Below are 72,089 nucleotides of genomic sequence, written 5' to 3'. Positions count from 1 at the left end.
TAGTTACCTATCCTACATACGACAAGGAACTGTATGGATTGGTGTAAAGTGTGAAAAAGTGGAAACATCATTTGATGGGAAAGGAAGCTATCATTCACATTGATCATCAACCATTGAAATACTTGCAATAAAAAACTAAGATGCAGCAAGCAAGGCACTTCCGATGGATGGGTTTCTTGCAGTAATTCCACTTGGTGATAAGGTATAAGAAAGATATATATAACAAGTTTATTGACATGCTTTCTAGACCAATTGTTAGTGCTTCAGTTATTCTTAAGCATAATTCTATCATGCATGAGAGCTATGTTGAACAATATGCTTTAGATGATGATTTTAAAGATGTATATGCAACTTTTCGTCAAGGCAACCAAGTAGAGGAATTGGATTACCATGTGCATGATAAAATTTTGTATCATTTTGGAAAGTTATGCATTCCATAGGGTGAATGAGTCAACATTATAAAGGAAGCACATACTTATTGTTGGCCATTTTGGTGTAGGCAAGACAGTGGTACAATTACAAAGGTATTGTTATTGGCCTAGAATGAATAAAAGTGTGTCATGATATGTAAGAGGATGTTATTTATGTGCTACAAGTAAGCCTAGAAATAGAAAGTTAGGATTGTACACTCCACTTCCAACTCCTTCCCGTCCTTGGGAAAGTGTTTCTATGGATTGTGTAGGAGGATTCCCTATGTCTAAAAAAACCATGATTAAATTTATGTTGTGGTGGATTGTTTCAGAAAGATGTGTATTTTCATGACATGTAAGAAGTAGGTTACATCTAAAAAAACTGCACAAATGTTCTTTGAACATGTATGGCTACATTTTAGGTTGCCCAAATCCATTTTTTCTGATTGATATTGTTGATTTGTCGAGAAAATTTGGTCAAAATTATGGGGACTCATGGACACCAAATTGAAAAACAGTACAACATTCCATCCACAAACTGCTGGTCAGATAGAAGTGGTAAACATAATGGTAGTACATCTTCTTCATGGTTATTGCAACAAACATCCTCAGCTTTGAGATGAACACTTACACTACATTCATCATGCTTATAACCGGGCAAATAATTCATCAACTCAAGCATCTCCATTTGAGGCATGCTTTGGTGACTTACCAAAATCTCCTTTAGATTTTATCTTTGGGAAGGATGTTGATATTGATGGTCATAGTGACATTAGTAAGGCCAAGCAATTCATTGAGAAAGTTCAATTTGTACATCAACTGGTTCAAGAACAATTGGAAAAGTGCCAAGCCAAGTACAAGACAATGCATGATAAGCATCGTGTTGACCACAATTCTCATGTTAGAGATGAAGTTTGGCTTTACATTAGAAAAGAGAGGCTTAAAGGAGAAGATAAAAAATTGAAACCAATAAGGTATGGACCTTTTAAGATTCTAGAAAAGATTGGTAATAATGCCTTCCATTTGGATTTGCCTCCTTATATGAGAATGTATGCAGTTGTTAATGTTGAGAATTTGAGATTATATGAGCCTCCTATGATTGATTTTCAAGGAGATCATGTTCATATTCCTTCAATAGAATATTTCTCACCAGAGTTTCATGAAGAATTTCTACAGGATACTATCCTTGACAGAAAGACAAGAACTTCAAAATGAGGGAATGTGGGGTACTTTCATGCTGGTCTCAAAGGCACAAATCCAAGAAAATATAAATGGATTGAGGTTGGAAAGGTGAGGTCCAAAAGATTCCAATGGGGAGGATTGATCCAAGGGATCAGTTTAGTGTTCAAAATTAAAAATGTTCAAAAAAGGTCGAAACCTATACCAGTGTGTAGATCTTGGTGACTTGAATCCAATGTAACTTGTTTCAATCAAAATGGATATCATATGCTCCTGATATTGTGTTTTGATCGAATTCCTAAATAGGCAAAATTTTAAAAGTTGGGTTGCAAGTATGCTTAGTTAGCAGTCTATATGCTGACTAGGGAGGTGACTTGGCATTTGACTGCACAATTCGGCCCAATGGCTGGTTAACAAGTGTATTTTTGTGATTGGCTTGTGAATGACGCAATTCTATTGATAAGAGGTTTGTTGATGTGGTCCAATGATGGAGGGCCACACGGGCCACTAGCTGGCTACCACGTGGCCTCCAGACTGTGCATTAAAATTTTGTTAACGGTACAAGGTTTCCACTAGAATCGAACCTACAACCAAGAAATAAGCACCAAGAGTCTCAACCAATGTGCCACGCATGTGTTACTTAACCATATAGTGCTACAGCTTCTATTTAAATTTTGGCACATTCACCGTTTAGAATTGGGTAGGGGCTAAGCCCTAGCCCTGGTCCCCACACCCACATAACCATGGAGTCAGACAGTGGGCCAGGGCTTAGCCTCAACCCCGTGGTCACAACCCATAGCAGATGCAGTGGGAGCATAACCATCAATGCAGAATTGTAAAGGGGCCAACTTGAGGTCACATGACCCTTCATGTAACTAGGAGTGTGGAGAGCATAGGGGTCAGCCCCGGGCCATATGTGGCCTCACACGACCTCACTACCAGCAAGTTGGAGCGTGGCCAAATTTATAGCCCTCAACGCAAATTTTATCACTAGCCTCGGGTTCTGTGGGTGCATGAAACCACAAACTAATTCATTTGGGGTTGACCGACAGGGGTAGGTGGTTAGCCCCAACCCTTAGGCATGTGCCCCTATACAACCACATTTTTCTGAAATTGGGCGTTAGTGGATAGTTTAACTATCCGACAATTTCGCATGTCAGCTAGGATTGTAGGCCATGTTTGCATGCTGGTTCTGGGTTTGGGGCACTCAAGCAAGGTTTGGATCGAATTGGAGGATGATTAGCTGTGGAATTTGGGAAAAACTTGTAACATATATAAATTTCTCAATTTTTGGCCAAATGAGGTGCAAAAAGAACCTAAATGGGGGTGTTTGATAGTTCTGGATCCATCAGAGACATTTTTGTTTCATTTTGTGCATTTTAAAGCCACGAAAACACAAATTTGAGAACTTAATGAAAGAGTTCATGCATTGGAAGCTTGACCAAGAGATGTAGCCCAAGAGAGGGGTGAACTCCTTTATCTTGTTTGTTGATATTTGTTTCTGATATGGTATTTAGTATCTATTTTGGATGTTAATTTTGTTTAAAAATCACTTGTGTATGTGTTTAGTAACTTGATCCATTACCCAAAACACATAAAAGTTTCACTTGCAATTTATTCAAATCTTCAAGTTTTCAATTACAGATCATTTGTATAGACACCTCAGACTTTTTATACTTAGATTGATGGGTCAAGATTGATCTTGTTACTATGTGACTTGTTTCTAATATGAGTCACGTGACATAGGGAGAAATAGTTTCTCCCATAATAGAAGGAGAAATCAAGGCCTTCTTCAATTCCAGATGGAGTTGACCTTTGAGTTCAAGATGAAGAACCTGTATTTCGTGCATTACCTCCTTCAAGCATACTATTGATATCCTTAAGATATTTTTTATGATGGAATTTCATTGAGATTATCAGGATAAATAGTTGATATACTACAACAATTAGAAAGTTGCATTGGCAGAGGGAGCAACCATGTTTCCACAAAAGGATATGTTTCAGAAAGAGCACCAAGTTAAGGTAGTTAGAAAGTAGTCGATCAACTTATGGTTGAGCCAATGCATGTAGTTAGACATGTGTTGAAGTACTAGCATGCCATAGTTGGTTATGGAATAACCTATTATGGTTTTATATATGTCTTAAACAGTGAAGTACAACTATAGGGATACACAGATTTAGATTGGGCGAAGAGTGTAGAAGACATAAATAGTTCATCAAGATATTGCTTTAGTTCAGGAACCATTATGATTTTTTGGATGAGAAGGAATCATACATTTATCACACTAAGATTCTAGCTATATTGCAACTTGATTAGCAAGTTGTTAAGAAATATGGCTTCATAAACTACTTGTAGGATTGTTTATTCAAGTGTGGGTGATGACCATGATGACATGTCAAAGCACAATAATATATAGTACCGAGACATGGTATAGAAGGGAGTGGTAAGGCTCCAGTACATCTCTAGATATGAGAAGATATTTGACATCCTCACAAAGCCTCTATCTAGAGAAAATTTTGTATACTTGAGGGACAAGCTTAGACTCATTGAGAATGCCTCTCTTAGTAAGAGGGAGTGCTAATGTGATACCATCAGGGAGAAACATTCACCATGGATCAAGTATGTTGACTTGAATTACGAAGAATGATCTGAAAAAGGACATACATTCTTCCTTGTTCATGTATGATGACCAAGATTAGGAAGAATTGTCTTAGAGGCTCAAAATTACTCAATTGAGTAGGTTCCTTTCAGTATAAGGCTTAGACTCTCTAGATGGGTTGAGTGAGCACATTTAGCATCAAGTTTAGAGTGAGGCTTAGATGTTGACTTAGATGATGGTGAACTAGGACTAATCTATATACCATGGGTTAGAGGTGTCGACCTGAATTATGGTGACTAGTTGATGCTAATAATGTACCATGAGTCAAAAGTACTTACCAAGAAAAATGGTGATAGGTACTGACCAAAGTTATAGTGACTAGTTGATGTTGTTGATTTACCATGGTCAGAGTTGTTCACAAGGATTATGGTAATTGGATCATTTTGATGCTAAATTGTTATAACCTTTTCTTAGAGAAATTCTTCAACAAGAGAACATTTGGATAGTCATTATGAATACCTCACTAGCTAAGAGAGAGTGTTGAATTTTGTAGTTATGTTCGGTCATTATAATTAACATTTTAACCCTTGATGTATATGTAATAATAAATATAAGACATGTTCTTCATGTCGACCTCAAAAGAGAAATTGAATTTTATCCTCCAAATGTAATGTTAGCTTCAAGTCAGCCCTAGTGAAGGGACACACAAATTCAATCTCCTAGAATCACTATGTATATTCCATTCAACATCCTCCCCTTAGGAAATTTAGATCTCTCATAAGATGTTTTTTTTTCATCTAGATGAAGAGGACTAAAGAAGAAGATTGAATTTCTTCTGCAGTTGATTGAGTTCTCTCTCTCTCTCTTATTTGACCTTGCACGTGTGGCAATTTCACATGTGTGGAATTTTTGAGCATATGAGAAGGCTGAAATTTGGCCCTAGCAGATCAAAGTAGGTCAAGTTGATTGGACATTTTTTGTAACTTGATATAAGGGAAGTTTGACCAAGTTTGATGATAGTGGTATTACTGGTTAGTTTCATCTTGTACTTGGCTAGAAGCATTATATGTATCTCTTGTTGAACTAAAGAAATTCTCTAAGGAAAAGGTTGTTGGATTTTCCCCCAAGTGGGTTTTCCTAGGGCTATCCTCATGTTTCTTGTTTGGTTGTCCTGTTATGGTCCTACTAGCATTTTGTTTCTATTGTTGAGATCTTATATGTAATTGTTTTATGATGAATATGAACGAAAGAAAATATTAACTTAAGAAATCATAAGAAGTAATTATTAGACTAGAAGATCCTTGAAAAATCAACAAAAGGAACATTTCCTTCTTCCATAATTCATTGTTTCAACATCGCCATCACAACTCCATATCCTCTCTTTGAAAGAAAGATGACTCCAAAGTCTATTTCAAACCCATATGAAAAGACGTTTAAAATAAGACTCAAAGAAGTTTCAAACTTGGAAATTTATTTTTGTGTACAATAAGACCAAGTTGGGAAAATACCAAGAAAGCCATGATTAAGGTTTAATAAACTAGAAGAAATCAGTAACTAGTAGGCTCTTATATAAGTTGAATTTGATAGGGTAACAAGTTTTGAAAGAGCTACAAAAAAATCAAATTTCGTTGACAATCAAGATAAATTTTTAATGTCTTCATGGGGTTTGAATTTAGTGGAGAATGTAAAGTAGTGCCACAAATGACTTATATTTAATTAGCAATAAATGAAGCTCATTTTGTCCATGAGCATTAGATAGCTCCACCCAGATGAGATCAAAGGTTGACATTACATTATAGGAGATGAACCCCATTCAAGAAAGGAAAAAGGTTCAAGTGATGTAAACAATTGATATTGGCTCCACCAAGATTGATTAACAATGTAGCTTGCATTACAAGGAAGCAATCTTGTTAGGGAACGAATGATTCTAAACGTTTATGAACAGCTCAAATTTATTATGCCCAAATAAATTGATGCTCACATCTCATCACGAGTTTTGTAACCAATAAAAGTCCAAGGAGTATGAAGAGCCACAAATGGCTAAGATTCAATCTACCTAGTAAATTAGTGTACTAGAAGGTCTAGTAGGATTCTTCTCCCTAAAATTCTTGAAGAATGACATAGTAGGTTCAAGTGATAACGTGTAGAATTTTGATTAAGACCAATGTCATAACAACATATTTTTCAAAGTAAAAACCTACTTTTTAATTTTTTCATTTTCTTAGGCAATTCCTCTCTTTTTTTAAAAATTATTTTCCCAAGATATATATTTTTGTTATAATATCTTACCAATTTTGTAAAATCCAACTTTAATTTCAATTAAATACTAGAACAACCACATTTACTAGTGTGGTTGGTATACTCAGATAGGTGTCAATTTCCACACCCACTTATATTAACCACATTAGTAAATGTGGTTATGCTATTAATTATAATCATCATTATTCACCAATAATTAAAATTATTAATCTTTTCAAACTAGGGATTTGAGATCTGAATAAATACGTAGTAAGCAGATGGTCCACAGAAGGCACTACCTCTCAACGCATACACAGGCGATATTTACGGGGATTTTACGAACAACAAAGAGAGAAGTGTCATGATTCTTTAATCGTTCCTTACCCTAATTCTCATTTTATTTCCATGGAATTAGGGTTAGCAAGTCGCTGCATTTGAAAAGCAAATGCTCAGGAATGTTGCTCCGTGTCAACACTCTCGGGATTTGTGGCGAATATTACTGAGTGAAGACGAGGGTCAGTGATTTGAATTCTCCGAAAATATTAAAGCCGAAAGCAAAGTACTTACCAGACAGTGGAAAAGTTGCCTTTCGTTTCAAGAATCTCGGCACGACTGAATCTAAAGTCCGCTTAAAATTTGGTCCACCACGTAACCGTTGGCATCATACTTCAACGGTAAAAAGTCCGTCTTTGAATTTTATACGCACGACGTCATTTATATGAATTAATAAGCTAAAATGGATCATCGATATCTAATCATTTTTTATTGAGAATTTATATTTAAAAAGTTAGTTTATTCCAGGACTTTTGGATTATCTATATGTTTTAGACCAACATGGATATAGAAAAATTGCCCTCCGAAAGGAGTAGGGTTCCAATTTGACTAAGTGAGGGATATGCAAAATGGTACGTCTAACTTAAATCATGATTTTTGAGTTTATTTTTTATTTTTTTCGAAAATATGTTTTATGAGTATGCATATATTTAAGATTTAAATTTCTCATTTTGGGTTAGTGTTGTCTAGTTTAGTGTGGTCTGGTATAATTGAGATACTGTAATATAATGTAATGTTTGTAAATATTTTGACTCGATTATAAATATCTGCTTCTTATATAAAAAGTAAGTGCTAATTTTAAATAAAAATGTTTCATCAAATAGAATTAATATTTTGAATCCTACCTCTTAGCAGGTAGGCTAATTTTAAATAAAAATGTTTCATCAAATAGAATTAATATTTTGAATCCTACCTCTTAGCAGTAGGATTTCCCTAGCCGCGATCTTAGCTAGCCTAGATCTAATATGTAGAACACTGTAGCACTGGGATCTTGGACTCCATTTTGTGATTTGGCCGCTGAAGATTAGTTTTGGATAAAAGATATCTCAGATCTGATCGTGCATGTCAATATTCCTCTGCTCATTATGGAGGAAGTGGTTGCATTCAGAGCCTTGCTACAAGCACAGAAACCACGAGGGCCTTCTTCTGCCCCCCAAAATATTTGTGAAGAAATTAGTTGAGATTCAAGATGTGGAACTCTCTCTGTCTAATCATGTAAGAGAGCCTTAGTCCTCTCAGAAAAATCATTGGTTGGCAAGTTTATGGGCTTATGGTCGAATCCAAAAGTTGTTGAATCCTGGATCACAGAACAATGGACCCCCAAGCTTCAAGGTCAGGTAACTTTCTTTATAGTGAGTAGGGGTTTCTATGTTTTTCTATTTGTGAACAAATTGTAAAGAGATTTGTTTTCAAATTAGGGCTGGTGTGGATTCGGATGCCTCACCTACCCCTCCATCTCTAGGAACCTGATGCACTAAAAGAGGTTGGAAATAAGTTGGGCCGCTATTTAGACAAAGCAAAGCCAAATTAAACGAGGTCAATTTTCTTGTGCTCGCATTTGTGTTGAAGTAAATCTCTTTGAAGGTTTACCGAAAGCCCTAAAACTAAATTTAGGGGAATGGAGTGATATTCAGGAATTGTACTATGAGAAGATTCCCTTTAAATGCATCATCTCTCATTCTCATGGGCACTTTGCCAAAAACTGCACTCAACAAAAAAATGGATGAGCAAGCTTGAGCCCCTGTCTCTAATGAAGGCACCACCCATACCCCCATATCTAATGAGGGAAATTTTCAACCAGTTCAAAAGCAAAGAAAGAATCAACATAAAAATGTTGCAACTCCAAACAAATTTGCTGAAGAATTTCCTGAACCTTCCCTCAACAAAAATTCTTTTGAGGTTCTTCAAGATCTTGAACAAAATGAAATTTCTCTTTTGAATGAAACCCCAAAGCAGGATCAAGGAAACTTAGCAGTGTTGAAGGAAAATGAAGAGAAAGTTCATTTGACAGTTGTCTCTTCAGATACAAAATCTCACTTTGTGTCAAAAGTATTAACAATGTCAGGTTTTGAGCTTGTGAAGATGAGTAGACCCATTCCAAATTTTACAAACAAGCTATGACAATCAAAGTAGCTCACACTAAGTCTAGTACACGATACAATGTTGTAAGATAACTCTCCTCAAAAGCAATAGAACTGCCTCTCACAGTAGGCAAGAAATCCAATAAGGAAAACAAGAACGTGAAGTGGATGTCAATTTAGCTTCAGGATCCTAACTTCGTGTAGAACACTTATTGCAAAAGTCTCCCAGATAAGTCAATGTACTATTTCTACATATTATTATGTTTGCAATTTGTAAGAATTTACTCTTGCAATCATGAGGAAAGTCTTAGCTATAGAAATCGTGGTAGATATTGGGATTTGTCTCCTAGAATCTTAGTCAATTTCTTTGTAGAAGATCCTATGAAGATGGTGAAAATGTATGAAATTCCCTGGTTTTTTTGTTGCATCCAGACACAAATTTAATAAAATCTTCTACTCATTCTTGTTTAAAAAAATGTTTCATCAAATATATACTAAAACCTTAAACCATATAAAAAACATATAAAATTGTATACAAATGAAAAATAATAAATCATCGGTACATTATTGTGAGCAGCTCCAATATTTAAGAACTAGAAGATTAAGAAAATAGTCAGATTTTAATGTGGGTGAAAATTATAAACACGGATGCAACACAAATAACATCATCTCATTGGTTGCATGTATAACAATCCTATTCTTTTCAAATGATTTTGAAGCATCCTTTCGTTGATTTTGAAAACTCATACACTGAAACAATTAATTTAATTGTAGATTCGATTTTTGTCTATAAGGATTTGAGGACTTCAAAATTATTCTAATTTTATAAAATAAAAATTTTCATTAATCATAACACGTGGAGGTCATGAGCTATAGGATTCGGTTTTTTTTGTCGACATTAAAGATTTTTTTCTCTTTTTAATTAAGTAAATTATTAAATAATCTCATGCTCAAATTTAATTTCACAATTTCATACTCGATTCAAAAATTTTATTTGCAAGGAAAAAGGTTGATGTGTTCTTAGTATATTTAATGGTTCTAAGTTAATAACCTTGTGAATGAACCTAAATATAAAGAGAAAAATATAGAAATATAAAATTAAATCTTATCCATTCATTAAAATCAATCTTAACCAGATGGATACCAATCTTCAAATCCCACTCATACCTATTTGACAATAGATTATGCAGCAACACAATTTAAAATAAACATATATGGATTCATGGAGCATGTGGGCTTAGCACCTAGGGAAATGGGTAAGCATGGGTCGATACAATATGATGATAGTAATTGTTACCAATGTGGAAAATGGCAATCAAGACAACCAATTTGGCTTGTCACCGCTTTTTTCTAGTGACCATGAATGTGGTTGTTTATTCGCCTCCATATCCTACATGTTGCTCAGGAATTCTATGAAACTAATTAAGACACTGATTACCCAACGCAATGATAAGGGACTCCAACATTGTAACATGCCTCCTTTCACATCTACCCACTCTCACCAACTTACCCAGGGTAAACATGAGATGAGGGGCTACTATGATATGACTCAACCTCCTAGATTACCTTAAGGAAATGGAGTTCACACAACAAGGCCTTACTAACTTCCCTAGGTGCCACAAGACCTCTAGGAGTAACCCAGCCCCTCTAGGTGTCCAACCCCTATGACAAATTACTTTTTCCCTAACCTAGAGTCTCATTTACTCCCTTGCCAAGGCCTCCACACGACTATGGGTTCTCTGCTACTCCCATAGGCCTGCATCAATGTGATTGTGGCCTTTTTCAATTATCTCTATGCTAACGACTTTGAGAATTAAGGTTATTTTCTAGGGATAGGGCTTAGCCTCTGCCCAGAAAACTATGAAACTTCCAAAACTCATAAAATACATGAAGATAATTCTTGTAAACCAAAAACTAGAACCAGAACTTGACCTGATCATCCCCAATTGGAACTGATGTTTTGTCAAATACTTAGTGAATATGAAACCTACAAGTCATGAATGCAAGTCTGAACATAAGGGACTGAAATATTATCTTAGGTTTAACAAGTAGGTTCTCTACCTTCTCACATTAGTTGTCATAACATAAATTAGGTCTTTCATATATTATTCATTTAGTTACAAGTAAAAACATGAATATATCCATGATTGAGATTTGTCATATAACCATGATTATAACCAACATATAACTAGATAAATAACAATGAGAGAAAAACCATTAAATCCACATAATAACAAGTACATTTAGTCATCAAAGCAAGAGGAACTTAGCTTTTATTAAACCTAGGCAAAATCCAACCAAGTTTGGGACTTCCACGAACCACCCGACCATAGATTGGTTGAACCAGACCTTTCTTTCAAGCAATCACCCCCATTCCATATTCCAAGCATGAATGTGGTATCTCATGGGATAAATCAATCCATTAACAACCAAGGTAATCTAGAGGTTAAACCACCTCCACCCTCACCATACCGTGATCTCACCTAAACTTATCCTGAGATCACAAAACCAAATCGTGCTTGGATGCCTTCAGATTCCTTCACCATCCTTGTGGAGTTTTCCCATCTTCATCCTCAGGATTTATTGTGTATCCCTCCATTACTCGTGAAGGGATTCCTAGGCCTTTGGGAAATTTATTGAGACCACCTCACCCCAAATTTTGAAACAATCCAGCAATCCAAAGCTCAAATCGATAAAGAATCCCATCGCACCATGGCTATCCATAAATGGCAAGGCTAGGCTAAAATCCACTGTCAAAACCTAGTAAAGTCCATGCCAATGACACCAAAAGAACAAAATACCAACATGCACATACCATGCATGTCAAAACTAGCTAAGAAATCATACATGCAACCGCTTAGTTGTAAGTGTTCCTACTGAAGTTGCTTGATCCAACTTTTCCTTTCTTGATCCTTTCTTTCCATGTCCTTCCCTGGATTTCTTTGTCCTTCCTTTTCTTGCTTGATATCCTTCTCCTATTGGTGCTCTTCTCCTCTCTGATACTAACTCCAAAACTGAACTGAAAAAAGGCTCCCAAGTAATGCTCTGATGTCTTTTTATTATTCATGCCTCCAATTTCTTCAATTTTTATTATTTTCATTTATTTTCCTCCTCACATGCAACCTGTGACCTTTCACCTCCATTTTCTCCTAATTTCCTTTATTTTCATAAAATAAATTCCAATTAATGTCTCTTTACATTTCCAAAGCCTTTGCTAATTTCCCCTTAGCCATAAACACATTAAATGATACCCACTAGGATATTTTTCCCAATATTCAACTTGGAATAAGTGTCCCTTAACTGTGGTATTATTTTTCCTTTATTAACTTTTATTACATGAACTTTTAACCTATGTTTGTTACAGAACCCTCCCCGTTGGGGCAGCACCGTCCTCAATGTTCAACCACACATATACCCAACAAAACTGCTAAAAAGAAAACATATTGCCCATGTATATTTATAACTTATCTCGTTGTAGTATTTAGAGTGAATAACTTGCTCAAAAGCAAAAACCATCATGACAACATGAAAATATAACAACCATACTTCTTATTGGTGCTTTATAACTTAGCTCATGGAGGTAGTTACGATACAAGCCATACATAAATATGTACAATGCCAAAAACTCATTTGCATCCATCGGAAAACAATGAAGTATACATATCCCGCATCTGATAAACCATCTCCCATGTAGCCTCATCGGGACCAAAGTGCTTCCAATACAATTTAACCTACTCGATTGCTCGGTTCTTGAGCGTGAGAAGTTTCCACTGCAATATTCACTAGGGTTCCAGCTGGAATTCACCTTCTTTCACACTTGTAATACAGACCAATAAATAACATGATCAACAACCTTTACATATCTTTTAAGTAACAAAACATGAAAAAAATAATGGGCTTTCACTGTCAGAGGCAGTGCAAGTCTATAGGCCACTGGTCCAATCCTGTCAAGGATCTCAAAAGGCCCACAATATCATGGTGCCAACTTGGCACATGATCCAATCCTTAAGGAGATCTTCTTGGGATTGATGGACAAATACACATGCTCCCCGACCTGAAACTCCTTAAATTCCTTGTGTTGATCTGTATAAATATTTTTCCTGTCCTCTACTTCCTTTAGGGACTTCTTTATAAACTGCATTTCCTACTCCATGTTTGGAAAAATGTCTGGTACAATAAGTAACCTATTCAGTGGATCACTCAAATTGATGGTAATGTTACAACTCCACCCATATAGTGCCTCAAAAGGACTCATCCTTAGTGACTCCTGATAACCGTTTTTGTATGAAAACTCAACCAATGGAAGGTACTCCTCCCATCTCCTCTACTGGTGCATCACATACATCATCCCATATCCTCCAGGATCCTATTGATCCTCTCTGTTTGTCTATATGTTTGTGGATGATAAGTTTTACTGAAGGCCAAATTTGTCCCCAAACCTACAAACAACTCCTTCCAAAACTTGGAAGTGAACTTGGCATCCTTGTCTGACACAATATTATTTGGAACACAATGCAATCTCACGATCTCCTTGATGAAGACATCTGCTACCTCACTAGCTGAATGAGTAGTCTTTATTGGAATGAAGTGAGTTGCCTTGCTCAACCTTTCTACCACAACCATGATAGAATCATGATTCCTCGATTTCCTCAAAAGACCTGTAATGAAATCCATGGAAATGACCTCCCATTTCCATTCTAGAATCGGAATAGGTTGAAGCAATCCACCTGGATGTTTACACTTTTCTTTCACCTACTAACAGACCAAACATCTAGCCACAAATTATGCCACTTCCTGCCTCAGATTTGGTCAATAGTAAAACTTCTTAACTATTGTCAATGTGTTCTGGTATCTTGGGTGACCTAAGTATGGCTTGGCATGAAACTCCCTCAAGGTAAGCTTCTTGAGTTCAATATCATCTGACATATAGGTCCTGTCCCTAAATCTCACCAAAACATCCATTGTGAGATGATAATCTACATCCTGATCATCTGTACAATGTTGTAGCCTATTCATAAGTTCCAAGTACTTCTCATCTTGTTGTCCTTCCTAGAAGACCTGATCCTATAAATCTACCCCATATGAGCTCACTGTTGCAACATGGTTCAACTGCACTTTCCTGCTAAGAGCATCTGCAACCTTGTTCTCCTTACCCTTGATGTATCTAATCTTGACTTCAAACTCACTAAGGGTGGCCAACCATATAACTTTCCTGGCATTTAGATTCGTTTGGTCAAACAGATACCTCAACTCGCTATGATCACTCATCAACACAAACCTCCTGCCAAGAAGATAATGTCTCCACATCTTGAAGGAATGAATAATAGTTGCTAACACAATATCATGAGTCAAATAATTCTTCTTGTGGCCATTCAATTTCCTAGACTTATAACATATCACTTGTCCCTCCTGCATAAGGAATCCACCAAGCCCTGTCTTGCAATCATTTGTGCACACTACAAAATTTTTATCCAGATTTGAAATCTTTAACAATGGAGCATTCGTCAACAACTGCTTTAATTTTTCAAAAATAAATGCACATTCCTCTGTCCTTTCAAACTTCTTACCTTTTCTCTACGAGGATGTAATAGGATATGAAATGCATGAGAAGTTCCCAATGAACCTCCTATAGTAACCTACTAGCCCCATGAATGATATGACTTCATCCACGTTGCTAAGAGATGCCCACTCCATGATAACTCTTATCTTTTCAGGATCTACTGTTATGACTTCCTTGGAGAAAACATGTCCCAAGTAGTGCATCTTTATCTAAATAAATTGCACTTTCTAATCTTGGCATACAATTGATGTTCTCTTAGCAACCTCAACGTTGCTACTAAATTCTCGGTATGCTCTTCCTCATTCTTAGAATATGTCAAGATGTCATAAATGAAAACAATAACAGAATTTTCAAGATAAATACGTAACACACTATTCATCGAACACTTAAAAGTACATGGAGCATTAGTCAAACTAAATGGAACTACAACAAACTCATAATTCCCATACTTGGTCTAGAATATAGTCTTGTAGATGTCCTATTCTTTTATGCATACTTGATGGTATCTTGATCCCAAGTCAATAATTGAGAACATTTATGCTCCCTTCAAGTGATCAAACAAGTCATCGATCCTCAACAATGGATATATGTTCTTGATCACCACCTTGTTTAGTGTTCTGTAATCAATACACAACATGAGAGTACCATATTTCTTCTTCACAAACAATACTGGTGCACCCCAAGGCTATAAACTTGACCTAATGTATTCCTTATCAAGCATTTCCTTCAACTGCAAATTCAACTCCACTAAGTCTGGTGTTCTCATCTTGTAAGGTTCTTTTGATGTTGGTGCTGTCCTTAGTACTAACTCAATAGAAAATTCCACTTCCCTGTGAGGAGGTAACTCTAGAATCTCTGCTGAAAACCCATCCGAAACTACTAAAATACACGGTACCTCTTGAATATTTTTTCATCCTCAACATATTTACCCTTGTCACTAGAGATATGCACTACAAACATCACATGCCCTTTCCTGAAACTATGCTTAGCTTGCATAGCGGTAACCATCCTCACTGATGTAGGCTTCTTCTTTCCTTGGAAGATTCTCTTTTCCCCATTATCATCCAAGAACTCCATAGAATTGTAATAAAAATATACTTTGGTTCTGTGAAGATACATTCAATCCATACCCAAAGGAAGTACATTAAAATGTGTTGTTGTGGGCATACCATTCAACTTGAACGCATAAGCTCTTACCCAGTGATGCATCCTCTTCTTAATACCTATAGCCAACTGCACCAACCAAGACTCTGCATGCATTTCTTTTCTAAAGTCAAACTTATCCACCAGGTTAGGATTAACATAAATATAATTAGATCTGGGATTAATCAAAATAGAAAAAAATTGATCAAAAAGCTTGCCGTCCATCTCGATAACATATGCTTGGTGATATTCCTATTTGTTGTCCACACCTGCATAGATCCGAGGAATACTATGACCAACATCCCCAATTGTATGCTTCTCTTGAGCACTATATATCAGAGGCCAACCTCCCTTGTCTGCAACAGTCCTCTACCATCACTTGTAGCATGTTGCTCCCCAAGATGCGACCCATGCCCCTTCTCAACTGTAATGAACTTATTGTAAGGAACCACATTTTATTTTCATCTGCATCCTGAGGTATTCTCCGCTTTAGTGGCCTCTTCCCTTTAACTTTCTCATTTCCCTTCAAGTCACGTTTAGGCTTTGATTGGTGCTTTGACTGCTCATAACAATGCTTCAACTTCCAGGTGGCCTCTCCAATGATCTAGGCTCATGAAACTCAATCCGGTCTCTGTGTGCTACTAGTATCCCACTGATGAATATCTAAATCTTAGCTTTCTCATCCTTGATATAAGGCACATACTTCAACAGCTCCAAGAACCTGCTAGTATACTCATCATCTGTCATGGAACCCATTTGAAATTCATAAAAATCCTTAGCTTTGACATCATAGTACCTCTTCAACAAGTACTTCTTCTTGAAGAGCCCCTTGAACTCATCCCAAATCAAATCATCCTCCCAAATACCTTTGAAATTATCTACATTCTCCCACCATATACCTTATTTCCCTTTAAGACTGAAAGTGGTTATCTTAGCTTTCATGTTCTCTGAATAATATGTAATCTAAAGAATTTCTTCATCCCAAGAAACCATACCTCTACATCTTTTGACTTCATTTCTCCATCAAATGGAGAAGGGTTGACTTTCTTGAAATCCTCAAGAAAATAATCACCCCACTATAAGGATGATGACAATGATGGATTTGATGGCGTCTCTTGGATGAGGAACTAGAATGATTCTCGTACATATTAGTCCTCCTGTCAAGTGTATCCAATGATATGCCACCTCTAATTGTGTGCCCTATATCCAACCTATATCTGGTCCGAGACTTGCTACCATAGGCTCTATTATTTTTTTCTTCCTGCTCTTAAGTGATCCTCAGTTGTCCCTGTCTCTATAATTCTTACAAGCTCTAAAGGATGGTTGCATTAACCTCTACCTGCTTTTCCTGAGCCCTTGCAAGTATTTCCTGAGCCTCAACCAACATGTCATTGTATGCTTTGAAATTTATGATCTTTGCCCTCAAGCTCCTAAATGTATCTCCTATACTAAGAGAATACTCTTCTCCTTGTTACCGAATTTTTTCTATAGGGAGAGTCATAGGGACTGTAGTCTACCATTTTTATCATCATCTTTGATTCTCTTCTTCCTGCAAGTGTACCATGTCAGATAAACCAAATATATACAAAAATAAAATCCATATGTTAGTGATATTCAAGGGAGGCTTATCTCATCTAAAAGATCAATCCACATTAGCATGTAAATGTATAATCATAAGAATATCCATATAGCAACATAACAACATGATGCATGACCATACCAACTGTATACCATAACCCTATGAATGATAACCATAAGCTTGAAAACATTAGACTTTACTGAAGAGAGCTCCACCCACTCTAATACCACCCCGTGGTATCAAATATTACCCAAAGAGAGTGAAACCTACTATGATACCACCCTATAACATGCCTCCTCTCACATCTACCCATTTTCACCAGCTTATTTAGTGTAAACATGAGATGAGGGGCTACTATGATATGACTCAACATCCTATATGACCTTAAGGACATGGAATTGACACAACAAGACCTTACTAACTTCCCTCAGGTGCCACATGCCATCTAGGAGTAACCCAACCCCTCCAAGTACCCAACCCCTCAGACGACTCACCTTTTCCCTGACCTAGAGCCCCAATCGCTCCCATTTTCAGGCCTCCATGCGACTATGGGTTCTCATTCACTCCCATAGGCTTGCATTAGTGTGACTATGGCCTTTTTATTCCAGTGTTGTGCCAACAACAATGAAAATTAAAGCTATTTTCCAGGGAAAGGGCTTATCCTATACCCAGAAAACTATGAAACTTCTAGAACTCATAAAAGACATGAAGACAATCATTTTAAACCAAAATCTGGAACCAGGACTTGACCTAACCTTCCCCAACCCAAACTAACATTTTGTCAAACACTTGGTAGATATGAAACCTACAGGTCATGGATGTAAGTTTGAACATAAGGGACTAAAAACTTATCTGAGGTTTAAGAAGAAGGGTCTCTACCTTCTCACATCAGCTGTCATAACATCAATTAGGTTTTGCATCCATTATTCATTCAGTTTCAAGTAAAAACATGAATAGAGCCATGACTGAGATCGATCATATAACCATGATTATAAGTAGCATAAAACCAGATAATTAACAATGAGAGAAAAACCATTAAAGGCACAAAATAAAATGTAGATTTACTCATCAAAGAAAGAGAAACTTATCTTTTATTAAACATAGGTAAAAGCCAACCAATTTCGGGACTTCAACAAACCACCCGACCATAGATTAGATGAACTAAATCTTTCTTTCAACCAATCACTCCCGTGTCATATTCGAAGCATGAATGTGGGATCTCATGGGACAAACCAATCCATAAACAACCAAGGGAGTCCAAAGGTTAAACCACCTCCACCCTCACCATACCGTGATCTCACCTAAACTGGTCCATAGATCACAAAAGAAAACTGATCTTGGATGCGTCTAGATTCCTTCACCATCCTTGAGGTATTTTACCATCTTCACCCTCAGGCTTTACCGTATATACCGCCATTACCTATCAAGGGATTCTTAGGCCTTTAGGAATTTTCTCGAGACCACCTCACCCTGGATTATTAAACCATCCGACAATCCAAAGCTCAAACCAACAAAGAATTTGTGATCCACGGCTATCCAAAAATGAAAAGTCTAGGCTAAAATCCGTTGTTGAAACTTGACAAAGTCCATGCCAATGATAGAAAAATAACCAAATACCAACATGCACATACCATGCATGTCAAAACGAGCTAGGAAATCATACATGTAACTTGTTACTTGCAAGTATTCCTGCTAAAGCTGCTTGATCAAACTTGTCCTTGCTTGATCCTTTCTTTTCTTTACTTTCCTTGTCCTTCCTTGGCTTTCCTTGTCCTTCCTTTTCTTGCTTTATCTCCTTCTCCTCTTGGTTCTCTTCTCCTCTCTAATACAAACTATAAAAGTAAACTAACAAAAGGCTCCCAACTTATTATATGATGTCCTTTTATTATTCATGGATGTAATTTGTTTAACTTCCATTATTTTCCTTGATTTTCCTCCTCACATGAAACATGTGACCTTTCACCTCCCTTTTCACCTAATTCCATTTATTTTCATAAAATAAATGCCAATTAATTCCGCTTTGGCTTTTCAAAGCCTTTTCCATTGTCTTTCCCAATTTCCCCTTAGCGATAAACACATCAAGTGATGCCCACTAGGATATTTTGCCCAATAATCAGCTTAGAATAAGTGTCCCTTAATCGTCATCTTATTTTTCCTAAGTTATTAACTTTTATTACATGAAATTTTAACCCAGGTCTATTACAAGCATGTCCTCCACATGGCTGGTATGAATTCACAACCTCCAAATAAAGTTGAAGTGGTGAGTTTTTAAGCCAGATATTATGCTTGTATAAATGACAATAGTTCCTACAAGCACAACAACTATTGAATTTTTACTAGCTGTAATTATTAAGCTTTTTTAATTTTATTACTTTTAAATTAATTTTTTTCACGATAAATGTATTGTAAACCACATAAAAATTGGCAACAACCAATCAAAAAATAGAAATTTCATTTATAAAATAGTTAAAAAACAATTTTTTATTTTTAAATATTCATTTTAACATAATTTTTTATAAAATATTATGAAACCTTATAGAAATTTTTTGTTTTAATAGAAGTTAAATTTTTTTTACCAAAAACCTAAAACAATATAACCTTGTCTTTGACAATTATAAAAATAAACCTTTGTTAAAATATAATACATTCAATTTTTTATTTTCCTCATGATATGAGTGGCAACTAGGGTTTTTGCGTTTTCTTGATCCATGCCAAATTTTGGAGACTCAGAGAAGAAATTAGTTGTAAGAATGGAAACTCAGGCCTTTGTTTTGTATAGCACTAGACTGAAAGTCAAATCTGTTCTTTTGGTTGTTCAAGAAGCTTTGATCCCAAATATTGTTGTGGATCAAGAAGGGTTTGATGATGATTTTTTTTTCAGGATAAATGGTTAGTATGACGATGATCCAGGTGGATATTGGTTTTCACCCACCTATTTCACTTGGACCCCCACCATTGTACCATTATTTCTTTAAATTTATGTAATTGTAGCATAGTTTACTATTTTTGTCATATTTTCGGGTTTTGAACTTCTGGAGTTGTTTTGAGGCCCTAAATGATTTTTTTTTGAAAAATAGCAAAACCCTTATTTTTGATTGAAATTTTTAGTCCTCGGATAGATATTTCTAACAAGGTATTATGCGTGTAAAATGGATATCATATGCCACAGTTACAATCGCAGGAAATTGATGTACCAATTTATGCCAATGGGGCCCATAGTTTGTCACTTCATCTTCTAGGGTTATTTTTTTGGATATTTATGGTTTTCCATTGTTTCTCAATAATAAATAGGCCTTTGAGCCTCATTATAACACAATTCAAAGTCATGTAGGCACCAAATCTCTTCTCATAGATAACCTACCATCACTTGAGCTAGTCCATTTCCATTCTGTTTATAAGCATCTTTTAGTTCTTTGATATTAATGAAATGAAGATATATTTTTGTTGCATCTCTATGTTTATGTTTATAGCCATATTATGTGTAATTCCTGTATAAGTCTAGATAAACATATTTAATGGGTCTTGACCGCATTTGTCTAATCTACACAAGTGGATCTCTGAATTGTAGAAACCCTTATTGTTAGAACTTATGACCATTTATCCTCTAGCTCAAGGTTTCTTTGTTGTTTCTTTTGATAATATCGAAGACAAGTAGAAATTATGTGATTCAAGGCCCTGGTTCTAGGGCATGGATGGCCGTTTTTTGTAGCCTTGGACTCTCACTTTTGATCTAGTATCGACATTTATTTCCTCAGCTCCTATTTGGATTAGGCTTCCAAATATTCCCTTGCATTTTTGGAATCTGTCAATGTTATTCTCTATTTGAAATGAATTAGAGGAATTTGATTGTTATAGTCTAGCATGAAAAATGTATTATAAAATTACTTTTGCATGAATTTGTGTGGAGATGGGTCTTAGTAAGGGTTTTCCTGCTAAAATTAATATGTCGACTCCATATTATGTGTGGCCTCATAAGATCGATTATGAAAGTGTATCTTTTTGTTACAGAGCATGTTATAAATCTAAGAACATACTAAAAAACTACCCAAAGTGTTTGCAGAACAATAATGCTTGAAAAAATAATCAGAGATCTATATGATGGGAGAGAGGTCAGTACAAGCATTACATGGTATATAAGGAAAAAGAATCTCAGGATGATGGAGAATTAAGGAAATTTAGCAATAAAATATTGATAAAGAGGAATCTTCGAAGTGATCAATAGTTAGTGAACAAGAAGTGCATGGGGACCCGTCAAATTCAACAACAATGAAAGAAAAACAAATTCTAGTGAAAGGTGAACATCCCCCTAAATCCTCAATTAAAATTGCCAGAAAAGCCATTTCTTGGGAAGATAAGGAAGATATGGAAAATAACAAGGTTTGTGCATCAAAGGATTCATTAGACACAATAGAAACTACAGATTGGATTAACATGGGGAAGAAAAAGAAAAATATATTGCCAAGAAAAAACATAAGTTAGTCTAAATTAAATTAGTGCAAATGGAATGTAAATGCATATTTATTTTAGGAGTTTTTTGGAAAAAATTCAGTTCGAAATGATTAAAAAACTTTGTTTCACAGGCTAATCATTTGAGGGTTTGGATTGAGCCTTTATGATAAATCTCAAACCAACAAAGAATATTGGCACTATTGAAGAAATGTAATGGTTATGGGTCAGATCCCAACTCTCTTTTTTGATAGAATTGTCTAACTCATTTCTTTGAAAAAAAATATAAATATATTCAAACTAAGTAACAAAATTTCTACATTATTTTATTATTTTTTGTTGGGTAGTTAAGATAAACTTGATTTAGTCAAGTTACTGGTGGTTCTTGAGCTCTAAGTTTATGAGAACCCATACTATTGACCCATGGTATTCATGTGTAATAAAGGTGGAAATTAAACCAACCTAGATCATCTTAACTTTGAATCTACCAAGAGATTTGATCTCTCTTGGCACTTAGTAGATCCAGAGATTTGATCCCTCTCGTCACTAAGTAAATATGGAGTTAAGATGGATCTAGATTGGTTAATACTTTGAAGATGTATTTTTTTATAGTTACCTAATTTTAATGTATTTTTTAAATATTAAATTATATTTTAAAGTAATTTTGATGGAATTTATTTTATTTATAGGATCAACAAGTTTAATTCTATAAATAATTAGTTATATGAATAGTTTTTGTAAGTTAAATGACAATATTGTTATGTGTTATTTTTAAAATATATTTATAATCCATGTATTTTAGTTTTAAAATTTATTTTATATGAGATTAAACTGTGGTTTAAGTCCTAGAGTTAGAATGTTTATTATTTTCTTTTAAACCATGGTGAATAGGTAGCACGTTATCTTCTGAGTGTTGTATTTTCCAACTGCTACCATAACTTATGTCCAACTCCTATCATAATATCAAGAGTGTATCCAATAGCCTGTTATTGTAACCCTAACATCAAGAGTATATGAAATTTCTACCATAATATCAAGTGTATATCCAAAAACCCTTTGTGTTAGATAAAAGACTTTGGCATGCGAAGGAGAATGGTTTTACAAAAATCAAAGTGGATGGTGACTCCCATGTTGAAAAACGTGTAAGTAGGTTCATTCTTCATAAGTATGAAATGTACTTTTGATTCTTGTAAATTGTAAAATGAAAGAAAATTATTATTATTATTATTATTATTATTATTATTATTATTATTGGAGAATGGGTTTCATGTTCAAGGTCTTTTATTTTATAGGTCAAGCACCCATTGAGTTCTTCTAGGGTTGGTCCTAGGTCATGAAGTCAAAAAATTCATTCTCATAAGTTGAAGACCCCATCGGGCACATTGTAACTTGTAAAGAAAATTATTTTTGTTCTTAACAATGTCAAAATACCCTTCAGGACCAAGTCATCCTAGTAGCTGGAAAGTCAGCCTAATTTGAGGAGCAACATACACCTTGAGAAGCCTATATAAAGGAGGAAACCTGATCTCCTTGGATGACATTCATCACTCACTCATTCAAGTGAAGGAGGAATAAGAAGAAGTCAACGAAGAAGGAAGAGGATGAAGGATGCTTGTCTTTGGGCTATTTCTCTCTCACACATGTGAAGGAAGGGTAGGCCTTTTCTACAACTAATCTAGGGTTTTCTTCAACAAGTTTGATATTAAAGAAGGAAACGAAAGAAGGTCAAGTGAAGGTCACAAGAAGCCGTCCTCAAGCTGCAGAAGGAAGAGAAAGACAAGAGGGTCTATGGAAGCCTTGGGAGGCTAAAAGAAGCTCACACATGTGGCAAAAACAACTATAGGAGGGCTGAAAATTTCAAGTCTATAGTGAAGGCCGAAATTCTACAGTTGGGGGTTGAAATCGTGTTGACTTGGAAAAGGAAACAACATCATCAAGAAGGGTTGGACTTGGAATTGGAGGGTATTGGTCTTGGTCTAGAGGTCTTGGAATTCATCACTTGAAGAATCTCTAAGGATGATAAGAGGTTTGCGAGCATTCCTCTCAAATGGAGAGGTTTCGACCCTGACTTGTAGCTTGTATTCTCTGCTATTGTTCTTCTAGTTTTGGTAGTTATTTGATGATATACAAACATAATAATAATTAAAGAAGTTAATAAGTAAGAAAAATTAAAAATACATCACAAAAAGTTATCAAGAAAAGAGAAATCACTCTAATCATTTCCCTATAGATTTCTCAACATCCCAACTAGTCATTAACATGCTTAAAAGACTGCTAAATGAGTCCCCTTTGGACAAGATTTTTAAGAGTTGGAAACTTGAGATCTTTGTAGCTCATATAAATAGGCATTGATTCAAGTTTTCCTCACTATCATCACTTCTCGTTCCCTTAGATCTAGAAACAAGGTGTTAGATTTCTTAGCTAATGTGGGATGTTTGAATCTAGATATCAATATGACAACATACTTGCAAGTTGTGGAGTGGTAAAAATGGAGAAATCATATCCAAACCCTCCATGCAACCTCTCCGTGTATTAAAGGAGTTGGGTGGCATGGCCATCCCACCCCATGCAACCACACATTCCAAAAACCTCACTATTATACACTTCTATGATGGAAAACTTAACCTTCACCTGGAACTTATTCTTTCCTTGTTGCAGACTTGAGTTTTTTTGCACTAGAAATGAAGAATCCCTACCATAGGTGGGAAAATTCCATTATGCTGTCAACATTTCTAGTTTACTGGGCATTGAAAGCCCTGTTCTCCTGAGAGTGGACCTCATCAATAGTTTCAGCTCTACATGTATTAGCACTAGGAATAAGGGTGAAGTTGTACAAGGAATTTGATTGGGAATTCATGGTGTCTAGGAGAAAGAAAGGACATGACCATTGCTTATATGATCCCACTAGGCTACTAGGAAATGGGTAAAACTTCCTATGTCAAATAGTTTTTAGACTCTCAGTCCTTTTCTCTCTACATGGTGGCATTTAGTGATTGGTGTACAAGGAATCCTAGTGGTGTTAGAATATATGTGATTGTTTTGGTTTATTTTTTCTTTAATCCATGCCCAACGCCTACCTTTTCCTCTTCCCTCTATGCATATAATGCCTTACCTCATCCCTACACTTGTTTGGGTCCAATTCTTAACTCTCTTCTCAACTTTCCCCTAGATAAGTATTGTTTGTATTATTGGCATTTGTCTCATGTGGGGGTTGTTTATCTATATATTTGGCCTTCTCTTCACTACCATACCAAATTAGAGAATGATATTTTGGTGGGGTCTGGAGTTCACTGAACTTCAAGCAGGCCCCAAGCTAAGACACAGTCTCAATATTCTGTATCCATCTTCTACTCCTCCATCCCCAAAATCTAGGCTAAGATCCATCAATTAGAAGCCTTAACCACCAATGATCACCATGTCTACTCTAACTTAGAAATTGTAATGTCCCCATTTTCTGTTTCCCTTATGGTGTGGTTATTATGGATTTCTAGGGTTATTGATAGCCATGTCACAGTGGTGAGGTTACGTCATCAATTGGCCTCGAGCGTTTTGGAGGAGTCTCATGGGGTCCGATGGAGATTTCTTGGCATATTTCATCATTAGGGTCAATTATGCACAGTTCATTCTTGGTTCCATTGGATTTTGATGATTCTCATAAATTAGGGTTATCATCAACATATGTTAATTAAAAATATTAAAGGTATCACTAAAATAATATTATTTGGAGGAACACATTAGTGTAATAGCTCATTGGAACCAACATGAAGAGATTTATAGGACAGAATGGTGAAAAGTTATTGCCAGTGGTCAAAGAAAGTATGGAGGTAGGATAATCATTTCCGTGATCAACAATGACTTTAATAATCACTTAATTAAACAAAAGAGGGGAAATTTATTAATTAAAGAAAAAACCTAGAAGGGGAAAAGTGACTTAAATAAAATAAATTAAAAGTCACTTTAATAAAAATAAATGGGAGAATGTTCTGGAATGGGAATAAAATAATAAAATAAAGTACTTCTAGAAGGTTGGAGAGGGATCCATTACATCTTAAAAAGGAGGGGAAGCAAATCATTTATGACATCTTGGAACTATGATATTTTCTATTGGAGATGTTTTGGAATGCAGTTCTTGACTTTCAGCAAGCCCTAGGATGAAAACCCTAGGGTTTCCTTTTTTGAGTTCGACAAAAATTGAGCCCACTGTTGAGGAGATTTCATCCAGAGAATGCATGGAGATTCAACGACAATAGTTGGAGATAAAATTTGGAGATATATGAGGATTGGAGTGGGGATCATTCAAATCTCCAATTTGGGCATCAATTTTCAGTTATCGTTTTGGAGGCCAGGTTTATGATTGCAACATATTATTTTATGGTAATCATTATCTCAGCTATTTCCATCTATTGACATGTATTCTTATTCTAGATAATATAATAAAGTTGAGTTTATTGTCATGATGTTTTCATTTGTTTTCTAGGCTGTATTGAAAATTTGATTTATTTGTTGGAAACTTATATTGCGTTAAATTTGGCGTATTTATGTGGTGTTTCAGATGGAATTCAAGAAATGATTATGCCACGTAAAAATTCCTAGTAATTTTGTTGAAAATAAAAAATGGGATATTACATTTGTGTCAGAGTTGACTTTCCTATGAACCTAAGGGTTTCTTTTTTCATATTGATTTTGGGCTAAGATCACGGGTTGTTTGTTGAATATGATTATAGTTGAATTGATATCAATTTTCTCAATCTGTAGATTAGACAATTCCTCATAACTAAGGGAAGTTGAGAGTAGTACTTGGAGGTCGAGATTGTATTGCTAACACTTATTGGGATTGTATTGGTAAGTTTTGTACTTTTTTGAAGATCGAATCTACCCAGACATAAAAAGCCTGAGATAGAGTAGTTGATATCAAGTAAATATTTGTGTGGGTAGAGATTTTGAATTAAAATGTCAAATTAAGTATTGCAAATCGACAAAATTATCCATACTACTAAAGTCAAGCTCACCAATATGTAAAATAGTTGTGGGTTTTGAGAACCTATGTGTGGTCTAAAACAATGGAAGTGAGATGAATGCACAAGTGTAATGAGTTTTTGTTTACTCCAAAATTGATGGATCGGGAGCCCGAGAATGTCATTAATTGAGTGTGATTGTTTTGATGGATAAAGTGGAGCAGATTAAGGAGCATGTTGATCGCAAGTGGTCATCTGGTTGTAGTGGTTGATTTATCGACATATTGTGCATTAAAGGAATCCAAATAAATCAAGATCATTTTGGAGGTTGGCTCAATCGTGAGAAACAAAATTATTTTTGGATCAAAGAATGAAAAGTAAATGTGTGTAAGGATTAGAAAAAATTTAGAGTTTGTTTACAAAGAAACCCATAGTTCTAATGTGCACTTGTAGAAGAAGATTTTATGATGTGTAGGAGCAAGTGTGATTATGGTTACCTATACCGAAGAAACACGATATATAAGAGTGCAATATGAATCTAAATTTATGAGAAATTGTTGAAAAGGTATGTATTGTTTGTAGTGTGAAAGAGCCTGAGATAAGATTTGAGTAGTGCATGTGATAGAGATGGAGCTAGTATATGCATCCCCTATGCACATGAACTGGTGTAATGGTGTCATTTTTCAAATCTAGGTTTGAAAGGTACTAGTTCAGATGATAGACAAAAAATTGTTGTAGGGGTGTGCAAAAACTATAAAAGAGAACGTCCACTCAGAGGACTGCTTCATGTTTTAATTCAAAGCCCAGGTGTTAACAACAAACCTTGTGTTGATCTATTTATTTTGTTGGACTAAATTTATTTTCCAAGAGGGCCAAAACCCATAATTTGTTGAAGGATAAAAATCTACTTAGTTTGAATTTGTTGCTAGAATTTTACTTGCATTATTGGAGGGAGAGATTATTGTTAAGGGAGTTCATATTTCATTTTCAAAGTCGAGTTCCTATTGATGTCACATTAATTTTTCAAATCATCTTCTCTATTGGGCCAAATTGGATCAATAATTGTTTAGGTTGCATCCAAAGGGTCAAGCTATTACATAAAAATAGACTCATTGTCTATTAGGTTGAACTTACCAATCTCAAGAGACCAAGTTATCTATAGTACCTAGGTTGAGTGATCTATTTTTATGAAGGAAAAAAATGAAATGAAGATTTAAAAAGAACACTGAGATACAGTGAAAGAACAAAAAATTGATTAATTAATAACAAGTACTGAAAAATAGTTTACATGCAAAATGGAACAAACTAGCTTGGGCGATGGTAGACTATCTTTGAGAAGAGATGTGATGGCTACATGCCTTCTAAAATCTATTGAAATGAGGCTTAGAGGCCTTTTAATTATTGAGAAACAATGGAAAAACCTAAAAATCCAAGAAACTAACCCTAGGAGATGAATTGCGAAACGTTTGTGGGCCCCGTTAGGGTTAGTTGGTACATCGAATTCCTGGGGTCATAACTTTGGCATACGATATTTGTTTGATGCGTATGATACCTCATTGGAAATATATATATGAGGGAAAAAAAACTGACTACATACCACTTTAAAAATTTATGGGTCTTCCCGTTTTCCGAAAAAAAAAACATCGTTTAGGGCCTCAAAATGGGTCAAGAAGTTTATGACCTGAAAAACGACCAAAATTAATAAATTGTGCTACATTAAAGGGAACTAAAAGAAACAATTTTGGGGGTCCAAGTGGAATAGGTGGGTGGCCAACAATATCCACCTAAGTTAGTCCTCATTGCATTGAGTGCCTCCATGAGATGGGGAAACTTTTGCTTTACTTGGTCCTTGGTGAGCCACTTTCCCTAATGTGAGAACTAGCAAGATTTGACAACTAGATATAGTTGGATCCCCTAATTGTGAGTGTTGTTGATATGTGTGTCCATGATCTGATCGGTTGTGGCCTCTTCAATGCAGTCTTTGTTGAGATTTGTTGGTGTCAACTACTCAACAATGTCTGATGTGTCTAACAATGGTGGAATATGGCTGAAGGCGATTCACATTGAATACTGGGTCAAAGCCAAGGAATGGGGATAAGATGAGCTATGAATATTTATCTCCCACATCCTTGGGGATGGTGTAAGGCCAGTATTAGAGTGGTCGAAGCTTCCAATGGGCTCCAACAAGGTGTTCTTTCTGCAGATGTAACCAAACTTTGTCACCCACCTGAAACTTATGTGGCACATGATGTTGATCATGTCGTTGTTTGTCCTTGGCATCAGCTTTATCCAATATGTTTTGAACCTATTGGTGGATGTGTTGAATGCGCTCAATAAACTTGGTGGCTTTATTAGCTTCAAACTGAACATGGGCAAATTCTTCTTGTGTAGTTGCAAAAGGCATTGCAACATCCAGGGGGCATAATGGTTGAAATCTTAGGCCCACTTGAAAGGGGCTATGGAAAGTTGAACTATGGAGAGGTCTATTATAGATGTGTTTCACATAGGGAAGACTCTTGTACCATGTTCTTGTATGATTGGAGTTTTACATGCATAGTATGTACATTATCATCCTATTGAAAACCTCTACTTAGCCATCCGTCCACATATGGAATGCAACCTACCTCGTGATATTAGTTTCTACGATCTTATACAATGGTCTATGGAATCCTAAAATGAAGCCACACTTGTTCAAAGAAGATTTTTGTAGAGTATTATTTTGTGATGCTTTTCTTACAGACCATCATTATAGACATCTTAGAGAATCTATCAATGACCATAAATACACAATCATAACCATGTTTGGTGGAAGGGAGGCCAAGCACATAGTCCATGGAGATGGATTTCCAAGGCCAGCTAGGAGTAGGTAGAGGAGCGTACATGCCTTACTTATTAATGGTTGGCTTGGTGATGATATAGAAAATGTAAGATCTCATATATTTTCCAACATCCTGTCAGAGTTTTGGCCATTAAAACTATTTCTGCAATACTACCACTATCTTCTCACCACCAAAGTGTCTTATGACCCTATTGTAATGCACCCCCAAACTTAGATTAGCACGCTCACTTGAAGGAACAAAAATATGTCCTAGATAACATAATAGTCCATCCTAAAGGTGGAAGTCTGGAATTGGATTTCCATCCATCAATATCTTGTAGGTGGCAGAAAACTCTGAGTCACTTTCATATAGTTGTGGCCATCCATAGGTCTCATGCCCGTAAGAGTTGAGAATTGTACTCAGTACCACAACTAGAGGTCGACTGAGGAAGTTTGTGACATGATTGGTTCTTCTGTTCTTGTACTTTATGTTCAAATGGAATTATTGTAGTTATGTGGACCATTTCTAATGGTGATAATTTTGCAACTTTCCCTATGTATGCATAAATTGAAGAGGGCAGTGATCTTTGTGAATGTTTGTCTCCTTATCATAGATAGGGTACCTACGAACAATATCAAAGAGTGTCCCACTATGATAGGGCATAGGGCATCTTTGCTGAGTGAGGACTACACCAATAGCATAATCTGAGGCATATACCTCAATCTCAAATGGTTTTTGTAGGTTTTGCAACATGAGGACTGGTGTAATGAAAAGGTGGTATTTTAGTTCAATGAATGCCTTCTATTGTGCCTCAGATAGAAAAAACTTCACTTTTTCTTCGCCCTTGGTAACTTGACTAAAGGGCCAAGTATATGAGAGAATTCCAACACAAATATTCAGTAGAAATTAGCAAGGCCTAAGAAGATGTGAAGATCTATCATAGTCATTGGGGTTAGCTAATCCCGAATGACTTGGATCTTAGCCTGATACACATGCACACCTTTCTTGTCAATTATATAGCCTAAATATTACACCTGGTCCATGTCGAAGGAGTACTTATCCAAGTCTGCACATAACTTGTGCTATAGCATGGTTTAAAGGACCTGACCAACTCTTACTAAAGATGAGGATGTCATCCCAATATACCACTGAAAACGAGTTGGTGAAAGGCCACAATATGTCATCTATAAGCTTCATAAAAGTTACAGGGGCATTTGCCAACTTGAAGGGCATGACAAACAACTCAAAAAATCCCTCCTTGTATTTGAAGGCAGTCTTCCACACATATGTGGGATTTCTAAGAACTTGGTGATATCCAAACTTCAAATCAATATTGTTGAAGTAGTTATCCCCCCTTGATTTGGTCAAGAAGTTCATCAATCTCTATGATCAGGTACTTATTCATCATAGTGATTTTATTCAATGCTTAGTAATCAATGTAGAGTCTTCAGGTACCATCCTTCTTCTATAAAAGTACAATTGGGCTCCCACAAGGTGAGGATCTTGGTAAAATATGCCATTTTTGTAGCAACTTCTATATCTACCACTTGATTTCCTCATTTTATAGAAGAGAGTGATGATATATTGTCCCATTGGGAAGAGGAGCTCCGGGAGTCGGATTGATCGAGTGCTTGAGCTGACAGTGCATGGGTATGTCTGTGAGTGAAGAGAAGATGTCCCTATATTCTTCCATGATCATATAAACTTCCTTTTGTTACATGGAGGGGCCCTTTCCAGGGCCATGGATGTGACCACAATATTCCCCTTACTTTGAGAATGAATTAGAAAGAAAACAAATTTCCTGGCATGGGAGATGATCTTACTGCATTGCTTAGAAAATATCAAAAAGATGGCGGTAGGTTGGGATACCTCTAATATCTTGTATAGTTTCCTACCCAAAGTGATAATTACAATGTAAGGCTTGGACTCAAACATAACATGATGTTTCCAAAAAATATTCTTGGCCTAATAAAATATCACAAAATTCAAGAGGAGAAACATCACATAGTATCTTGTCCATGAAGGGCTTGATGTTGTAGGGAAGGAAACATTGTTGGCTGACATAAATATCTCATCCTTGGTGGACCCACCTGATGGTATATGGTTTTGGGTGTGGTTTGGTCAACAATCCCAACTTCTTAATGACCTCTGTTGAGATGAGGTTCTTTTGGCTCCCACTATCAACAACGAACTACAATGGAGAACCCTTCACTCACATATGTGAGTGGAAGAGACACTCCCCCTCTTTTGTATCTATGGGCTTAGTCTTAAGGACCTTGGTGGTCGCAACAATGGAGTTGGGTTTTGCATAAAAAATATTCTTCCCCTTGTCATTCCCCTTGTTATGTTTTGGCTTAGAATTAGAACATGCATCAAACTCTGAAGCTTTTAGCTCGTCCACCAATGACTACTTGGTGCGACACTCATTTGTGTTCTAGGTGGGGATATTACAATTAATAATTGAAGCCTCCTACCCAACACACTTTCATACATGGATTATGGATGTTTGTAAGACTATTCTATGAATTTTTATGATTCATATGTTCTTTCACCGGTACTAAGGTAGTTGAACTATTTTGATTATTTTAGTGATTATTCTATTGAGAATGTTTTGTAATGGTTGTAATGATCATCACAACTTTATGGACTATTCCACTAGATGTTAGAAGAAAAATTCATATTTATGTGTATCTTTGTTAGGGTGGTACTATTACCTTTCTCTTAGAGGCTCACTTTCAGCCCGCTCTATAGTAGAAGAACCTTGATGCACCTGTGACTAAACATTCACCAGGTACACATGCTTTCTTTTTGAAGGCACATATGAAGTTCTCTCTCTCTTGCTGACAGCTAAATCCAAGGCATATATTTAAGTATATAGTAGCTGGGACATATTCCATATGGTGCTCCTATCTCAAACGGTCTGAAGTGTAATTGGGACTGCATATCGAGGTGACCCCCTTGAATTTGGTAGGTCCAACATTGTCAACACAACCCTAACAACATTTATCTAAAATTGATCTTGAAGGGAATGATGGTGTACTAAAAGAAACTCTATTTTACATAATGAACATTTTTCCATATAAATAAACTCTAATTCTCTCTCTAAGGACAACAATTTATGGTAAAATTACACAAGCGTCGGTAAAAATTGTTTAAGGGTGTTTATAAAGTTAAACTAAACATGCTACAGAAAGGTCACTCTATGAAATGATTTAAGGACATATTTATTGGATATGAAAAGGTGGTAAGAATGGCATAACTATAGAAAAATGAGGAAAAGAAAAAAATAAGGACATCAGGAGATGGCTCTTTAGGAATTCACTTGATCATGTGGAATAATGTGACATTCTTGGTGGAATTATACACTTCACAAGAAAACATTATAGTGAATACTTGAAAATTAAGGATGTTCTTCATTACATTTTTTTACGAGGAAATAAATACACCTCCTTCTTAGATTAAGGGCTAGAGTGAGGTAGTTGGTGCTAGGCAATCCAACATGTATATTCACTTAAGAGTTCACAAGGCTTGAAGCCAATACAAAAATATTTATCAAGGCATTATAGACCATCATGTCATTAATGGGTATTTGAACATGGGTGGGAAATATAATGTCCATTTCTCCCAACCACCCAAGATAACCCCAATTGTTTTTCATTACCTAAATGGAATACTTGACAACATTAGTCAATTTTTTTGCAAGATATTTATAATGATTTTATTCCTAGGAACATGGCTTTGGTATTTATTGACTACGGCATGATCCTAATTAATTTTTTTCATATGAAGTGGATTGAATATCATTGTGTACTAAAGAGTGTTAATGACAGATTATTTGGAGTAGAAACACTAAATATATTTATGTGGGTTTGGAGAGAACTAACAATTTCACACATGGAGTTATAATGAAGGAAGTAAATTAATAAAATGTTTCCATTATTATTGAACCATATGAAAAGAGGTTTACAATAAGAGTAGATGAAGTTTCTTTCTAACTTAGCATTATTTTTTGTGTACATTAGGACTAAGGTGGGAATGTACCCAATAAAAAAATGATTAAGCTTTCATCACCTAGAAGAAGTCAATGATTAGTAGTCTCTTATAGGGGTTACTTGATAGGGTTAGAAGTTTTTAAAAATCTCAAAACAACTCAAATTTCATTGACACGAAAGATAAATGTCTAGTATGTTCTCATGGTTTTTGAGTTTATGGAGAAACTAAACTTAGAAGTGCCACAAATGGACTAGATTTAATGAACAATCAATGGGGTTCCTTTTTCCGTGAGAATTGGATGGATCCACACAAATGAGATCGAAGGTTGACATTACATTGCAAGAGTTCAAACCCATTCTAGATACGAAATATTTTCGAATTATGTAGAAAGTTGAGCTTTGCTCCACCAAGATTGATTAACAATGTAGGTTTCATTGCGAGGAAACCATTGAAGAAAGGAAAAAGCGAAAAGTGATGCAAATAGTTGATCTTTTCAAGGGAACAGGGTTGTTAGGGAATGAATGGGTCAAATCTACCTTTCTCAAATAATTTGATTTTCACATATCATCATAAGTTTTGGATTTAATGGAGGTCCAAGGATTATGAAGAGCCACAAATGGATAAGATTCAATCTACCTAGCCAATCAATGTCCTAGAAGATCTAGTAATATTCATGCCCTTACAGGTTTTAAAGGATGGCATGTAAGATTCAAATAACCATATGTAGAATTATTAACAAAAGTGTCATGTGAGTATATGAAACATGTTATCCCATATCATAATATGTTTCATAACATTTTATGACATTAATAGGACAATGGTAGACCTATAAGGCATCAAAAACATAGTCGTTTCCATGAATTCGTGTCAATCACTAACTTATTTAGAATTTAAGTATTAAAATTGATTTTTCATACCAACATATATCTTTTAACTATTTCATTCTCTCCCATCTCATTATGGTAATGTTGTTTTATTTTTCAATCCCCTCAAATAGTTATTTTTATAATATCTTTACAATTATGGATACTTTAACTTTAATTTCAAGTAAATATTGATATTTAAAAATATAAAATAAAATAAACTTAGTTAGATGTAATAATTAGATTCTCTTTAGAGTTATAAGAAAAGTTTAACCATTAAGGAAAAGGATTATTTATCTCATTGCTAATAATGGTGATTACACACGAGGGCCTAGTTTTGTATGTTGACAATAACACTTAAATTTGTAGCCATGATACGAGTGGTAGGAGAGAGAGGGGTTATCCTTTCCCCAAAACCAAATAGGTACTCAATATTCTTAGTGTTTGGTTGTAGCATCCGATTATAAAAATCAATATCTTGCACACCAGATGGGACAGGAAAAAACATTTGAAAAGAAGATTTCTAAAATACTAGTGTTTGGAGATTCTATGATTGTGATTTTACACGTGTGGAAAGCTAAAGGATCACAAAACATAGCTCTTCCTTCTATTCTAGAAAAAATTTCATTGTTAATATTGATATTTGAAAAAATATAATTCTTTCATGTTTATAGAAATTTGAATTAAAAAGTTGATTCACTAGAAAGAAAAAGGAACTTACACTGAGCAAGGGATCGAAGAATTAGATAAGAAAATATTAATCTCAATTATTCCATGAAGTCATTGTATAAAATGAAGTCCCAAAATTTTATCCGTAAAGGTATCTGTAACCAAATTAAAAGATAATCTAGAAGTAAAGGGTTTATCCAAGTTATATTTTCCCTTGGAAAGCATATCCTAGCTAGTAAAGTAGTCCTTGCAAGGTTAGATAGGTAGCCAAAATTGACCCATCATCAAACAAATAAAAAAATATGTACCCCTGGCTAATACAAATAAACATATGACCTTTAGAGGAAAAAACATGCAAGAAAAGGTGGCCTCGATTTCTAAGATTTGAAGGAGAGTAGTTCACATGAGTGATTAGAGCCTTGGTCTTGTTCAAGCATTCAATCTGACACATACTAAAGTTATTGTTAGTTCCCCTCTGTATAATTCGAATGTCAATCTAAGAAATCCATCAAGACCCAAGTATGGATTGAAAAGTATTGTAATTCAATGCTACACGATGGAAAGACAGGTGTAATAGAGGTTATATATGGTCCTTAATTATTCTCTAACCAATCTCTTCACTATAGATACGTATATCCATTCTTGAGTAGAAATCGGTGCCATCTTTTGGAATTTGAAGAGAGGAATAACATAGCCTCTCCATGGTGAAGCTTGGGAAATAATTTGGTAAGGAAGATCAAGAACGATTGAACCAAATCTTCAACAAATTGTTGAAGTCACTTAAAGGATTTTTGAAAGAATTAAATCAAATGGGATCTCCAGTAGAAAAGAGAGGGAGACTTACCAGCTATTAAACCAAATTTTAATTGTTCAGATGAAGGTGGATATGTTTCAAGTTGAGGTTCATTCAAAACTAGAAACTATGGGCAACAAGGTGAGAAAAATCAAGGAAAATTCCAAAAATGGTATTCAATTCAATAAGGAAGAAGTTGGGACCAATGCAGAGCCTATGAAGTAAAAATCCAGGGTAGTTCATGGGGTAGATATAGTAGGAAAAAATTATGCATCCAGATACATCAAGCAATTGTTGAAGAATGATTTCCTGTTATGAGATAAATTTTCATTGTTTTAATTTTCTAATTTTATGAAAATATATACTTTTATTAGCCCTTTTTCTGTAAGGTTTATAGCATGCATCTTTTTGGAACTGTAGAAAGTATCCATAAGAATAGAGTATGTATAGTTTGGACTTCTGAGAGTAGTTTAATTCTTGAACATGAAAACCTATGTAAAGTTTTTGATGCATAATCCATTCTGTTGAAAAAAAAAATTGACCACCACATTTTCCTCTTAGCTTAAACCATTCACATTTCCCCTTAGCTTCAAATCATTCACATGTACCAATGAAAGCCATCTACATAATCGATAGAAAACATCTACATAATCATTGACTTTGAGGAAAGTTTTGAAAGGTGAAAAAAAAAGTGTGCACTATATATATCATTCACATTCACTTGGGATGGGTGTTTGAAGAAAAAACAAGACATGTATACAAAAAGAATTGGTGCAATTAATGATATTAGAAAATAAAAGAGAGAAAAAAGTTTGTAAATATGAGTATACGTGTCCAAGAAGAGAGTTGCTATACAAAAGTGGAAACCAATTTCTAAATGTGCTCTATGAAAAGATGGCATAAGGTGGGAGAACTGAAGGTCTCAACCAGTGGTGGTTTAAGGATGACTGCCAACACTAGAATGATTAGTGCAGCTTTCGAAACTCTTCCAAATATTTTAAGAATTTGAAGGCCACCAACCATAGTGAATGCTTATGGGCTTCTATGTCTTTGGATACAATTATGAATCTGGGTATGGTTGTCTCTGGTTGTAGGCTTAGCAACAGGTTCAGGTTATGGCTTAGGCTCGTTTTATTTATCTTTGAATATTGTAGATGAACATCAATTCCCCCATGTCAGTTACAAATTGAGAAAATGAATAAAAACTCAACTACAAGAGTTTTCAATACTTGAGAACAAATTCTATGATATGATTGATTTATCTTCTTGGTTGATGAATCCCATTACCAAGAAGCGATCCATCCAAGATGAATCTTTGCTCTTGCAGGAGCTTGTTTTTGAAGCAACTATTTGAATGATGAGTGTGCTAACCAAAATTCTTAGAGGGGTGAACATCAAAACAATGATCTTTCACATGACCAACTCTGTTACAATGTTAGAATTTGAAATTTTGTGGTTGCTTTGGAAGAGTAGTAAGATCTGAAACAAGTGCAGATCAATTGCCATGAAGAAATACAACATTTTGAAATTTAATGGGCTTGGAATAGTCTAGAATATGAAAGTACACATCCTTGTCATATCCAAGACCAGTTTTGTTTCTCTTGTTGCCAACCTCTTCCCAAGGTCTGATAATGGGCTTGGTAAGGGAATTTTGAATTTATACATTTGCATGCAAATATGCTCTTTTATTGACTCGATTAGGTTTTGGCGGCTGATGAGCGTCTGTCTCAATATCAAAGAGTGGATTGTTTTGAACAACAACAAGTTCAAAATGATGATTATCTTGTTGTAATTCATCTCACAACAATTGGTACTTAGGTAGCAAGAAATCTGTTAGGATATTCCGACGCATAGGAAATAGTTAAGTACAACTTGGTCTAGTATAGAGTTAGGTAAAGTGTGTTTCTTTACCATTGTACATTTTGTAACTTACAATCCGACGGTCACGATATGTAGTGATCCGACGGTTCATTCTCTCCTCGGTATTACCGACACTTGATCCGTGGCTTGACACCCGATTGGTCCATGAATTCTATTTAAAGCGCATGGAGGATCATTTGTAGGGTAATCCGTGCATGAGAGAAGCTTATGTAAATTTTCATTCTTTGATTAATAAATTGCCTGAAGTGGCCGCATTGGCTCAGGCCGTGGACTATTTCCCTCTTTGAGGGTTTTAACCACGTCAAAAATACTGGTGTATTGATCTGTGATCTAGTTGTGAGCGGTGTCCTTTTGGTGTTCTTTCTGAGGAACTTACCCTGTAAATTCCTACATGGTATCAGAGCTATTTGAGGGCCGCGTCCTTTGGTGATCCAAATCTGAAGCCAGTAGAACTGCATCTGACTACCGTTTCCTAGATCTGTTGTTTATGACTGCTTTCGGGCCGAGAGGACTGCTCTGTTGTGTTCGGAGCATCTGTTCCAGTGAGGAACCCCCTTCGTTTCACGCGAAAAGGTTTCCGATAGCCCTAGCTGCGTCATTTTTAAGATCTGGAGGTATACAGTGTTATTTGCAGTTTACTGTTATTTTCTCTTTGCTTATTTCGGTTTCAGTTTATTTAGCTTTTTTTTAACCGGATCTATACCTTTCATTTCTGCGTATGCTCTTTGCCCTGCGACTCTGTGCGATCTGGGCAAATCAGAAACAGAAAGGAAGGATTTTTCTCATGCGTATGCTCTTTTCCCTGCACCTTAGTGTGATCTCGGAAAATCAGAAACATTGAGAAAAATATTTAGTTTTTCGGCTAAAGCTAACTTTGAGCCGTAAGGTTCAATTTTTTGAAAATATTTAGTTTTTTGGGTAAAGCTAACTTCGAGCCATAAGGTTCGTTTTCTTTGCATGTCCGTGTTGGGTTTTGTGTTTTTTGTTTTGTAGGGAAAAAGAGTTTTCTCAAAGCAAGCACGCCTTTCTCTCTCTCTCTCTCTCTCAAATTTTTTGTATAGATCAATTGGTTCAAAGCTATTTTAAGAGAGTAGAGGTCTTGGGTTCAAGTCTCCATTTTGTGGGGGCGGACTTTTTCATTTTCGCACATTCCCGCACTTCGTCGGCAACTTCAACAACTTTTTTTGAAAAAGCCATAACTTCTTCATCCGGAAGCCTTTTTCAGAGCCGTTTTTTTTAAACCAGCCTAATTTTTCGAGATCTATCCATTGGAACACTTACTTTCAGCATCTTCAACTTCAGTTTCTGTTGAAATGGAAAGTCAATACCAAGTTACCCTTGACAGCACCAACTACTTCCAATGGTTGTCCTACATGGAGGATTTACTTAGAAGTAAAGGTCTCTACCGAATAGCCACAGGCCAAGAAAAGAAACCGAAAGATGAAGACAAGGCTGCTAAATGGGAAAATAGACAAGATCAAGCACGTGGTTTGATAGGGATGTCTATTTCTCCAGATCTTCGATTCCATATTGCAGAACTTGAAACTCCTCATGAAGAAATGGAACAAATCAATAAAGTTTTTGGGATTAAAAATGAAATTAGAGCCCATCAACTTGAAAATGAGTTGCTTACATTGGACCCTAATAATTTTTCTTGCATTGAAGATTTCTTGTCTAAGTTCAAGACCCTTAGATATCTTTTGGAAGGTGTTAAGGTTAAGAAAGAAGATAGTAACCTTATTTATTCCATCCTTACTAAGTTGGGACCAGCCTACTCTGTATTTGTTTCTGTTAGGACTCTGGACACCACATATCTCCACAATGGTATGATATTGTCCACTTTGGGCCTAAGCCCTCATGGATTTGTTTTTGGGCTTTACCCCAAAAGGCCTCATACCAATGGAGATATTTGTCCATCCTTATATACCCATGATCCTCCCCACTTCTAGTCAATGTGGGACTTTGGTCGTATACCAACAATCCTCCCCTCGAATAAAGGACCATCGAGCCTCCCCTCAAACGATTATCCATCCGTCCACTCTCTACCAACCAGGATTCTCCGCTCCAATGCGTTGGAAGCACACGCCTTACATGGAAGCACCACCTGCCTCGAGAGCTTGCTCTATCCCAGGTCAACTCCTCTTCACTGTGTTGGGACCAGGACACGTCCATGAAGAATCCGGAGCACACTGCTTGTCTAACCGAGCTCATCCACGAATCCCATCGTGATATTACCGGGGCCCACCACCTTCGTTCGGAATTCCGAGGATTCATCCACTTGGCTAACTTTGGGGCATAACCGAGCTCATCCACGGATCCCATCGTGATATTACCGGGGCCCACCACCTTCGTTCGGAATTCCGAGGATTCATCCACTTGGCTAACTTCGTGGCATGGCTCTGATACCACTTGTTAGGACTCTGGACACCACATATCTCCACAATGGTATGATATTGTCCACTTTGGGCCTAAGCCCTCATGGATTTGTTTTTGGGCTTTACCCCAAAAGGCCTCATACCAATGGAGATATTTGTCCATCCTTATATACCCACGATCCTCCCCACTTCTAGTCAATGTGGGACTTTGGTCGTATACCAACAGTTTCCACCTTCCATTCTACAAGAGAAGCCTTCATTTCTCAAGGAAAAGACTACAAGCCCCCTTACTTTGACTCTTTTTGTGATTCTTTAATAAGAGAACAAGAAAAACTCTTACACCTTGGTCTTCTTAATCTTGGAAACTCTTCCAAGAAAGCGTTAGCCGCCCAGCAGCAACCAAATTCAAAGAATCCTAAAAAGTCATATCCTAAAAAGAATGGTCCTAAACCAAACAAGGGTCCTAAGCAATTTCAACCCCAAAATGAAAAATCATTTCAACAAAATGATAAGACAAATAAAAACAAAGGGAAGTAGACTGATAGACATTGCAATTTTTGTAATCGAGATGGGCACTTAGAATCAAAATGCTTTAAGAAGATGGAAGCCTTGGAAGCAGCAATGAAGAAGCATAACATACATTTGGGGCAATCTTCAACTTCAACTTCATCTTCAGGAATGGCACTTTCTGCATGTGGTTGTCAAGCATCTCGGTCTGGCTATGCATTAAATGTATCTTCTTCTTCTCATTCTCATGAGTGACTCATTGATTCTGGAGCTTCTTATCACATGGCCAAAAACAAAGCCATGTTTTCTTCTTTAAATGATTGTAACACCAAAAATATATATGTTGGTGATGATAGATCTCTTAATGTTGTAGGGACTGGAACTGTTCATCTAGGCAATGGTCAGTTTAATGATGTATTATGTGTTCCAACCTTATCCTGCAACCTTCTATCTGTATATCAGATAACTCATTCAGGTGAAGGTAAAATCGTTGAATTTTCACCTCATGATGTTGTAATCAAGGACTTAAAAGATCCTAAACAGATTTTGGCTACTGGCATTGCTGATGATTCTACAAGGTTGTATAAGTTTCACAACTTTGGGTCATCAAATCTTCCCTCAGTATTTGTTGCTCATAACGATGAAGTGAGCAAACTTTAGCATGAGCGATTTGGTCACTTAAACTATCGCTCCCTTCAGCATCTATGTAAAGAAAATATGGTGACAGGTCTTCCTATGGTATCTTGCAGAGATGGTGTTTGTTCCGGATGTGTACTCGGAAAACATCATCGGGACAGTTTTGAAAAACGTGCCTCTTGGCACACCTCAGCCCCTTTACAGCTTGTGCATAGTGATTTATGTGGTCCACTTCCAGCTGTGTCATTCTCTGGTTGCAAGTATTTCTTAACTTTCATTGATGATTTCTCCAGACGCACTTGGGTATACTTCTTAAAACTCAAGAGTGAAGTATTTAACACTTTTTTGGCCTTCAAGGCCTTTGTTGAAAAACAATCTGGACATCAAATTCTTAAGTTAAGATCTGATAATGGCGGAGAATATGTTAAAAACACATTCATCAACTATTGCACTGAGAATGGAATTCAAATGCAACATACTGTTCCATATACTCCACAACAAAATGGTGTAGCTGAAAGGAAGAATCACACCTTAAAGGAAATGGCTAATTGTATGCTACAATCTAAAGGACTTGGTCTTAGTTTTTGGGCAGAAGCAATTAACTGTGCAAATTACATAATAAATCGCACTCCTACTAAGGCTTTAAAGAATATCACTCCAGAAGAAGCATGGAGCTCAATCAAACCAGATGTAAGTCACTTTTGTGTTTTTGGAAGTGAAGCGTGGGCCCATATTCCAGATGAAAAACATAAAGCTTTAGAACCTAAGAGTGAAAAATGTACTTTTGTTGGATATTCTGAAGATGTCAAAGGCTATAGACTTATTCCATTTAAGTCCAAAAATGTTATCATTAGAAGAGATGTAAAATTTGATGAAAATATATCGGCCTGCGAGCCTAGTTCGACGGATGTGCCACCTCTCCCTATCTCTTCTACCTTTGAAAACATTTCTTCTTCAGATGATGAAAGTGAGGATGATAATCCTCCTTCAGCTCCTGAGCTTCCAAAATGGGTTCATGCTACTCGAGATGTAGCAGGTGATCTTGCCGGTGATCCTACAGATCAGCGACGCACACGTTCTCAGTTCGAGAGAGCCTCTTCTTTACTGGCTCAAGCTTCAGTAAATTATGATCCTGACACCTTTGCAGAAGCTTCAGGCCATCCAGATTGGGAAGCAGCTATGAATGAAGAATATCATTAATTATTGGCAAATGATACATGGGATCTTGTTCCTTTACCAAAGGGACGAAAACTTGTTAGATGCAAATGGGTTTACAGAACCAAGTATGGACCAGATGGGAAAGTTGATAAACATAAAGCTCGTCTTGTTGCTAAAGGATTTTCACAGGTTGAAGGCATTGACTACACTGAAACCTTCTCCCCTGTTGCCAAAATGAACTCTATCCGCCTTGTTCTTTTCCTTGCTGCCTCTTTCAAATGGGAAGTCCATCAGATGGATGTTAAATCTGCCTTCTTGCATGGGGACTTGCATGAAGAAATCTATATGGAACAACCCATTGGCTTCATACAAACAGACTCCATCCTTGTTTGTCGACTTAAGAAATCCCTTTATGGTCTCAAGCAAGCTCCTCGGGCTTGGTATGCCAAAATGGATAGCTTTCTTTTAGAATCTGGCTTTTCTAGGTGTCATTCTGACAATACTGTCTACACCAAGAAAGTGGGCAACTCTCTTATCATCCGTGTTCTTTATGTTGATGATCTTATCCTTACTGGTAGTGATCCCAACCTTATAAACCATGTGAAGTCTAGCCTCAAAAGGAAATTTGAAATGACAGACTTAGGACACTTACACTATTTTCTCGGTCTTCAAGTCTTGCAATCCAAGGAGGGTATTTCCCTTTCCCAGTCCAAGTATGCTTGTGATATTCTACGTCATTTTCACATGGAAGACTGTAAGCCAGCCCCTTCTCCCTTTCAGTCTGGAGTCAAACTCTCAGTCACTTGTACTTCTCTTGAAGTTGATGCTACCTTATACTGTCAACTTGTAGGAAAACTTTTGTATCTAACCCATACTCGTCCTCAACTTTCCTTTGCTATTGGCCTTGTTTCTCGGTTCATGCAAAACCCCCGTGAAAGTAATTGGAAAGCAGCTAAAAGAATACTTCGTTATGTTCGAGGTATAGTTCAGTTTGGGATTCATTACAGTGCCAAAGCATCTCCTCTATTGGTTGGTTTCACTGATTCCGATTGGGCTGGTGACCCTGATGATCGGAAGTCTAATGCCGGTTATGTGTTCACTCTTGGTTCAGGACCTATTACATGGGCTTGCAAGAAACAGGGTGCCATTTCTCTTTCATCAGCAGAAGCAGAGTATCGTGGTGTCGTAGAAGCTAGTAAGGAAGCCTTGTGGCTTCGTCCGATCCTGTCAGAATTTGGCTTTCAGCAGCAGCATCCGACTACACTTTGGTTTGATAATCAAAGTGCCATCCAGCTATGCAAAGATCCAGTTCAACATCAGCGCAGCAAACACATTGAACTGCACATGCACTTCATCAGAAATCTCATTCACGACCATGTTCTTGAAGTGCAATATTGTTCAACAGATGATCAAGTTGCAGACATCTTCACAAAGGCTCTCACAGAGGCGAAGTTCACTAAACTTCGATTTATGGTTGGAGTTCAGGAAGTTTTCACTAAGGGGGGATATGCTCTAGTGCCTCCTTCCTTCTCCTATTGTGTCATATTTGTAAATCCCTCAATCCTATCCCAAGTTGTTCTTAAGGGGGGATGTTAGGATATTCCGACACATAGGAAATAGTTAAGTACAACTTGGTCTAGTATAGAGTTAGGTAAAGTGTGTTTCTTTACCATTATACATTTTGTAACTTACAATCTGACGGTCACGATATGTAGTGATCTGACGGTTCATTCTCTCTTCGGTATTACCGACACTTGATCCGTGGCTTGACACCTGATTGGTCCATGAATTCTATTTAAATCGCATGGAGGATCATTTGTAGGGTAATCCGTGCATGAGAGAAGCTTATGTAAATTTTCATTCTTTGATTAATAAATTGCCTGAAGTGGCCGCGTTGGCTCAGGCCATGGACTGTTTCCCTCTTTGAGGGTTTTAACCACGTCAAAAATACTGGTGTACCATGTAGGAATTTACAGGGTAAGTTCCTCAGAAAGAACACCAAAAGGACACTGCTCACAACCAGATCACAGATCAATACACCAGTATTTTTGACGTGGTTAAAACCCTCAAAGAGGGAAACAGTCCATGGCCTGAGCCAACGCGGCCACTTCAGGCAATTTATTAATCAAAGAATGAAAATTTACATAAGCTTCTCTCATGCACGGATTACCCTACAAATGATCCTCCATGCGCTTTAAATAGAATTCATGGACCAATCGGGTGTCAAGCCACGGATCAAGTGTCGGTAATACCGAGGAGAGAATGAACCGTCGAATCACTACATATCGTGACCGTCGGATTGTAAGTTACAAAATGTACAATGGTAAAGAAACACACTTTACCTAACTCTATACTAGACCGAGTTGTACTTAACTATTTCCTATGTGTCAGAATATCCTAACAAAATCAATATTCTATTGTGTATTTTGTAGAAAAATTCTAATGTCAACAATAGAAGATTTGTTTGTTTCACTATGTCAGTGAATAAAGAGTGTCAACTTCAAGATCTCAACCAAATTTGAAATAGATCTCGTCGTTTCTATGTGAACGAGAGAGCCATAAATAATCCTCAAGAAAAAAGGCTAAGGAACATTAAGTGATGTTTGGTATCCTAATAGGACCTGAACAAAGAGGCACACAAATTATAATGACTAAAATTTTAAGTGGGAGAATGCATAGTGATTGAAATATGTGGAAATATTAAAGCAACTAGAGAAGGCAAAGAGTTATTTTTGAACCCTAAACTCCTCTAGCTAAAAGAGAAAGTTACAATCTCTCCTTATAGAGAGATACTACTGAAAATATTCAAAGCAGAACAAGTGAGTGGCTTATTGGCATAAATCACTCTTACGCACCATGACTATCAACATCTACCATTAAGACCATACATACATCTGATAACAATACACTGGTGCTTGGAAATGGGATTCAATTTTCACTTGAAGAAGACCAAGAGTCTTCCCCTTCATCTTGCATTCAACTATTAACATGACAACAAAGCCGTAGGGTCACATAAGGGGGAGACCTCTCAAGTGATGTTGAAATGGAAAAGTCACAAATAGACCTTCCTGGTTCATTAGCACGCGAACCACGAAATATCTGAAAGGGTAGCAGTCAAAATTTTGGTCCAAATAGCTGACACAAAATTTTAAGCTGGGTTGGAAAAGGCCTTTTGACATCTTGAATCCATCAATATCAAGTTCATATCCACCATTTGTTAACAGGAAAAGTGTCTATGTAGAATGACCCTATCCCACTAAGGTGTGACAGTGACCTTAGAAACAAACAGAGAAAACTACTTTCATATTCTTCTTTATGAACTATAAACGAAGAGGAATAGGATGAACCAACCTGTGTCTTGCGCTAGTCCTTTGATCCAATCTCTCTCCTCTTTGACAACTTCCAGCTACCTGCTCCCTTACTTGCCCAGCTTCACCAAGTTCCTGTAAGATCACAGAAGAAGAAAACTACACAAAGACATGGATTCATATTCATAAATAGCTTAGGATCAGATTTAAGCTAAACATACAAATGTAACAAACATCAATGATACACAAGCATGTAGGAGAAACTCAAATAGTTTTATTGATATAACAAGAAGATCCAGGAGGAGTTACAACCGATGATTCCTGATCCAGCATCAACCTCCCAACAAAGAATCCCCTCTTCACCTCCAACAAAGCATAAATCACCCAATACTCTGATATCTATCTCAAAACCAACATCAATTCTCTGCAATGTACAAAATTCCAGCCTCTGGATCTCTGGGATGAGGGATCCATATATAGATGTATGCAAGGAATATGAGTCAGCTTATGAGTTGACTAGTGGCTTCTCTCTGTCAGTTCTTGCTTCCACTTGGAGACTGAGAGCCTCTTACTCATCCTTGGTCGAACTCAGTGAGGCAAGTGTCATTGGAGAAGATTTTGGAAGCTTCCATTGTCTTTCCACCTCGCGGAATGGCACTGCCATCTGTCATTTCCCGCTCAACGCACCCTGGTAGTGCATTTAGGTGCGTTGCAATGCACCTAGCTAGTGTACTCGGGTGCTATGCAACGCAGCTAGCTAGTGGAGCAGCTGAAATGATCCTGATTTGACTGATTCTGAGCAGTTTCTGGTGGAGAACTTCTGGGAGAAGCTGTAATTTGTTGACCTTGTTCCTTTAGGGGTCGGAACAACACTTTTAGGGACTTAGGATCCCTTGGTTTATGGACATTTCATGCTTAGAGCTGTAAGGCACAAAAATGTCTATAACAGTTGCCCCCTAAAGTATGAGGCCGTTTATTGGGTGAAATGCTTTATTAGGAGGATCCGAAGTTCTTTCAATGCTGGGAGGAGACCTGTAATAAGATACAATACAATACATTATCTTCATACTATTTTCATGATCTAGCTGAGGTGGGCATTCCCATGCTCAGCTTTATAAATTCATTTTCATGTACATAGGACAGACAATCGTTTGATGGTAGACTGATGATTCTGATAGAGCCATCATCTTTTTGGTAGGATGATTATTTGTGCTGCAATGTTGTATATTTCAATGTCTTTATTTTCCTGAATATATATCGCAACCCGGATGGATGAAACTAGATCCGGGGTCTTCAATCTCGTCCGATCTTCACTCGAAGTACAAGTCGATCCATGTGAGAAATGTTTTGAAGTCGAACATGGAAAGACATCGCTTGATTACCAGTCAATGATGTAAACTGTTAACAAGCGCGAGAGGAATCACCGATAATGATGATGACCCTCAAGGCACTGCAGTACAATTCACGTGGTGTGAATAAAGGACTTGGCGTCGAACACCACACAAAATCTTTTGGTCGAAGGTCATTGATGTATACCTGTCGCCGGAAGTGAGAAACTTGCCATTGAGGCATGCAAGCTTCAAAGTACTAAATGGGGTGTTCCTAGATCAACTTCTTGGATAATGAGCTAACGTCGACAAGAAGCGATCGGTCAAAGGAGGGCCTTAATGAATCCCACATCAATGACACGGAACGGAGCAAATGATTTTGATGGAGGTGAAAACGATCTGATGATATATGGTTTAGGATGGCGGTCGTGAAAGAATGAAGTATAATGTATGGTAGTGGATGGGACACAGATGACTTCTCTGGATGACTTCTCTTGAACATGTCGGCGACACTTATGTGATGGATTGGTAGCATTTACCCCAAATGTGGATGGTATGGTGTGACCATGGTGATGTGACGGGTGAATGAAACAACCCAACCCGACTTAGGCACGGAGTGGAAGTGTCATGTTCAAGAGCGACTTGGTACCAATAAAGATTCTTTGAGTTTTCTTCCCAATTTTTCCCCAGTCATTGCTGACCAGTACCTCTTTATTTTTGTCAAGCTTGAGGAGGATAACATAAGCTTGTTCTATAATTTTCCCTTCGGGCAAACCCATCGCTATGTTTTAACGAGCCTAGCGATAGTGAAAATCGTTCTCGTCTAAAGACAAGTTTGTCGCTATTAATCTTTTTAACGAGTTTAACAACAAAGATAACTCGGTCCTTTTCATTTTTAGAGAGTCTGAAAAGGTACGTAAAGGTAACTCCAAAATTCATTTTTCGTCATCTAATCCCTTAAGTCCGAAAAAGTATAAAACAATACAGAAGGGATGAATTTTCGATAGTTTTAATGAGCCGAACAAAACAAGCACTCGATCTTTTTGTGTAATAATCCCTCAGGTCCAAAAAGATTAAAATCTAGAGGAGGGATAGCACTTCCCGTCACTTTAACGAGCTGGAAGGCCAAAACTCGGCAATCTTTTCATATTTTACGAGTCAGTTGAAAAGAGCTTAAAGAAGACTCGTCTTTTGAGGAACGAGTGATAAAATGGGTAGCAGCTGATTCCAGGTAAGGTTTGGAATTTTCCAATCATGGCAGTGTCACAAGGATGGCTAGTGAAATCACTCTTCGCAGCTGTTCCTCAAAATGGGTAAACAATCAAATGGAGGTGAATGATCGGCCAATGGAAAAGTGGAGGTGACGGTGCAAACACGACCAAGGCTTTAATGGCTGAAATGTTAAATTCATGGTGGTTATTTACCGGGGAATAGTTCATTTTTTAGCGAGCTTAAACGCGGGTGGAAACATTTGCTCATGTCTTATGTTTATTTTTTAACGAGCTTGAACTATGTGCTAAAACGGCTCGATTAGATGGTCTTGTTTTGATTTTTTACCATAAATAACTTTGTCCTTCCAAAGATAGTACTGTATTTTCAACTGCTTCATCAAACTAGTCAGAAATGAACAATATTTGCTTGAAAATGAGATTAAAACGCTAATATTTTACTTTGAACTACGTAAAAGTAATTAAAAAGTGTTTTTACCTCTCATTTTACCATTTCATTTGAACTTGGTTTGTTGGAGCTTTGGAGGTGCTTTTCCCCCTCGATTTTCATCAATTGATTTCGGGAGATCCTGTGGACGATTCTCGGCATCGTCTAGACCAGGTAGGAGCTAAACCTGAGCTCTTTCATTTCATGGTTTCCATTTTGCTTTTTGACCCTGATTCCCTACTTTTCTGAGCCCCTGGGGTTTAAGGGGTTCGTTCTGCCATCAACGCACCCCCAGTGTATTGAAACCTGCGTTGAATGCTGGCTTGTATGAAGGTAGTTTGACATTCAACGCACCTAGAACACTGCTGCAGGTGCGTTGGGCGCAGAAAGGGAATTTGTTGCACAATTTTTGATGGAATTTTTGCCTGTTTCTCACCAAAATCAGGATCTAACTCCTCTCTTGCTTGTTTTTTCAGAGATTTGGGAGCAAGATGACCCTTACATGGCGAGAACGTGAGCATGAAGAGGAGGACATGATTGCCCTACATGATCCAGTTACAGTGAATGCGCTGCAGAATTGTGGCTTGCTGAAGTTCTTCCGCATTTCTAGCATGAGACAACAGATCAAACTGCTGCAGTATTTGCTCGATGCTTGGGATCCTATCAATCAAGTTTTCCAGATTAGGGGCAAATCTATCCCCTTGACTGCAGTAGACATCTATTTCTTGACTGGCTTGTCGAGGCGGGGTGCCCCCATCTCTTTATCAGGTTCGGCCCGCGGAGGCGATTCTGTGAGAGATTATGTCCGCCGGTATTGCAGGGAAGGATCTCAGCCGAGTAAAGACGGCAAGATCATCATTCGTGATGTCACTGACAGGTCCCATAGGACTATCCTGTTTACTTTTGGTAGGATGGCCGGTAGTGCGTCTCTTCATGTAGCCAACAGATCCTATATGCAACATGCCTTGGAATGCCTCCAACCGAAGGTGTTCAACTGGTGCGAAGCAGTACTTCTTGTAATGAAAGAACAATTGACCAAGATAAAGAATGGGAGGTTGAAGAAATTTGGGTTCGGTTCTATTTTGACCACCTTTGCCTTGGAGAAGATACCACTAATGCAGCCGCAATACATTGCACTCGATTTACCTTCTCCTACCGAACCACGTATGCAGAGATGGGTTGACCACATGTCTAGGCATGCTGGCCAGTCTCAGATTTCATTTTCTGATACCTTCTTTAGGTGGTTCGATCATCAGGAGATGGTTTATTTCGAGTATCCATATGCTGGTATGGACTTCCGGGGTGATCCAGATTTAGTACTGCCGGATGGTGAGCAGTGGGGTGCTATTGGTAAAGTCTCTGACCATATTGTTGTTTACTGTTTTTGCTTATAATTTCCTTGTGCTTTATTCTATCAAGACTTTAATCAAACTCATGTGTACATGCAGATGTTGGTCCTATTCGTCCGGTAGTTCACCTGAGAGTACCAGCTGTTGCCCCAGCAGGAGAGGCCGCCGGAAGAGCTATTCTTCGCGACCTTGATGTTGTCGAGACTCTCTCAGCTTTACAGGAGCAGATTGAGGGCCTCACTCTGGGTATACCGGATGTGAGGACTGACGAGCTACCTTTGCAGTTACAGCGGCATACTACTAGTGTGCCCAGACGATGGACTCGTCTCTTACGCATGATCGCACAGGCTGTGACTTGCTATCACGAGCATCATTAGACTAGGGTGCCCCCTAGCATTTTGAGTTTTTGGGTCATGTGACCGATTTTGTCTTGGTTACAGAACATTATATGTAAACCATAAACAGCCATATATTTTTGATTTTCGGGGTTTTATTTTGGTTGAGCTATATGATCCACATGTAAAACATTGATGATGTGTTTCTTTTTATAAATGTTGCAAATGTCTATCTAACACATAGTTTGCTAATGAGTCGGTTAATGTGTTTAAGTTTCTGGAAATATGTTGGTATTGAATAAGATCAAATTGTCTTTCCAAAATCTTAACCCTTAGGAACATGCGATAAATAGCTGGGTTTCGGACGGAATATATACCATTGAGTTGTAGTATTACGAGTTGTGAGTCTAGCCTGACAATTAGTCGGCGTATACCATGGGTGATGGCATCAGAGAGAAGTTCTATCAACGCGCTATACTCAGCAATGTTATTCGTTGATTGTCCGATACATACACCTCTGAAACTTACTAACTCGCCGCTTGGATCAAAAATGGCCCAGGCTGCGGAGGACAGGTTCCGCGAACTACGACTCGCTCTGTCGGCATATCCAACACATGGCTCCAATAGATTTGACATCTGCAATAAGTGTAAAAAAGTGGATTACTCGACCGAAACAAACCCTTTAGCGAAAACAAAAATATAACAAAAGCATATTGGTTACTATTTATGCATAGTAACGCTTGAGGTACAACCCATTGCGAGGTTGCGCCAGTGGAATTTCGTCATAATCCATTAACTCGTAGGCTCCTTTCGCTAACACTCGTTTAACAATATAGGGGCCCATCCATAAAGACTTAAATTTACCTGCTCCCAATTTATCGGATTCTTGGTCGTAAAGCAGGACCAAGTCACCTTCCGAGAAGACACAGGGTTTGACATTTTTGTCGAACTACGCCTTGACTCGTTTCTTATGGGCTTCGTTAACCAAAGCGGTGTCACGACGGGTTTCATCCAATTGGATTAATTCCAAGAAACGAGCCTCTTCTTCTGAAGTTCTGGGGAGGAGATCAATTGCAAGTTTGAGAGACAAGATTTCACACTGGACTGGTAAGACTGCTTCCAGGCCATATACCAGTTGGAAGGGTGTGAACCCAGTTGCATTCCTTACCGATGTTCGGTAAGCCCACAAGGCTGGGTACAGGATTAGGTGCCACCTTCTTTTGTGAACTCCGATCATCCTTTGCAACATGCGCTTCAGGACCTTGTTGATCGCTTCAACTTGTCCGTTGGCTTGCGGATAATACGGAGTAGAGCTGTCGTGAGACAACCCTAGTTTGGCAGCTAATTCGACCATCATGTGATTGCGAAAATGCGATCCATGATCTGTGACTATGGCCTGTGGTACGCCGAATCTGGAGACTACATGATTGAAAAAGAAAAGGGCAACTGTTTCACCAGTATTGTCTAATGTAGGCATTGCCTCGGCCCATTTGGTAAAATAGTCAACTGCGACTATGATATACCCATGCCCCTCGATCGAGGTGGGGTTACATGTCATGAAATCGATGCCCCATTTGGCGAATGGCCCAACAACATCTATTGGCTGTAGAGGTGCGGGTGGTCTTCTGGTTTTGCTATCAAAAATTTGACAAGCATGGCAACTTCTGACTGTGGTTATGCAATCTTTGAACATTGTTGGCCAGAAGTATCATGCTCGTAAGATTTTTTGTGCTGTAGCATATCCAGATTGATGCCCCCCACAGGCGCCTGAATGACACTCATTCAGGGCTTTTTCGGCCTCCTCATGGGTGAGGCACCTTCTCAGAACTGTATCAATACCATGACGGTAAAGTGTATCACCGACGATCATGTAGTCTTTTGCTTGGTATCGAATACGTTTTTGTTCAGAGTGTGAGGTGTTTGGCCTAAACTTTTGGGTTTGGAGATAAATGATTATATCTCCATACCACTCATTGCTTGTAGATATCAGAAACAAATTCTCATCCACGATTGATTCTTCGGATGTTTCATCGTTGGATGACGATGGGAGATCGCATAATAGTTCTGCAAAAACTAGAGCTTTCTTCGACTTGGATTTTACAAATTCCAGATCAAACTCTTGAAGGATCGCTATCCATTTTGAATATTTGCCCCCCAGCAACTGTCGCGACAAAATATAAGTCATGGGGTTGCAATCTGACAGAATGGTAGTTTTCTGAAAGAGGACATAGTGTCGAAATCTTTGTATCGCTTGAACAGCTGCAAGCGCTAGTTTTTCAACATAAGAATATTTTCTTTCTGTATCATTTAAGTTCTTACTTAAATAATATATAGGATGTTCAATTCCATCGACTTCTTGAACTAAAACCATTGCGATGGTCGTATCTGCTGCAGCCAGATACAGGTTAAAATCTCTTTGATAATAGGGGGCGTACATTAATGATGCTTTCATTAGGGAATCTTTTAAAGCATCAAAGGAAGCTTGCGCAGCCTGATCCCAGACAAAGGGTACCTCCTTTTTCAAAAGACGTGTATAACCTTTAGCAAGTTCGGCGTAATTTGGAATGAATCTCCTCAGAAAGTTTGCTTTCCCTTGGAGTTTCTGAATCTGAAGCAAATTTGAAGGTGGAGGCAAATTTATGATTGCCTGGACCTTACACGGGTCGAGACGAATCCCATCCTTGGAGACTACAAAGCCAAGTAAACGACTAGAACTAATGCAAAATACACATTTGTGCGGATTGAGTCGTATCTTGTAGTGTCGGCAAAGTAGAAATATCGCTCTTAAATGCTGTGGATGATCAGTCCGCTTTCGTGAATGAGCTAGAAGGTCGTCGAGGTATGGTTGAACGATGTTTTTGATGTCATGGAAGGCATAATTCATTGCCCTCTGAAACGTTGCCCCTGTGTTCTTTAAGCCAAAGGGTAATTTTCGATATGCGAATGTGCCCCACGGGCAAATGAATGCAGTCTTTGACTGGTCCTGTGGGCGGATATTTATTTGATTATACCCAGAGAATCCATCCATGAATGAAAATATCTCGCATCCGACGCATTCATCAATTATTTGGTCGATGAAGGGTGTAGGGTAGTTGTCTTTTGGACAAGCTTGATTTACATCCCTATAATCGACGCACACTCTAATTGTCCCTTGTTTTTTCATAACAGGGACAATGTTCGATACCCAATTGGTTAGAGGAACTGGGTAGATGAAACCAGAATGGAGAAGTTTTTCAACTTCTGCCTTAATGGCAGCGGCTTTCTTGGGGTGCACCTGCCTTAGCCATTGTCGTACTGGTTTGACATCTGGATACATCTTAATTTCATGTTCAACGATACTCGAGTCGATGCCCGGCATTTCATTGTATGACCAAGCAAAGACATCTCTGAATTCGCGAAGAAGAGCGTTATATATTTCCAGTTCTGAAGGAGAACGACATTTGCCAACATAAATATTCTCTACAACATATGTTTTGGTCGAGATATTTATGGCTATAGTCTCTTCAATGTTGGACAAGTTTCGCTCGGAATCCACCATATTTGATAGAAAATCAAAGACTGAAGGATGATAAAGGTCATTTTGAGTCTCTTCTTCACAATCCAGAAGAAGGGAATGATGGTGGGAATCATTCCATGGTGCTCCTTCAATTACCATAGCTTGGAGAATTCCTTCGTCGGTGACATGCACCCGCGACCAAGGATCTGAAGGAGTACCATATTCTCTAGACCTATCTATCCAAACGCTTGATGAGCGTTGATTTCGATTTGCCTCCCATGCTAGAAACATTGATTGCTATAATATTTCTATTGGGCTTGGGGGCAAAACCACTGCATGATCCATGTCGATATCGTTTTCTGATATCTTTGTAGAAGATATCATGTTGTAGGTTCCTATTGACGCTACTTCCGCTAGATTGATTGGAGGGGGAAGAGCGAAAGTTCCCATTAGTATAGGATCTTTTAGTAGGCCTACTCCGATATTCTGAAGCGAATGGGGGCTTCCATGGATCATGGGAATGCTTCCTGTAACTTGAGAACCATTGGGGAGGAAGTTTTGTTGATCGACAATTGTAATTCCTCCTTGAAAGGGGAATGCAATCTTTCTAAAATAGGTCGACACAACAGCTGCCATGGCATATATCCATGGTCTTCCTAGTAGGATGTTGTAATCAAGATTCCCATCGATGACTTCAACATCTATTTCTACTGTTTTTCCCCCTAGTTCAACTTTCAAGTTATTTAGGATACCATATGGGGTATATGTCCTTCCATCGAATGCTTTTAATGTCGTCGCTGACCGCAACAAGGTTGGAGATCCTAAAGTTTTCCAGCAACTCATGGACATAATACATGTAGATGCCCCCTCATCAATAATTGTTCGATGAACAGTCTTGTTGAGGGCTTTCACTTGAACAAGGAAAGCTAGTTGAGCCGATAACTGAGGATCGTATCCTTTGTGGTCGAAGGATACAAGATTGGAATCCTTTGGATCAATCCCACCAATGGCCGATAATAAAGCCTGCCTTTGGGATGGGAAATTTTGTAGTACTTCAAGAGTCGACATAGTGGATGGTGATTGGGCCAAATCCTCCACTATGTTATAATGCTACACCGCTCTAGTGCGGGGATTAAATGTCGACTTGTGTACTACTCCCTTCGGCGGTTTTATTGTCAATTCAGGAATGGTGGGTGGTACAAATTCTGTCAAAGTTGTTGTCGAACTACTTGGTTGATCTTTATCCTTGTTGTTCGACAGCTGCGGATTCCCGTAATCTTTGTTCCTTGTCGAAATCAAAGCATCATTCTGCTGTTTTGAAATTGACAACATCAGCACTTGAGACGGGGAAGCATTTCCACTTTCAACCAGATTTGTTCCTAGATTTGGAAACGGATCAGTTAACACTGCTGAGGTTTTTGAACTCTTAAAGAATTTTTTAAGCTCAGCTCTGTGTGGACAATCTAAAGTCCGATGATCCTCATCACATATCATGCATGGATATTTTTGTTTCCTATTTCCAGGAGGGTTTGAAGAAGATTTTTCAGGTGATGATTCATCCTATTTCTTCTTCTTCCCTTTGCCCTTCTTCTTGCTTCCTGGTTGTTTGGTTTCTTTGCCTTTATCTGTCGATACGGCATTTACTTCCGAAGCAAGAAGTTCGTCTTTTGCATTTTGACCTGAAATCTTACGGGCCTTCTTGGATGTAGCCTTTGTCGATTTTGTGTCTGTTGTGCCAATCATGCCATCGCCGGCGTGAGAGTGATTTTTTGATTTAGGAGGAGGAGGAATTGAGAATTCCGGTCTAGGGGCGTCAGGTATTTTGTCGTAGAGCGTGCCAGACTGAGTATAAATCAAGTCCATATATTGTGCACGAGCTATAACTTCCGTTACGACTCCCCCCTTTGCCACATCTTCCGTGATGGAAGGTAGTAATGACTTGATAAACCATTAAGCTAATAGCTGATCGGGGACGTACCTTTTTACCATCCTACGACGACGTCGCCACTCATGTATATGATCAGATATGTGAGTGGCCGTTGTCTATTTGAAGTTGGTAAGGAGTTTTGTTCCCGTTTCATACCTTATCGGTAATTGAAAATGGGTTAAAAAGGTTGTGGCTAAGGTACTGAAGTTGTCGAACGAAGCTCTAGGAAATTCAATGTACCATTTTACCGCCGGACCCGTTAACGTCCTCTGAAAGAGGCGAAGTCTTATTGAATCATCGTTTAGGGTGTTTGATGAACACCATAGATGAAATGTCATCACGTGATTCGATGGATCTTCACCCGGATTTCCATTAAATTTAGGAATATCTGATGGAAGTTTATGCGAAATCGCTAGCCACCAAGGGGCATAAGCAATTGGATTGTTTGTTAACCTGTTTAAATCAGGTAACTCTAAAGTTGCCACGAATGGTAACTGCTGATTCAGATTAGGTGAAGCATACCCACGGTAAGATGGGATTGCTTGAGCAGTTGGCCTTTGCATGCCAGCATAATGCATTTGATGTTGGTATGACTGATAAGGTTGGTGGACATGACCATTGTAAAATGGTTGATTTTGACCGTTTTGAATGTACGGCTGTCCACTGTTCGCAAAGATTTGCTGCTCAGAACCTTGGTATACTTGTTGGAATTGTGGTTGTTGGTATTGCACCAGCCATGGTTGTGAAGCCATGTGCTGTTGCGCTATACTAACCGTTGGACCAAGGTGAGGGGTGATTGTAACCGTCTGGACCTGCGTCGCCCCACTAGTTGGCGATTGTGGTTGAGTCGCAGGGTCAAGGGGCTGTTGCATTACAACCTGAGAAATCTGAGGTTGGCATACAACAGGCAGCGTTTGAACTTGTGACACCGTCACAATAGCTGGTGTAGTCAGATATTCGACATGGGTACACATTGTTGCATCGAATACACAACTCTTGGTTGTTGAGGTAGTATAGGTACCCAACCACTTGAGGTAATTCCAGTATAACCTGAATATTTTTGTGAACTCCCGTATGGATATCCTCCTGGAGGGGATAATGAAAGGGCATACTGCCCCCCATACGGTGGTAATCCAGAACTCAAGGGAATTGTTTGCCCTTGGGGACCAGACTGCCCAAATTGACCTCCAAACAGATCAATTTGTTGAGACTCAACATAAGAGTTTCCGGATATTATTCCGGATGAACAAACAGGAACGGACCAGACTGTCGAAATAGCCGCTGAGTGGGCTCCTTCTAGCGGTTGAGAGCTAGTCAGGACAGATGGTATGCCGACGAACATTGTCGGAGTGACATCAGGGAGTTCTGTTGTCGCTGTGTCAGATGACACAGTCCTAGATGTTGACGGTTGTTCAGACATTTGTAGTCTATCCAAAAGATTACCTAGCGATTCTACAGGAGCTTGCGCTGGTGGTAGACTAACTTCTGATGAAGAAGGATATAGAGTGATTCCGACTCCAAAGTGTGTTGGAGTACTTGTTTGAGGATCTTCTACAATTTCTTCAATTGCAATTATACCAGGTGGAAGGGGAAGACCGTCAGGTCCGTAAAATATTTCTGGTGCTGAAGAAGGTGTGGAATCGACAGCGACAGATGTTTGAAGAGCAAGACTCTCCGAACCGGTTGTAGATGGAACTGGTTCGGTAACACAAGTGTTTACTCTCAGACTAGGATCAGTATCACTGTCCCTCTGTGGCTGTTGAACTTTTTCTATAGAGGCAGGGATTCCAGAAATGTTTGGAGTAACGGGAGTCTCTGATGTCGTTGGAACACTTGTTCTAACTTTAATAGGAGATTTGGAACCGGTTAAACGAGTTCGCTTTGTCCGTACTGGTTTCGATTCCGGACACAAAGACGGTTGACTCGTAAGCCTCCGCGAACGACGGGGTTTCAATTGACTTTCTTCCACGATTGCGGATTACTCGATCAACTAAAATAAAAAGGGGAAGTATGTTTCCGAATTAAATGAATTTTAGACGCTTTTGACACAACTTGTTTTTTCAGTTTTTAAGAGTAGAGAAAAAAAAAAGATGACTCTAGTCTCCTTCGATTTTTAATGAGCCTGAAGTGACAAGTGCTCAGATGGACCTTTTCCGTTAAGGAGTCTGAAAAGGAACGAAAGGGACTGCTCTGGAGATCTAGGTAGAGGGAGTACCAAACCAATCGCAAAACTGCAGAATACTTTTTACGGTACGACAGTCAATCTTCCCGAATGCTGTGTTCGGTGCATTGCGATCAGTAGGGCGGCCGACACGGCTTCCTATGGATAAAAGGATTTAAGCCTGTAGGGGTCTCCCAATATATACTCGACGGTACGTGGGAGCACAAGTCCGTACTGGCACTTATCGTCTCACAGTGGAGGAATCACCCAACCATCAGTGAGGACAACAGTTACCAGGCTTTACGACGCCGGAATACGTCTCTAGCCTAGACCTCTAAATGTTGTGCGTTAAGTTCCAAAGCGTTGTTAGATTCATTCAATTTATTTTAAGTTGATATTTCTTATGAAGTTTGCCTTTTGGGTTCACCACGAGATGTAGATGTAATTCCTAAAATGCAATCTAAAGATGATAAGCAAATTTTTATCTCTTTTCAGCAATGAAATTCCTAGCTACAAGGGGAAAAGAAAGACACAATCTTTTCACAAAGAGCAAAGAGCACACTGCAAATGCACTTTCCTAAATCAAGACAAACAGACTGTCAATATGCAAATGCACATGTGCATGTATTTGTTTTTCACTTTCTTAATATTGATGCCTAAAAAGAAAGTTGATGTACAAATCTAAATTTGCTTTCAAGCGACAAACGCAAACAAGCTTCTTTTCGAAATCAAAAGGTAGAGATGATTACGAAACTTTATGATTTTGAAATAAATACTCGTTTCGACACTGGAAAGTCACAAATTCAAACCAAAGGCAAAAGTAAAAGCATAATCGACTGTCAACAGCAAATAAAGTTTCTCCTAAGATCAAAATCGATAGTTATGACAGATCTAAATCAAAGAATGACAGTATGACTATTCTACTTTTGCAATGGAAAACTGTAAAGGATGCCACAAACACACAAAAACATCTACGGTCCTTTTGTACAAAGGAGGCGGAATTACGGCAAAGAAAAGGGGTTTTTAAACAGACACATACACTGATCACAGGCTGCAAAAATCAGAGACAAAACTGAAAAAAATGAAGCAAAGAACCTCAGCTGCACAGGGCTAGGCTGATCAGCGCACCTGTTACACAGAGATACTGCATTTTAGCGCAAGTAGCCCTCTCGGGAAGTGCGTTGAAATGCAGAACCTCTTCACAGAGCCTGCGCTGGGGCAGAAACGAGAATTCTATCTGGGTTCTGGGTCACGGTTTGCAGTTTAATCTATGGTTTTTGGCGGAGTAAAAGCAATCAGTAATGCACAATCAGAGGGTAGATTTAAAGGAGGTCTAAAAGCTATCACAAAGGGCAATCAGATCATTTGTGAATCAGCTGTTCAAATCATAAACAGATCCAGTGAATGGATTGAAGTAGCAGATGTCTACTTTGCATTTGTTAATGGCAAATGTAGTTCGATTGCTACTTCTAAGTTTATGAAACAAACAACAAGAGAAACACAAACAAACTAATTAGACACGATCCCCAGAAGAGTTGCCATTTTGTTAGCGGGAAAAGTGTCTATGCAGAACGACCCTATCCCACTAAGGTGTGACAGTGACCTTAGAAACAAACAGAGAAAACTACTTTCGTATTCTTCTTTATGAACTATAAACGAAGAGGAATAGGATGAACCAATCTGTGTCTTGCGCTAGTCCTTTGATCCAATCTCTCTCCTCTTTGACAGCTTCCAGCTACCTACTCCCTTACTTGCCCAGCTTCACCAAGTTCCTGTAAGATCACAGAATAAGAAAACTACACAAAGACATGGATTTATATTCATAAATAGCTTAGGATCAGATTTAAGCTAAACATACAAATGTAACAAACATCAATGATACACAAGCATGTAGGAGAAACTCAAATAGTTTTATTGATATAACAAGAAGATCCAGGAGGAGTTACAACCGATGATTCCTGATCCAGCATCAACCTCCCAACAAAGAATCCCCTCTTCACCTCCAACAAAGCATAAATCACCCAATACTTTGATATCTATCTCAAAACCAACAACAATTCTCTGCAATGTACAAAATTCCAGCCTCTGGATCTCTGGGATGAGGGATCCATATATAGATGTATGCAAGGAATATGAGTCAGCTTATGATTTGACTAGTGGCTTCTCTCTGTCAGTTCTTGCTTCCACTTGGAGACTGAGAGCCTCTTACTCATCCTTGGTCGAACTCAGTGAGGCAAGTGTCATTGGAGAAGATTCTGGAAGCTTCCATTGTCTTTCCACCTCCCGGAATGGCACTGCCATTTGTCATTTCCCGCTCAATGCACCTGGTAGTGCATTTAGGTGCGTTGCAACGCACCTAGCTAGTCTACTTGGGTGCTATGCAACGCAGCTAGCTAGTGGAGCAGCTGAAATGATCTTGATTTGACTAATTCTGAGCAGTTTCTGGTGGAGAACTTCTGGGAGAAGCTTTAATTTGTTGACCTTGTTCCTTTGGGGGTTGGAACAACACTTTTAGGGACTTAGGATCCCTTGGTTTATGGATATTTCATGCTTAGAGCTGTAAGGCACAAAATGTCTATAACACCATTATTCTCAATGATATACTTACTTGGATAAAAAGCATTCACATGCTTGGTCATGGAACCCCAACCCTCAAGTTACGACTCCACCACATACAACATGTGATTCCACCATGGAAATAATAAATTCATTGCCCAACATTTTTTCTAATCTACTTAATTTTATTTAACACTCTACTCATGATGCACAGTCAACATCCAAGCAAGAGAACAATCAAGCTATGAGTGCAAATTCCATTTGCGTCGTGGCTACCAGTCAATGGTTCGAGAAAAAATCTCATAGAAACTCCCATGAACAAGCTTTGAATCTAGTGCTAGGATTGTTTTCCTTTTATTTAGATCATTGACCTATATTTCAGTGAATCTTTCAGGAATTTTGAAGACAAGGCGATGGTTTAGTCTGGCGTAATCGAATTGCATTAATGGGTGCCTGAAAATCACTAATGAAAAATAACATAGAAGGGACTCAACAAAAAACCTGACCTAACATCCTCAATGACCATGAGCTCAAAGAGGAAAACATGCAGCCTACAGGGATCTCCATGCACTTCCCTTTCTCTCACAAGAATCCAACGCACTCTCTTCAGGTCATGTTAGGGAAAAACCAATAAATCTAATAGAGACAAGGTGACAATCAACAGTAAATGAGGAGAATATTGTGGCATATAGTAACTCCTATGAACGTGTTAGAGTAACACATGCATAGTAAATATGAAAGGTTGATTGTTATTATTTCCAGGCTTCTCGATGGAGCCAAAGAAATGTAGGAAAATTAAAATTGAATTGGATAAATTATGGGAAACATATGCAGTACTAGGAAGTTAGGTAATGTAGGGAAAACAAAGATGGTAGGTGGAGAATAACATTGATAGTGCTATGGGAAAGGGAATTTCTATGTAAGAGGGACGTGATAATGAAATGGACGAAATGGTAAGACAAGCAAAAATGAAAAAATACTGACAAGGACTGATAAGCAAAGAAATTCCATAAACACCAATGGCTCAAATTGGAGAAGGGCCATAATTTTCCCTCTCTAATACCATGTTAAACACACACAAATGGAAACATGATACAAAAGAATAAGCATTAATTCCATTTATTATTCACAATGATATACATTACTTTATATGACCGTTGAATTCATCTTCCAAGTTCTCTTGGACTCCAATGACTATTCAACTTCCACCCCGTAACCATTAGCAGATTAGGTGTCCAACAATTTTTCTAGTGATTTTGTAGTTCATACACTACAATTTAAACTAAGACATATTTTAATACCTTTTAAAACCACTACATATAATTTTCTTGATACAACCTATTAAAATCTCAATAATGAGTTTATAAGGTATTTTAATGTTCATAGGTTTGAATCGTAGTGATTTATGGCTCACTTTGAGGTGCATTAAGACACTTTGAAGAGCTAAATTTTGAATTTTTTTTACGAAAAAATATGTTATTATGCATCATTCCTTCTCCATTATGTCTTTCAATAGTTCCATTTTATTTTCTACTTCCCATTAGAACAAACTACTCGATAGGTTTGGAACTCTAATAGGATGGTCTAGATTTAAAAAATTGGTGTACAATTTATGATGAAATAATGGTTTTTTTGGGTTCAAGTATATTTTTGAATGCATATATGGATTCAATGCCCTTAAAAATTTGTGTAGCACTCCAACTATATAGATATTACACCTCAAACTTGTGATTCCAATAAATCCCTACCAAATTAAAAGGGAAATTGATTGGAACATATGAGCAAAAATGAGCCAAAATATAGAAGAGTTAGACTACAATATTTTTTAAAATTACATAATTTTAATTAAATTTTTAAATATTAAATTTCCTTTTTTTTGCAATATTAATGGAATTTATTCTATATAGAAGAGGTAAAAAACTCAATTTTATAGATAATTGATTAGATAGATAGTTCTTGTGACTTGAATAATAGTATTATTGAATCATAATATTGATGTAATTTAGTTTATAAAATTTTCTGAAACATTTACAGTGTAGATTGGGGGAGAGGTTGTTACAAGGAACTAACAAGATAATTAAAAGATAGAAAATATAAATTAGTTCTATCTTCAAAACATGAAATTAAATTAAATAAAAATAAATAACTACATAGTACATACATATATATATATATATATATATATATATATATATATATATGTATATGTATGTGACAACATTTAAATTTAAAACATAAATAAATTTGTCTAGATCCATCTTAAATCCAAATTTATTAAGCATTTAGAAGGTTCAAATGTGTTAGTGCTTATTTTTTTAATATTAAGGAATTAATACATGATATGAAATTAAATGATTAAAAAATTAACACATTAAAAAATTAGATTCCTCTTGCTTCATAGGTCCGTGTTTACTAATTTTATAAAATCTTGAGCAATGATATAAATCTTGGAGTTGAAATTTCTATCCTAAGAAAAATTTAGAGACGTATTTCTAGGTGATATGAAAGGTTTAGGTAGTCTAAGAATAATTTTTAGAACTTAGTTCTTGGATTTTTTCCTGTTCCATTTTTAAATTAGGGCAATTTTGAGGTCTAAAATGGCCCTCCTAAGAAAAATGTACAGCCAAAATAAACTTTGTAAGAACCAATAGGATTCAAGATGATGATGTCAACCATGGGGGATAACTCACCATTTTTGGAGTAAAAGAGTAAAGATATTAAAAAATAATAAAATAATAAAACCATTTTTTCAATTTGTATTTTCTACCTATCTCGCTAATGTTTTACTCAAATTTCAAGTGGGAGTACTCATTGGCTGAAAATATTAATTCCTCATCCAAAGGGTAGCCATGTTGCATACTTTCAATGAACCCCGCTACACGAAAAATGAGAAATCCATGAAAAAACATGATTGCAATCATGTTTTTCATGAATTTCTCATTTTTCGTGTAGATTACATCATCAAATTTTAGAGGGAAAAAAGAAAAAACTATTTTTTGAACTCGTATTTTCAACTTATCTACATAAGGTACTTAAATTTTGAGAGGGAACACTCATTCAAGGCATAATTTGATTCCTCATCCAAGGAGTACCCATGTTGCATACTTTCAATGGAAACCGCTCCACGAAAAATAAGAAATACATGAAAAAACATGATTGGAATCACATTTCTTTCATGTATTTCTCATTTTTTGTATAGCAGGGTCCAATGAAAGTATGCAACATGGGTAGTCCTTGGATGAGGAATCAAATTATGCATTCAACAAGTGTTCTCGCTTGAAATTTGAGTAAACCCATATGGAGATAAGTTGAAAATACAAGCTGAGAAAATAGTTTTTTCTTTTTCCCCTCTAAAATTTGATGATGCAATCTAATCTTATTTTATTATTTCCACTATTGTTTTATAATTTCATTACGAGACCCATTTTAGACCTCAAAATTCCCCTAATCACTGAGTGATTATAAATTTATAGGGATAGAAATTTTCCATTTATATGGGACATACATTAATGGGTTACAAAAAGTTTAAGACCCTTATTTAGCATATTGGGATACATATATATATATCTCTTTTGGGATAAAACATGGTTTTAATGCCTAACGCTTGGAATATTCTCCTAGTTCATGATTTTTTGCATAGAAAAAATCATTTTGATAAAAATAGCCAAGGAACCTTCACTAAGGATGGTGCATCCACAACAACATCCAAATATGATATAAGTAATCTCTACCAACAAACCCACATGATAATCCCATATGCTATGCTATGTTATGTCATTCAAGCATAATGACTTTGACTCATGGGGAAGATAGCATTTCTTCGAGGCACTCGACATTCATTTTTAACTTGTGAATAAATGGTTAATTTCAAGTATTTATGCACGAGAAGATGTTTCGAGTATTGAATTAAAAATGTGAAATTATAGGAAGATCCATAAAGATAATATGAAATCATTTAATTATGAAAGCATTTAATTTGGCCATATAGGAAGATTAGGCATGTATTTTAGTGAATGTAATCAATTTTAGTCAAATCATGGTCGAAGGACAACTTAGAAAATCCATAACTTGAACAAGAATATTTGTTGAATGATTTTTCTTATGTCATCTTGTCAAACACCATGAAGGCCAAAACTCTAGTTTCATTTTGATCAAAGGGCCCTCATGCACACTATGACATGCATTTTCTTAAGGAAAAGTATTTATACTTAGATCATGTTTTCATATGGAAAATTTTGTTTTGAAGAGAAACATCCATTTTGAATTGTTAGGTTAGATCTAAAAGATTATAATGAAGGTATGAAGTGTCCTATATGTTATCAACTATATGATATAACAAAAAGTTAGATTTTTTTAATGTGTTTTTGTATTATTTATTTTAATTAAACACCTTAGGAAAAAATTGAAGTACTGTGAATACGACATTCTTACCATCAAATGAGTGACCTATGCAAATATTAAGCTCACCTATTCCACTAAGTAATTGTATAGAATGAAGAACAAAATTTTTATCTGTAAAGGTCTTTGTAACTGAATTAAAATACAATCTATACACAAAGAGTTTATCCATGTTATATTTCCCCTTCGAAAGCATATCCTAGCTAGTAAATTTGTGCTTGCAAGTCTGGATAGGTAGCCAAAATTAACTCAATAGCCACACAAATCAAAAAAATGTGTACCCCTATATAATCCAGATCAACATATGATGTTTGGAGGAAATAACATGCGAGAAACATGGGCCTCGAGTTTTAAGATTTCAAGGAGAGGAGTTTGCACAAGTGATTAGAGCCGTTGTCTTGTTCAAGCATTCAATCTAACATAGACTGAAGTTATTGTTACTTCCACTTTGTATCTTTCGAATGCCAATCTAAGAAATCCATCAGGACACAGGTATGGATTCATAAATATTGCAATTCAATGCTACAGGATGGCAAGACAAGTGTAATAGAGGTTATATATGGTGCTTAATTATTCTCTAACCAATCTCTTCACTATAGATATGTATCTCCATTCGTGAGCATAGATGGTTGCCATCTTTTAGAATTTGAAGAGAGGAATAACATATCCTCTCCATGGTGAAGCTTGGGACATAATTTGGTGAGGAATATAAAGCATAATTGAATCATCTCTTCAACAAATTTTTGAAGTCACTTAAAGGATTGTTGAAAGAATTAAATCAAAGGGGATATATAGTAGAAAAGAGAGGGGCACATACCATTTATTAATGAACACCAAATTTGAATTGTTGTAGAGAAAGATGGAGATGTTTCAAGTTTAGGTTCTTTCAAAATTGGAAACTATGGACAACAAGGTGATCAAAATCAAGGAAAAATCCAACAATGGTATTCAATTCACCAAGGAAGAAGTTGGGACCAATGTGGAGCCTATGAAGTAAACGGCATAGTAGTTCATGTGGTAGATATAGTAGGAAAAGAATGATGCATCTGCATACATGAAGCAATTGTTGAAGAAATATTTCCCATTACCAGATAAATTTTCATTGCTTGAATTCTCGAACGTTATGCAAATATATACTTTTGCTAGCCCTTTTTCTATAAGATCTATAATATGCATCTTTTTGGAACTGTAGGAAAAGGTGTATATAATAAAAGAGTAGCTATAATTTGGACTTATGAAAGTAATTTAATTCTTGAACATGAAGACCTATGTAAAGGTTCTAACCCATAATCCACTCATGAAAGAAAAGTGACCACCACATTTTCCTTGTAGCTTAAACCATTCACGTTTCCTCTTAGCTTCAAATACTTCACTTGTACCAATGAAAGCAATCTACATAGTCATTGGAAAACATCTACATAATCATTTACTTTGAGTAAAGTTTTGAAAGATGAAAGAAACAAGTGTGCGTTATACATATCATTTCGACTCACTTGGGATCGGTGTTTGAAGAAAAACAAAACATATGTAAAAAAAAATTGATGTGCTTAATGATATTAGAAAATAAAAGAAAAAAATCTTGTAAATATGAGTATACGAGTCCAAGAAGATAGTTGTTACACAAAAGTGGAAACCAATTGCTAAACGTGCTCTCCAAAAAGATGGCATAAGGTGGGAGAACTTGAGGTCTCAACCAACGGTGGTTTAAGGATGACCACCAACAAACAAATGATTAGTGGAGCTTTTGGAACTCTTCAAAATATTTTAAGAAGCTGAAGGACACCAACCATAGTGCATGCTCATGGGATTCTATGTCTCTAGATACAATTCTGAATCTAGGTATGGCTATCTGGGTTATGGCTTAGGTTTGTTTGATTTATATTTCAATATTTTAGATAACCATCAATTCTCCCTCTGTTAGATACAATGTGAGAAAATGAATAAAACTCAATACAAGACTTTTCAATACTCGAGAACAAATTCTATGATATGATTAAAGTATCTTCTTGGCTGTTGAATCCCATTGCCAAGAAGCGATCCATCCAAGGTGAATCTTTGTTCTTGCAGGAGGTATGTTTATGAAGCATCTGTTTAAGTCACGATAGTTCTAACCAAAATGCTTACAAGGGTGAAGATCAAAACACTGATCTTTCACATGGTCAAATCTGTTATAATTTTGGCATTTTACATTCCGTGGTTTATTTGGAAGAGGATCAAGACCTAAAACAAGTGCAGATGAATTTCCATGAAGAAATACAACACTCTGAAAGTTGATGGGCTTGGAATAATCCATAATATGAAAGGACACATCCTCATCATATCCAAGACCACTTTTTTTCTCTTGTTGCCAACCTATTCCCAAGGTCTGATAATGGGCTTCAAAAATGCAAGTTGAATTTCTATATTTGCATGCAAATATGCTCTTTCACTCATTTGATTAGTTTCTGGCAGTTGATGGGACTTTATCTCAATATCAAAGAGTGGATTGTTTTGAATAACAAGAAGTTCAAAATGATTATTATGTTGTTGTAATACATATCATTGTAGCTATTGCTGAAGCCGCAAGAAATCAATCTTCTATTGTGTATTTTGTAGACTAATTCTCATGTCAGCAAGAGAGGCTTTGCTAATTCTAACAGAGACAAGAAAACAATAAACATTCAAATGATGAGAATATTGCGGCGTATAGTAATGCCTATGAATGCGTTAGAGTAACACATTCTCTCTCATGATGGAAGGTTGATTGTTACTATTCCCAAGCTTCTAGTTGGAGCCAAAGAAATGTAGAACAATTAAATTTGAATTGGATAAATTATGGGCAGTGTATGCAGTACTGGGAAGTTAGGTAACGTAGGAAAAACAAACATGGTAGGTGGATAATAACATTAATAATGTTATAGGAAGAGGAATTTCTATGTAAGAGGCATGAAACAACGAAATGGGGAAAATTGTAAGACAAACAAAAATGCAAACATACTGAAAAGGACTAACAAGGAAAGAAAGGCCACAAAGACGAATGGCTAAAATTGGAGCAAGGGGAGAATTCACCCTCTCTGATACCATGTTAAACACACACAAATGGAAACATGATATGAAAGAATAAGAATTAATTGCATTGATTATTCACAAAGATATACATTATTTTATATGACCGTTCAATTCATCTTCCAGGGTCTTTTGGACTCCAATGCATGTTCAACTTCCACCCCATAACCCTTAACATATTAGGTGTCCAACAACTTCACTAGTGATTTTTTAGTTCACGGACTACAATTTAAACTGAGACATATTTTAATACCTTATAAAACCAATACAAAAAAAATTCTTAATACAACCTTTTAAAATCTCAATAATGGGTTTATAAGGTATTTTAACATGCACAGGTTCAAATGGTAGCGTTTTGCGACTCAACATGAGGTGCATTAAGACATTTTGAAGAGCTAAATTTTTTATTTTTTATGAAATTTATGTTATTATGCATCATTCCTTCTGCATTATGTCTTTCAATAGTGCCATTCTGTTTTTTACTCCCCACTATAACAAACTACATTAGAGATTTGGAACTCTAATAGGATAAGTTAGTTTTCAATAATTGGTCTACATTTTTTTATGAAATCATGGTTTTTTTTGAGTTAAATTATATTTTTGAATGCATATATGGATTCAAAGCCCTTAAAAATATTTGTAGCACTCAGACTATATAGATATTACAACTCAAACTTGTGATTCCGATAAATCCCTACCAAATCTAAAGTAAAATTAATTGGAAAATATGACAAAAAATGATCCAAAATATAGAAGAGTTAGACTACAATATTTTTTAAAATTACGTAATTTAAATATAATTTTTAAATATTAAATTTATTTTTTATGCAATTTTAATGGAATTTATTCTATATAGAAGAAGTAAAAAACTCAAATTTATAGATAATTGATTATATAGATAGTTCTTGTGACTCGAATAATAGTGTTATTGAATAATAATTTTGATGTATTTTATTTTATAAAAGTTTTTAAAACATTTACAGTGTAGAATGGGGGAGAAGTTGCTACAAGGAACTAACAAGATAATTAAAAAATTAGAAAAATATAAATTAGTTCTATCTTGAAAATATGAAATTAAATTAAATAAAAAATAAATAACTACATAGTACATAGAAGTATATGTATATTTATGTGACGATATTTAAATTTAAAACATAAATAAATAAATTGGTCTAGATCCATCTTAAATATAATTTTCTGAAGCATTTAGAAGGTTCAAATTTGTTAGTGCTTATTTTTTTAATATGAAGGAAATACATGATATGAAATTAGATGATTAAAATATTAGCACATTAAAAAAATAGATTAATCTTGCTTGATAGATCCATGTTTACTACTTTTATAAAATCTTGAACAATGATATAACTTTTGGAGTTACAATTTATAACCTAAGAAAAATTTAGAGACCTATTTCTAGGAGATATGAAAGGTTTACCTAGTCTAACAAAAATTTTTAGAACTTAGTCCTTGGATTTTATCTTGTTCCAATTTTTGAGGGATTAGAAATATATAGGGCTAGAAATCAGCCATGTATATGGGGCATACATTAATAGGTTACAAAAGGTTTAAGACCCTTATTTAGTATATTGGGATAAATATATATAGCTCTTTCGGGATAAACCATGCTTTTAATGCCTAACTCTTGTAATATTCTCCTAGTTCATGACTTTTTTGCTTAGAAAAAGTCATTTTGATAGTGTTGACGGTGCTAGACCCACAAACATTTGGGGGATCTCGCCGATAAGAAGTCCCAATTAGATGTGAAATTGATTGGATTAGGAGTCCCAGTAGTGGGTGGTAGTGTAATTCGTTGACCGCGGAAGCGCACAGAGATAAGTAAGATAACTTTGGGTGAGAGAAAGTGTGTGACCATGAGGAGAGTCAAGTGCAATGAATGAAGGTTTTGACACACGAAGGGGAGAAGGAAGTGCGCCCCTTAGAATCATGTAATAATACATAGATTGAAAGGAACACATGAACGAAATGACATCACAAGGTAAACAAAATAGTCCATAAATTATAGTGATGGATTAATCCAACAACATGCAATCAAAAAGATCTGTACAATTGCATAAAAAATAGTTCATAATAAAATGCGTAAGTTACATAAAATACCTTGCTAAGGTAACCATAATAGTCCAACTATAATAAAAGTATATGAATGAAAGCATGATGGCTCTCATATTATTATTATAAGTGACAGTTCCATCCATACATACACTATTGATGACCATTAGCCCCAATAGTGGAACAGTATAGTCAAGAACACGTACTCGTCCAAAGAAGTATACTCTCTATATGCTGTGGAGAAGCCAAGGATCGTCATTATTCTCCCAAGCCTTTTCTAAGCCTAGGCCTAGCCAAAATTTTACCTTCCAAAAGCCCTTTCTATGTGTTGAGGTTCTATTTATAACAAAGGGTGGGGGTGATCCTTGACATTCCCCTTTATGACCCTTCAACTACCCTAATGACTCTTCAACTTATTTACAAATAGCTCATTACATAACATGATGACCTTTCACATTCCACTAATGACACTTGGAATTTCACGTACAACATATTTACAAATAATATTACATTTTCCACATGTACCCATGTGAGACAAAATAGGCTAGAGATAGCCTAACAAGACAAAATAACATGACTCTCAAGTTTGGGGAAAGACCAACTTAACAACCTGCACTTAGTGCTTCTCGATCACATACTCATGCGAAGCTTGGTACTGTGTGATGATGTCCCCAAACTACTTGATGGTGTATTTTTGATAGAGGAGTCTTGCCTCCATAGAATCTAGGTATATGTTCTTGGAAACTATATCTAACTCATTCCCAAGCATGTGCAACATGGTGTTTACCATGACGGGACCACCAATGTACTTCTACATGTCTTGTGTGCTCAGCTCCAAGTCATCCTTGGTTTCCTCTCTCCTTAGGTGCTCCATGTACCTATTGATTTCTAGCTAGACTTGGTTCTTGTGTTTAGCTTCGGTGAGGGGACCAATTGACAGGATCTTGTGCATTCTCACCATGACATCCAAACTCTTGTAAAAAGATGCATATGAGGCTTGTATCCTATTAACAAATGGGGTGAGATGCTCATAGTTCTAGATCAACATCCAAACCTTTGCTTTATACAACTCTGCCTGAGACTTCATCATGTTTGGAAAGTGAAGTGGGGCCCCTTTGTACCACATTGTCTACTCTTACACATGGGAAATGGCAGCATGTATGTTCCTAAGAGTTCAAACAAACTCTTTTCTCCATTGTTGTAATCTATGCACAAAGAAAACTGGTTGATGCATGGTGACGAATCCATCATAGAGCTTTCACATTTTATTCTCAAGTCTTCATACTTCAGCAAGTGTTTCTTTCCTCATCTCTACTATTGTGGAACCTGCGCTTTTCTCTCTGAGTTGTTTTGCCTCTTTCCTGGAAACCCACAAGTTCTTTTCCATTTTTTCATTGTTGACCAACAAGAACTTAACATTTGAGATCGTTTCTCCTGCATAGGCCAAGGTTGTATCGACAAGGGTAGCTGGATGCTTTCCGACATTTGACACTATTGCCCTTTCCTTCATGAATGTAAGTGATGCATGAATATCCAAAATGTGCTTCCTCCGCGTGTCTCTTCCACTCACATATGTGAGTGAAGGGTTCTCCGCAGTAGTTCATTGTTGACAGTGGGAGCCAAAAGAACCTCATATCAAAAGAGGTCATTAATAAACTGGGCTTGTTGACCACACCACACTCACAACAATATACCATCAGGTGACACCATGAAGGACAAAATCTTCACGAAAGAGGTATTATGTGATATTTTATTAGGCAAACCATATTTGTGGAAGAATCATGTTGTGTATGAATCCAGGCCTTGCACTGTTATTATCACTTTGGGTAGGAAACTATACAAGATACCAAAGGTATCCCAACTTACTGCCATCTCTTTGATCTTTGCTAAGAAATGTAGTAAGATCATCTACCAGACTGGGAAATTTGTTTTCTTTCTAATTTGTTCTCAAAGTAAGCGGAAGATTGTGATCACATCCATGGTCCCTAGAAAGGGTCCCTCCTTGCAACAAAATCCAGTTGATAAGATCGTGGAGGAATATAGGGACATCTTCTCCTCACCCACAAGAGTACCCTTGCTCTGTCAAGTCAAGTAATTGATTGATCTGACTCTCGGAACTCCTCTATCGAATGGGCCAACATATTGCCACTCTCTTCTAGAAGATAAGGAAATCAAGTGGCAGATCTAAAAAATGCTACAAAAAGGGCACATTTGACCAACCTCCTCACCCTGTTGGAGTCCAATT

The sequence above is a fragment of the Pinus tabuliformis genome, chromosome 7, assembly GCF_031772625.1.
Source record: "Pinus tabuliformis cultivar Carrire ecotype Pingquan chromosome 7, CPIR1, whole genome shotgun sequence".
Classification (NCBI taxonomy): Eukaryota; Viridiplantae; Streptophyta; class Pinopsida; order Pinales; family Pinaceae; genus Pinus; species Pinus tabuliformis.
Note: the sequence above shows the minus strand (reverse complement) of the source record.